Genomic DNA, 72,089 nt, shown 5'->3' on the forward strand with positions numbered 1-72,089 from the left:
AATGCTTTCGACACTTTGTTAGAGTCCATGCCCTGATGAATTGACACTGTTCTGAGGGCAAAAGGGGCTGCAACTCAATATTAGGAAGGTGTTATTCATGTTTTGTACAGTCAGTGTATACTTAATGTACAGCAGTCATGGATCATCTCAGCAAGTGCAATGCACAACCCATGAATGTGATAACCAAACAGATAATGCACTCTGTTGATTTATTTTACAGTAACATCATTTCCACTTGTAGATGACAACCATTCAGTAAATGCAACATGTATTTGGAAAGAGAGGGCATTATAAGTGAATGGGCTCAACATGCCTTTAGGAATAGCCTGAGGATCTTGAAGATAGCTCCCCATGTACATATTCAGGCGGTGTGTAGGCACGCCAGAAATCCTTCAGTCCGCGTGTTTTACAATTTTCTCCAGTGGGACTTAATCTAAGGGTAGCTCTTCAAGGAATGTGAGTGAAATGTTGTGAGACATGTATTAGGCTACTGCAGTGTTCAACAGATTGTGGTCCTCGAAGCAGATCAGTGAAGGCAACAGAACAATATTTAAGAGGTGCATAACAGTATTTTAATCTGAACCAAGAAATACTTCATATCAAACCATTTAATTTCAAGTCTTACTTCTAAAATTCAGAGGAACCAAAAAAGACAAACACTTGACAGCACAATTGAATAACCCTTTCCTTAGCTTTAATATTTTTTTGAAAAATCAGCTGTAGCTATTTCTTTTTTTTTACTATCCCTTCTCCACGTGAAGCAACCCCAGTAAAACAAGTAACATATTCAGAGTCTGCTTTGGAGGAGATGTGTTAGATATATTTTTCACAGAGGGAGAGAGAGGAGCAGCGACTGAGAAACTCATCACCAGGAGGCAACAAGGATCGAATGCAGTAACTGTAAAGTATTCTAGACACTGAACACATTTGATAGCAACACGCACCCTGAGCTTGGAAAAGTCTAGACCACATTTCATTTGTCTTTATCAATTTGTCTTTATCTTCGTCAAAGGAAACTGTGTCCAAGATGAATCAAACAGCCTGCGTCTCTCATCAAATACCATGCCAGTCATCTAAGGATATGGTAAGTGTGTTTATTTTATAATGCACGATGTGCACAACCTACTTATACATTCAAATATATGTCATATTTGTCCTATACCTAAAGTCTACAGTAGCCTAATCACAACCTGTAGCTCACAATGTTGCCTGTATAAGAAAGGCATTGTGATCAATGGTTTGAACAGGTGTGCGCAAACAATCGTATTCAGAGCTCCATTTATCCATCACTGTCAATCACAATGGTGGGTTGCTCAGGCTAAAAGTTGTCTCTTCTGGACTTGAAAGATGAACGAGTATCTGCACAGCTTCTGCCTTTATAGAAAATAGTTATTCAAACAATCTAATCACCCAGAACCCAATCTTATGTGTGTAATTTAAAAATCTGTCACGAGACACCATGCAAACAATTATACCCTGTCATATGAAATGATTATAGTGGCTGCATATTAAATGGATATTATATTAATCAACATCCGAAATAGCAAAAATAAAGTGACCACAACTGGTCTCTTAGCAACAACGGTGATTGCATGGTCTGCAAACATAGAAATACAATACAAAGGATTCCATTTCTATGTCTGCAAATGTAGTCTCTCTAGAGACCAGTGGCGGTCGGTGCTGTTTAAGATCAGGGAGGACGATTATTTTTTTTAATGGCCTTTTTTCTACTACAGCATATTGGATGACTGTCATTCATATTCCATTCACCCAGCTCAATGTAACATACGTGATAATCAAATTTTCCCTATACCCATCATGAGGTTGCTACAACCTAGCCTGTGAAAGAAAGTTTACAATGTAGGTGCACAGGTCGAGAGAAATTTGAGTAATCAAGATGACAGACATTGACACATTTAATATCACCTTGCACAATCTTGCCTGCATCTAGCTGATCTAGGATGTAATCATAGAGTACCACCAGTCATAATACCCATAAATCCTAGTGGTTAAACAGGGAAATGGTTCCAATAATTTTTTCCACCATTCATTATTCCCATAGGGGATTTTAAAAACACTTAAAATAAGGGCTGTGTTTAGTGTAGGCTTACCTTGGTGGGATGTTTTGATAATTGTGTAAATCTCTCTAGGACAAGGTGACTTTAATCAATATATTTATTTACCCCCCCCCCCCCCCAAAAAAAAATGAATTGCTAATTAGCTGCTAATGTGGCTATCATAAAGAACTACAGATGATGATCTGGACAAGACTGATCAAATGTTAGCTAAATGTAGTAATGAATAAATTGGCAAAATTACTTTTAATAGACAATTCTGTGAACTGTCTTGTGCAAGTTTTAGATTGACACAATACTTCTTATTAAAGGTGTCAGCTAGAGATGACGTGCAGGAGCTTGCAGGGATTTGTAGGCTTGCATGATGTCTACTGATGCTAATTAGCATTTTCGAATCTGAGATTAAATAGAGCAGAATATATTGATAAAAATCCCCTATTAATCCAACAGTTGCAAACGAGAGTTTCTATTAGACAACTACAGGTTTGTTTATCCCCGTTTCGTTACATTTGCTTCCATTTAAGAAAGAATTGGCGGAATGAATACACCCCTGATCACACGCAAACACAGTTCATTTTCATAGCAGCGACATACAAACAGCATGATCCCTTTAATCGTTGGATAATTCCTTCTCGCATCTACGCGCCTTCCTCCTCTCACCTTTTCCCTTCGCTTGTGGACTTCAGTGCACAACACATCAGCTGTTTGTGACCAGGCGAAAAAAACATTCCAAGTCAAACCTTCATATCATAACCACTAACCACTACACACAGCCAACATGGTTGTCACCATATTAGCTAATGTCAAGTTAACATAGCTACTTGAACTTACGCGTTAGTAAACCCGCTACAATCATGCAGTACAGTGTACAGTTAGCTAGCAGTTTAGCAGTTACACCGGCGGGCAATTGGGTGGATAACATGTCACTTTGATTGGGTGGATAGCATGTCAGTTCATGCTGCAAGAGATCTGATAGGTTGGAGGATGTCCTCTGGAAGTTGTCATAATTACTGTGTAAGTTTATGGAAGGGGGTGAGAACCACGAACCTCCTAGGCTTTGTATTGAAGTCAATGTACCCAGAGGAGGATGAAAAATAGCTGTCCTCCAGCTACACCATGGTGCTACCCTACAGTGCTGTTGAGGCTATTGTAGACCTCCATTGCAAAACAGTGTTTTAATCAATTATTTGGTGACGTTGATATGTTTAGTATAGTTTTATCTAAAAGGGATAACTTTTAAAAATGTTTCACTATTTATATATTTCTGAAATTCACTGAGGAGGATTCTCCTCCCCTTCCTCTGAGGAGGAGCTTCCACTGCTGGAGATATAGAAGGCTGCATCATGTATTCAAGGCAAGTGTTATGTTTGGGCAAGTAATACACACATTTCATTGGCTTAACCAAAGATAATATATGTTTTTTTTGCTTTGGTTTATCTTCACCTCTGAATGATATAGAGCATATTTGGCACAGATATACTGTACATTTAAATCTGTGATATTGGAAGGGGGATAGGGACATAAGAGCTTTCTCTCCGAGGTTGACGTGAGTAAGGTTTTTAAACAGGTCAGAGCATGTCCTCAGGGCATGTGCAGACCAGCTGGCAGACGTCTTCATGGACATTTCCAACCTCTCCTTGTCCAAGTCTGGAATTCCCACATGTTTCAAGCAGACTACCATCATTCCTGTTTCCAAAAAAAAAATAAAAAAATAAAAAAAAATAATATATATATAATAATACTGTACACTGTATATATATATAAAATGAAAACACAAGAGAAATAAGAAATAAGAGAGGAAGCTATATGCGGGGTCAGTGCCAGTACCAAATTTACAATGTGCAGAGATACTGGAGTATTGAGGTAAATATGTTTTATTTGTGGAACAATCTTCAAAATGTTCTTTAATTTGTTGTTTGGAGGACACTATGGTGTAGTTGATGAACAGCATTTTCACATAGGTATCCCTCTTTTCCAGGTGGGAGAGGACAGAGTAGAGTGCAAATATTGAATGCTGCACTGTGGGGTAGAGCTTTCAAGTTAAGCATTTCACTGTACTTGTGCATGTGACAAATAAAACTAGAAGGAAAACTACGATCCTCAAAAGAGCTGTGGTATAAGGATTTGCCCAAGGAAGTGTTTAACTCTATGCAGTGAAGCTGTCTCTGAGTGTGACAGGCAGGTTTTAATCCCCTCATTTAAATGCAGGATTTATAGTGTGAATTCTTGTTAAGAGTTCTGCTCTAGAAATGCAAATGTGGACTACAGCAGGTTTTAGAGGGTAGATGTGACCAAATAATTGTATTATTGCGGCTTGACTACTGCAAGATTGTCGGCAAATAATTTGTGTTTGTTTTAGTGTTGACACTTCGGTTACAAAGACTTTTCTCAAAATTATGAGAAGTTACGTAATTCGGATATTACTTGTAACATGATTTCAAGTTCACAGATTAACACCCTGCTCACAAGTTTGTTTCATCTACTCAGTATGTACACTGAGTGTACAAAACATTAGGAACATTGAGTTGCACCCCCTTTAGCTCTCAGAACAGCCTAAATTCATTGGGGCATGGACTCTACAAGGTGTCGAAGGCGTTCCACAGGGATGCTGGTCCATTTTGACTCCAATACTTCTTACAGTTGGGTCAAGTTGGCTGGATCTCCTTTGGGTGGTGGACCACTCATGAGACACACAGGAAACTGTTGAGAGTGAAAAACACAGCAGCGTTGCAGTTCTTGACACAAAGCGGTACGCCGGGCACCTACTACCATACCCTGTTCAAAGGTACTTCAATATTTTGTCTTGCCCATTCACCCTCTGAATGGCACACAAGGTTATACACATACACAATCCATGTCTCAATTACCTCAAGGCTTAAAAATCCTTCTTTAACCTGTCTCCTCCCCTTCATCTACATTGATTGAACTGGATTTAACAGGTGACATCAATAAGGGATCATAGCTTTCACCTGGACTCACCTGGTCATCTATGCCATGGAAAGAGCAGGTGTTCCTAATGTTTTTTACACTCAGTGTATATGCATCGGGAATAAGCACAAAGCAGGATCAAAAGACTGTCAGAAGCTCAACAAAAGCTGTCTGTATCTCTTGTCAGAAAGATATTTTTTTATTTGAACTAAGCAAGTCAGTTAAGAACAAATTCTTATTTACAATGACGGCTTACCCCAGACAAACCCAGACGATGCTGGGCCAATCACAGCCAGATGTGATACAGCCTGGAATTGAACCAGGGACTGTAGGGATGCTTCTTGCACCGAGATGCAGTGCCTTAGACCACTGCACCACTTAGGAGCCCATTAATAATCTGAGTATCATAGCGCACTTCACACCCCCACCAATCGACACACTGTAGATCCACAGACCATGTCGCTTCGATCAGACAGAGTGAAAACGTAGAGAGAAAGAGAACTAAGGCAGGTAATACTGTCGCATAGTGGTAATGCATTATATTGAAGTCATCCTTGCTGTATGAATCTCATACATGCACATCTCACGCTTGACCACTAGAGGGTAACGCTATCTTATTTATACTTCCAACAACGTGAGCTACATCTTTATGGCTGAAGTAAATGAATGTAACCCAACATTGAGGATTATAATTATGTCATTTCACAGTGTACAGGCCAGGGACAGGGGATCGATGGGATACAAGGTTAAGTGTACCCTTTAGGGTAAACAAAAAAATATGAATAAGTCCTGTCGCTACCCAACATCCCTGCTCATGAATTCACTGTGCAGAACATCGAAGGCTGAAGTAACCCAGGCTCCCTTTCTAGCCAGTCCATCAAGAAATAGACAATTTCACAACAATCTGTGAGAAAATGTAAAGCCCTCAGCTAGGTGCTCTTCTTGGATAAATGGAGATCTTTGTGAGTTGTTACACAGTTTTTCCACTGAGTTATGACAGTAGGCTGTATCCATCAGTTCTACAAGATGTTCTGGAACAGGAAGGAATTCTCTGTGGATAGTGTGCGGATAGACTGGAGTACCAGACTGTTATATCAACCTTAAACTTCATATAGAGTACCAGTTTTCTGGCAGGAATAAACCTAGAACTCTGTGTAAACATTGGCTGTAATAGACTATAGACTATATGTAGGAGTATGTAAATCTTCACCTTAGATTGACCTGTACTTCCTGTTTGTTTGTGTTTTTGTCATTGTCTGTAGATGTTGCCCTGACTCAGAATGTGCCTTGTAACGTCTATTAAAATTCAACTGGATTTAATTAATGTACAAGGTTACCTACTGTAAGCTTCACAAAGGGTTTGGGTGTTCAGGATGTCTGTGTTCCAAGAGAGAAATTAAAGGGAGTTATGAAACTGTGGGCAAACAGAAGATGATTCCTTGAATTGTAAATCTTGAAATCGATTTGTTGGTATTTGTTGGTGTTATGTCAATTAATCAGTAATCCCTATCTTGTTCCATCCATAACATTGCAGTTTACAGTAGAAGAATAAGTGTTATGTGAATATTGGGGACATTATATGTTTAGTAGTTGCCCATAGCTTCCCCCCTCTGTTCCCCCATTCTGTCAGGTCAGTATAAACAGGAACAGGTGTAAGCCCAACTGGTGCAACCAGCCCCCAGTGCATCACTATAGGACATACAATGTTGCCTGGCTGCCGTTGTTGTGTATTCCTCATTAGTAAAGCTTTGCTCTAACAAGTAGAGCCCTCCATGATCCGTGATGTCACTCCAGGAGCAGACAGAGAAGGGAGGCTATTTTTAGAGCTTGAACAAGGGAGGGGTCAGTGAGGGCAAAGACCTTCCCCCATCAGCCTCATCTGTTGAGATGCTGCTATTAGCCATTCTTGTTGTCGTTTGTTTTACTGTGAAAGGGGGGGGGTGGAGAGGAGGATCAGTGTCCACACCAGGACATTCTGATATGGACTATTTCAATAATTTGATGTGGAAGAACACAATGGAATTATAATCAATCTTACTTGTACTGTATGTTTGTAAACAGAATAGAAGGGAGATTTGATGGTTGGTTGTCTTGTCATAATGTACATTTACATTTTTACATTTTAGTCATTTAGCAGACGCTCTTATCCAGAGCGACTTACAGTAGTGAGCCTGTATATTGAGGTACTGGATTATTTGTGTGTATGTAAATAAAAATTAAGAGGCCAGGCCAGGGCTCCTCCCTGTGACATGTGCAAGCTAGATTAGAGGCGCTGACGCAATGTTTGGCAACGCACTGAAACAAATTACTCTGCATTACTGGCTGTGTTAACCTCTGGACAAATTACTCAACCGTTAAGGCGAAACAGCTCAGTGCTAGAAGTAAATCTACACTGGACAGGGGAGAGGGAATCAGCATTTCTCCTGTCCTGTCCTGAGTCACGGCACCTAAGAAAAAAATGCTCTGATAGGATGATTTGAATGGGGGAAATATTTCGACAACGCTTCCGAAGACGACTGAGGAGGACATTACAGAGGTGAAGTGTGTTTTGACGGATCTCAACACCCCACTTACCCCCTCTCCCATCCCCTCTTCCTCCGGTATGGCAGAAGGGAGTTTAGAGAGTGGTTGCTTATGAGAAAACAGCCTCTGGATTTCTACCAGACAGGCTGAAGTCCCTGGAGGAATGCTGGATTAAGAACAGGACAGAGGAGGAGGTGGACAGGGGAAGGGGATGTGAAGAGTAAGAATCCAGTACCTGGCTGGTATGGATCCCTGGAAGAGAGAGGGCAATGAGAAACATAGACACAGGCCCTGTGGCTGGTATGGATCCCTGGAAGAGAGAGGGCCATGAGAAATATAGACACAGGCCCCGTGGCTGTCATGGATCCCTGGGAGAGAGAGGGCCATGAGAAATATAGACACAGGCCCCGTGGCTGTCATGGATCCCTGGGAGAGAGAGGGCCATGTGAAATATATACACAGACCCTGAGGGATCTGAAGTGTGTCAGTGCTGTACTTGTTCTATCCCAGAGATAATTGTCTCCCTGCACTGACATACATAGACAGCTGTTGAACGCCAATATATTTTTATATTCCATGTAGACGTCAATGTCCCATAGGGGATCAGTATGGGAAAAAAGTATGGAAATGTATGCACTCACGACTGTAAGTCGCTCTGGATAAGAGTGTCTGCTAAATGACTGCAATGTAAATGTAATTTTTGAAGCGATTATCACTGTGCTGTTGATAGTTGTGCTTTTGCTTTTGCTTTTGCCAGTTGTGTACTTTAGCTACTTTGGGCGTTCATTTTGATGTTGGATAGCCTTAATTCAGTTCCCTGTTATAATGCATCATTATGTCAACTGGCTCTGGGCGAAGATGAATCAGAGTGGCATGTTTATCTTCTTCCATTTTTTTCTCCTTTGTTTCATTCGATTTCTCTAATCACAGCAGATCATCACCACATTTTTAATGGTCTGCATACTGATTTAAATGTTAGCTGTGCTTTAATCGTGTTTGGTAGAGGTGGGCTATTTGTTAAAATGGTCAGGGCAGCGCGAGTCAAAAAAACAATTGACCTGTGCATTATTAGTGCCAACAAGAGTCGGTTAGTGCTGTTGAAACTTCCTCATATTTCTATCTGTCTGTCTGTGATTTTCAGTGTAGCTATCTGTATACCACTACACCTTATCATTAACCGCACACAGTAGATATAGTCAGGGATATAGTCGGTGTAGCTGGCGCTCTGACAATCTCCTTCTGAGCTGGTTCACTGACTATAGTGCTTATGTGAGGAAATGGGGCTATGTCCCAATTATCTCTCCTCCCTCCCGAAGTGTGCACTTCACTTCCCTTCACTGATTTGAGAGGGAAATGGCTGGCATAAGAAATATGGTGGAAACTCCCACTAGCTCGTGCCTCCACCTCACTTTATGGTTTTCGATTTTTGGAAAGTAGTGAACGAGTGCACACTTCAGGAGAAAGGAGATATTATTGGGACGCACCCAGGGTAACTGTAGCACTGTGTGTTCAGTTTGTTGTCGAGCGTCGACTCTCTACGCTGGTGTATTTGGGGTTGGTTTTCAAAGGCCTAGGCTAGCCCGTGGGCAGCACATCCTGACTCAGCCATGCTCATTGTCTTCCAGTACATGTCCACTGCCTGTTTAAGTATTCCGAGGAAATGCTCGTTGGCTAGGTCAGTCTATTGCCATAATAACAGACGACTTGATGAGGACTCTTGTCTTGTTCCTCCTCTCTAGTGTCTACCTCTGGATAGGAGGCAACGTAACCTGTTTCAGAGTTCATGTTGTTCCGCAGTCCTGTTGTCTGAGTGCGTTGCTGTTCTTCCCTACTATAGGCATCTGTTTAATAAGTAAATGTAGTTGATGCACTCTGACCCCGTTCCTCAGAGTGGAGAAGTAGGCCAATGCGTAGGGCCTAGTCTGTTTAATGCATGATTGAGTTATGAGACTATAATCTGCAGCCGTAATTGAGATTGAGAGATCGACAGCCTCCTGCGGGATAATATTGTCTGTGCATTGTCTTCCGGAACACGGTCTTGCAGTCTCTCATTTGGGCCCTGGTGGTTAGGAACTCCTGGGCTGCATCCCAAATGGTACCCTATTCCTTATATAGTGCACTACTTTTGACCAGAACCCTATGCAGCCCTCGTCAAAAGTAGCGCACTACACAGGGAATAGGGTGTTATTTGGAACACGTCCCTGGAGGTCGGCCGTTTGAGAGTATTTCAGATGAGAATATTTGATTACTGACATCAGCGGAGCTCTGGGCCGTGAGTAACACACGAAGCATGTGTCTTCCCCTTGCACAAGAGAGGAATGAAAATGCAGATTATAGGCTGTTTGTCTCTCCACATCGATAATACGTCTTTGACATTGCCCAACCAAAGATCAGCGTGAAGATTCTTGGCAAAAAAAAAAGAAAAAAAGAAGAGACTAAGTGACGACACCTCTTAGGAAATAGAGTTGCATCTCGCAAGCTCTCGTTTGAGTCGTTTCCAATGACCTACAATCCTAATAGACAGAGGAGACTCCTGCCCTACCTCAGCCTCTACCCCCACTGGGAGAGCACGCCAGGCTAAAAATACCAGGATATCACACTTAGAAAACCACCTGGAGCTGTAGACGAACCCTATTCATCAACTATCTATAAATGGTGTAGCCTACACATGAAGGTCAATTCAAATTGAGCTATGATGATTACGGTGTTTCAAATTGCCACAGCAAGATATTTTCACGTGATTGTTTTGCATTGTATTCTTCGGATGTTTGCCATGTAAATTGCCTCAATTAGTCGGGGCATGAGTAAGGAGAGAAGGGAGGAAGGCTCCCTATACATGTTCATTTAGAATAGAACAACACAATGTGGACTCTGTCCAGTCTAGAGGATATGACTGAGCTTCAACACTCTAGGGGAGGTAACACCTCTCCTTGAGTCCGAGCAAAGAGCATTTAAACACGCACGCACACACACACGCGCACACACACTCACACGCGCATGCGCACACACACACATACACACACACACACACACACACACACACACACACACGCGCACACACACTCACACGCGCATGCGCACACACACACACACACACACGCAGTCTCTGATTTCTCTGTTTAAATATTTCATGGGAGAGTGGTTTTGATTTCTCTCTCTCTTCTCCTGCTCATTCCAAATGATGTTCTTAATGTGCACCAATCTGGTTATAGACCTGGACATAGCACCGTTTCAGCAGCTACGCTTGTCTTAAATGATGTGTTACATTGCCATATTTATAGACCTATCCAAGGCCTTTGATACTGTCGAACATCCCCTACTCATTCAGAGGTTGTTTGAAATGGGCCTCGACCAGGGAGCTATAAGTCAAGTTACCTCGATATTACTAAAGGTGTCCCGCTGGGGTCTATTTTGGGACATGTCCTCTTTACTATTTATTTAAACAATATTGGTCTATCTGCAAAATCCTGTAACATTCAACTGTATGCAGATGAAACTGTTATGTACACGATTGCCCCTACTGCTGGCAAGGCTGTGTTAGAGCTGCAATCTGATTGTGTTGCCTTGCAGAAAGACCTTGTTGATTTAAAATGTATACTTAATGCAGGAACAACTACATTTACGTTGTTTTGTAATTCTCATAGAAATATTTCAGATGATTTACACATGTATGAATTGGATGGTTCTCTCATCGAGCAGGTTCCCGCCTATAAATAACTGGCCGTTTGAATTGACCAAAAAATGGACATTTTAAAAAACACACAGATGAACTAATTAAGAAGCTGAAGCTAAAGTAGGGTTATTTTATATAAATAGATCATGCATCTTCCTAAACAGCAGGCAGCAGATTGTACAGGAAACCCTCCTGCCTGCTCTTGATTATGGTGACACCATTTATCAGAATGCAGCAGTCACTACTCTAAAAGCCTTGGATACTGTGTACCATAGCGCACTTCGCTTTACCACAAGGCGAGGTTTTAATACTCATCACTGCATCCTTTATCAGAAAGTCGGCTGGACCTCTATAAATTCCTGTAGATCAATTTATTTCTCCCTTTTTGTTTGCAAAGCTCTGCTGCACCAGCGTCCAACATATCTCACTTCTCTGTTAAAGTATACAAATAGGAGGCACCAAAAAATCCGCTCACAGGGTTGGTTAAGTCTTGAGGTTCCTGGTGTCTCTACCAACCTAGGTAAATCAGCCTTTAGCTTTAATGCATCCCTTGTTTGGAAGAATCTACAAACCTCATTACGTCTTGAATCCCTGGTGCCAATAGGGCACCAGTGAGGAATGGATTCACTGAGGTCTGCGAGTGTTTTGCTTGATTGTAATAATGTATTTGTGTTGTTGAAACGTAGTGTATCTGTAACTGCTGTATTTGTATTTTCTTTTTTGCTGTTTTATTGAATTATCATGTTGATTTGGGAATTGTTTGTTCTCAAGGCACCATTGAGAATGAGACCCTGGTCTTAAATGGGCTTCCCTGAATCAATGAAAGTTAAATAATAAAACAAAAATGTCACTTATACAGTATCTCCCAACTCCAAAAAAAGCCAATTAAAGAAAAATATCACTGGGCTGTTGATTACCTTTCCTCTCTCCTTTTATTTTTTAGAGAGGAGCTCGGGAGCTTGGCTTGAATAATATGTAAAGGTCGATCTCAGTCACACCTGCTGCTGTTCTATCACTGATGTTACATGGCTGTTATTCTGATATTTTGATTGGTCGTATTTGTAAGTTAGAGGACATTAACGCGGATTTGGCGGGTTGGATCACTTTCCATATAGTGGTGTCTTGAGATGTCTTGTCATAGTAGTATTGGCTCTGTCCCTGTCCCTCTCTCAATCTCTTCTATCTCTCGCTCTCTCTCTCTCTCTCTCTCTCAATCTTTTCTATTTCTCTCTCTCAATCACTTCTAAAGTGCCTACGAAAAGTTTTCAGACCCCTTGACTTTTTGCACATTTTGTTATGTTAAAGCCCTATTCTAAAATTGTTTAAATGTTTTTTTCCCCCTCATCAATCTACACACAATACCCCATAATGACAAAGCAAAAACAGGTTTTTAGAATGTTTTGCTGAATATCACATTTACATACAAGTCGGAAGTTTACATACACTTAGGTTGGAGTCATTAAAACTCAGTTTTCAACCATTCCACAAATTTCTTGTTAACAAATGATAGTTTTGGCAAGTCGGTTAGGACATCTACTTTGTGCATGACATAATATATTTTTCCTACAATTGTTTACAGATTATTTCACTTATAATTCACTGTATAACAATTCTTGTGGGTCAGAAATTTACATACACTAAGTTGACTGTGCCTTTAAACAGATTGGAAAATTCCAGAAAATGATGTCATGGCTTTATAAGCTTCTGATAGGCTAATTGACATCATTTGAGTCTATTGGAGGTGTACTTTTGGATGTATTTCAAGGCCTACCTTCAAAGTGCCTCTTTGCTTGACATCATGGGAAAATCAAAAGATATCAGCCAAGACCTCAGAAAAAACATTGTAGACCTCCACGAGTTTGGTTCATCCTTGGGAGCAATTTCCAAATACCTGAAAGTACCACGTCCATCTTTACAAACAATAGTACGCAAGTATAAACACCATGGGACCACGCAGCCATCATACCGCTCAGGAAGGAGACGCGTTCTGTCTCCTAGAGATGAACGTACTTTGGTGCGAAAAGTGCAAATCAATCCCAGAACAACAGCAAAGGACCTTGTGAAGATGCTGGAGGAAACAGGTACAAAAGTATCTATATCCACAGTAAAACGAGTCCTGTATCGACATAACCTGAAAGGCTGCTCAGCAAGGAAGATGCCACTGTTCCAAAACCGCCATAAAAAAGCCAGACTACGGTTTGCAACTGCACATGGGGACAAAGATCGTAGTTTTTGGAGAAATGTCAGATGAGACAAAAATGAGACAAAAATAGAACTGTTTGGCCATAATGACCATCGTTATGTTTGGAGGAAAAAGGGGGAGGCTTGCAAGCCAAAGAACACCATTCCAACCGTGAAGCACGGGGGTGGCAGCATCATGTTGTGGGGGTGCTTTGCTGCAGAAAGGACTGGTGCACTTCACAAAATAAATGGCATCATGAGGTAGGAAAATTATGCGGATATATTGAAGCAACATCTCAAGACACAAATGGGTCTTCCAAATGGACAATGACCCCAAGCATACTTCCAAAGTTGTGGCAAAATGGCTTAAGGACAACAAAGTCAAGGTATTGGAGTGGCCATAACAGAGCCCTGACCTCAATCCTATAGAATATTTGTGGGCAGAACTGAAAAAGCGTGTGTGAGCAAGGAGGCCTACAAACCTGACTCAGTTACACCAGCTCTGCCCAAAATTCTGGGCCAAAATTCACCCAACCTATTGTGGGAAGCTTGTGGAAGGCTACCCAAAAGGTTTGGCCCAAGTTAAACAATTTCAAGGCAATGCTACCAAATACTAATTGAGTGTATGTAAACTTCTGACCCACTGGGAATGTGATGAAAGAAATAAAAGCTTAAATAAATAATTCCCTCAACTATTATTCTGACATTTCACATTCTTAAAATAACTGACCTAAGACAGGGAATTTTTACTCGGACTAAATGTCAGGAATTGTGAAAAACTGAGTTTAAATGTATTTGGTTAAGGTGTATGTAACGACTTCCGCCAAAGTCGGCTCCTCTCCTTGTTCGGGCGGCGTTCAGCGGTCGACGTCACCGGCTTTCTAGCCATTGCCGCTCCATTTTTCATTTATCCATTTGTTTTGTCTTGTTCCCTGCACACCTGGTTTTCATTCCCCATCACACTACATGTATTTATTCCTCTGTTCCCCCTCATGTCTTTGTGTGTAATTGTTTGTGTTACGTGTCAATTTTGATGCGCTAGACTGGTGTTCGTTTGTGCCGTGTTTTATTCACGAAGTATGTTTATTTGTTTGAACAATAATTATTGTGACTGTTTGCGCGTGTTGCACTTTTGCATTATTGGCTGGAGGATTCGACGCATTAGCGTCCGTCTGTTGGTTTCTCCTGCCTAAAAAAAAAGTGTGCGCCTACAGTCACACCATTGACAGAATTACACTCCAAACATGGAGTCAGCAGGAGCAGGTACCCCGGTCAGAGGAGTCGAGGAGCGCGTCCAGGAACACTCGGCAATGCTGCATCATCTCGGTGCCATGATGGATCGCGTTGTCCAGACCATGGACCGCTGGGAGAGACAGGAAGTTGCGTCGATCAGCGCAACCGGGGTTAACTCTACCCGTCCCGTCCGGATCCAGTTCCAGTGGAATGCATCTCTCCCTTCCCAGGGAGTATAATGGCATGGCAGCACAGTGCCAGGGGTTCTTCTTACAACTGGACCTATACCTGGCCACCGTTCACCCAGCTCCCTCGGGAAGGGAGAGAGTGTCCGCTCTCGTCTCATGCCTCTCGGGGAGAGCTCTGGAGTGGGCAAACGCCGTATGGGGAGAAGGAGACGTGGCGTTGGACCACTTCGAGGAGTTCACCCGCCGCTTCTGGGCCGTCTTCGACCATCCGCCCGAAGGAAGAGCGGCGGTGGAACGCCTCTTCCATTTGAGGCAGGGGACGAGGAGCGCACAGGAGTTCACACTGGAATTCCGGACCTTGGCCGCCGGAGCCGGATGGAACGACAGGGCCCTCATCGACCACTACCGATGCAGCCTGTGCGAGGACGTCTGATGGGAGTTAGCCTGCAGGGATGCCACCATCAATATTGACCAACTGGTGGATCTGTCTATCCGGTTGGATAACCTGCTGGTCACCCGCGGATGTCCAGAGGGGTCTCTGTCGGTTCCATCTTCCAGCACCCCCGCTCCGGTGCTCGTGGAGCTGGGAGGGGCTGCGTATAGGGAGGCTGGAGGAGGAGGCCTTCACGTGCACCATCTGTGGCCGCAGAGGGAACACTGCCTGTCGGTGCCGGGTTGGTCCCTCTGGGAGTCGAGGGAGCAGGCAGGGCACTCTGGCGTCACCCCAGGTGAGTCTGCACCACTCTCACCCAGAGTCCTCTGTTGTCCACCTGTTTGTACCTGTTTTTTTTCCTGAGTTTTCCCTGCATTCCCAGCATAAGGCGCTCGTCGATTCATGTGCAGCTGGGAATTTTACAGACAGAGCGTTCGCCCTTAGTTTAGGGATCCCCATTATTCCTGTGGTTAGACCTTTCCCGGTACACGCTCTGGATAGTCGACCATTAGGGTCCAGGCTAATCAGGGAAGCCACCATCTCCCTGGCCATGGAGATGCAGGGGGTCAAGAGGAGAGAATCAGTCTCTTCCTCATTGACTCTCCTGCGTTTCCCGTGGTACTAGGCCTTCCCTGGTTGGCTCGGTATAACCCCACCACTTCCTGGCAACAGAGGGCTCTCACGGGGTGGTCGCGAGAGTGCTCAGGGAGGTGTGTAGGGGTTTCCGTTGGTGCTACCACGTGGAAAGTCCAGACCAGGTCTCCACCGTGCGCATCCCCCCAGAATATGCCAATTTGGCTCTCGCCTTCTGTAAAAAGAAGGCGACTCAATTACCACCCCATCGACGGGGGGATTGTGCGATAAATCTCCTGATAGACGCTGCACTTGCCAGGAGTCACGTGTATCCCCTGTCGCAAGCGGAGACGGCGGCTAGGGAGACATATGTCTCCGAATCCCTGCGTCAGGGGTACATTCGGTCCTCCACTTCACCTGCCTCCTCAAGTTTCTTTTTTGTGAAGAAGAAGGATGGAGGTCTGCGCCCGTGCATTGACTATCGAGGTCTCAATCAAATCACGGTGAGGTACAGTTACCCGCTACCTCTTATCGCCATGGCAATTGAGTCAATGCACGGGGCGCGCTTCTTCACTAAACTGGATCTCAGGAGTGCGTACAACCTGGTGGGTATCCGAGAGGGAGACGAGTGGAAGACGGCATTTAGTACCACTTCAGGGCATTATGAGTATCTCGTCATGCCATACGGGTTGATGAATGCTCCATCAGTCTTCCAATCCTTTGTAGACAAGATTTCAGGGACCTGCACCGGCAGGGTGTAGTGGTGTATATCGATGACATTCTGATATACTCCACTACACGCGCCGAGCATGTGTCCTTGGTGCGCAAGGTACTTGGATGACTGTTGGAGCATGACCTGTACGTCAAGGCTGAGAAATGCCTGTGCTTTCAGCAGGCCGTCTCCTTCCTAGGGTATCACATTTCCACATCAGGGGTGGAGATGGAGAGTGACCGCATTGCAACCGTGCGTAATTGGCCGACTCCCACCACGGTAAAGGAGGTGCAGCGATTTTTAGGGTTTGCCAATTACTCCCGGAGATTTATCCGTGGTTTTGGCCAGGTGGCTGCTCCCAATACCTCACTGCTGAAGGGGGGTCCTGTTTGTCTGCAGTGGTCGGTTGAGGCGGACAGGGCTTTTGGGCACCTAAGAGCTCTGTTTACCTCGGCTCCCGTGCTGGCCCATCCGGATCCCTCTTTGGCGTTCATAGGGGAGGGGGACGCATCCAAGGCTGGGATAGGAGCCGTGCTCTCTCAGCGCTCGGGCATGCCACCGAAGCTCCGCCCCTGTGCTTTCTTCTCCAAGATGCTCATCCCAGCGGAGCGGAACTATGATGTGGGGGACCGGGAGCTGTTGGCTGTGGTTAAGGCTTTGAAGGCGTGGAGACGTTGGCTTGAGGGGGCTAAATACCCTTTCCTCATCTGGACTGACCACCGCAACCTGGAGTACATCCAGGCAGCGAGGAGACTGAATCCTCGTCAGGCAAGGTGGGCCATGTTCTTCACCTGTTTTATGTTTACCCTGTCCTACAGACCAGGTTCCCAGAATGTGAAGGCAGACTCACTGTCCCGGCTGTATGACACAGAGGAGCGGCCCATGGATCAGACTCCCATTCTCCTGGCCTCCTGCCTGGTAGCGCCGGTCGTGTGGGAGCTGGACGCGGACATTGAGCAGGCGTTGCGTACGGAGCCCGCTCCACTCCAGTGTCCCGTCGGGCATCAGTACATTCTGTCTGCTGTCCTGCTGTCCGTGACCAGCTGATCTATGGGCCCACACATCACCCTCCTCTGGTCATCCAGGGATCAGTCGCACGGTGCGCTGTCTGAATGGGAAGTACTGGTGGCCCACCTTGGCTAAGGACGTGGGGGTTTATGTTTCCTCCTGCTCGGTGTGCGCCCAGTGTAAGGCTCCTAGACACCTGCCCTGAGGTAAGCTACATCCCTTACCCATTCCACAACGGCCTTGGTCACACCTGTCAGTGGATTTTCTGACAGATCTTCTTCCCTCACAGGGAAACACCACGATCCTGGTCGTTGTGGATAGTTTCTCTAAGTCCTGTCATCTCCTCCCTCTGCCTGGTCTCCCTACGGCCCTACAAACTGCGGAGGCCCTGTTTACACACGTCTTCCGGCACTACGGGGTGCCTGAGAATATAATGTCTGCTCGAGGTCCCCAGTTCACTTCGAGAGTCTGGAGGACGTTCATGGAACATCTGGGGGTCTCGATCAGCCTCACCTCAGGTTTCCACCCCGAGAGTAATGGGGAGGTGGAAAGAGTGAACCAGGATGTGGGCAGGTTTCTGCGGTCCTATTGCCAGGACCGGCCAGGGGAGTGTGCGGCGTTCGTGCCCTGGGCAGAGATGGCACAGAACTCGCTCTGCCACTCCTCCACCAACCGCTTCCCCTTTCGGTGTGTATTGGGGTACCAGCCGGTTCTGGCACCGTGGCATCAGAGTCAGACCGAGGCTCCTGCGGTGGACGATTGGTTCAGGCACGCGGAGGAAACAGGGGAAGCCGCCCATGGTCACCTCCAGCAGACCCGGTCCGAACACCGGGGCCTCACTGCGGTGACGGTCCGCGCTGGTCATTTGGTGCAGCGCGGACCGTCACCGCAGTGAGGCCCCGGTGTTCGGACCGGGTCTGGCTCTCGACCCGAAACCTGCCCCTCCGCCTGCCCTGCCGGAAGCTGGGCCCGCAGTTTGTGGGGCTATTTAAAGTCCTGAGGAGAGTGAACGAGGTATGTTACAGGTTACAGCTTCCCCCCAATTACCATATTAACCCCTTGTTCCATGTGTCTCTCCTCAGGACGGTGGTGGTTGGTACGCTCCCAGAATCTGAGGTGCGGGAGGTTCCTCCGCCCCCTCTGGACATCGAGGGGGCTCCGGCGTACTCGGTCCATTCCGTCCTGGATTCGAGGCATCGGGCGAGGGGTACGGTCCGGAGGAGAGGTGCTGGGTTCCGGTGGCGGATGTGTTGGACCCTGAAATGCTGCAGGATTTCCACCGTCTCCGGCCGGATCGCCCTGCGCCTCGCCCTCTGGGTCGTCCCCGAGGCCAGTGTCGGCGTGCCGCTGGAGCCGCGCGTCAAGGGGGGTGTACTGTCACAACTTCCGCCAAAGTCAGCTCCTCTCCTTGTTCGGGCGGTGTTCGGCGGTCGACGTCACCGGCTTTCTAGCCATCGCCGCTCCATTTTTCATTTATCCATTTGTTTTGTCTTGTTCCCTGCACACCTGGTTTTCATACCCCAATCACACTACATGTATTTATTCCTCTGTTCCCCCTCATGTCTTTGTGTGTAATTGTTTGTGTTACATGTCAATTTTGACGCGCTAGACTGGTGTTCGTTTGTGCCGTTTTATTCACAAGGTATGTTTATTTGTTTGAACATAGTTATTGTGACTGTTTGCGCGTGTTGCACTTTTGCATTATTGGCTGGAGGATTCGACGCATTGGCGTCCGTCTGTTGGTTTCTCCTGCCTAAATAAAGTGTGCGCCTCTTCACAACTCTCTGCTCTCCTGCACCTGACTACGCTCCCAGTACGCACACCATTGACAGTGTATGTAAACTTCTGACTTCAACTGTAACTATTCAGACCCTTTACTCAGTACTTTATTGAAGCACATTTGGCAGCGACTACAGCCTCAAGTCTTCTTGGGTATGATGCTACAAGCTTGGCACACCTGTATTTGGGGAGTTTCTCCCAAAATCTGTTTTTGTGTTGTCATTATGGGGTACTGTGTGGATTGCTGATTATTTAATCAATTTTAGAATAAGGCTGTAACGTAACAAAATGTGGAAAAAGTCAAGGGGTCTGAATACTTTCTGAAGGTACTGTATATCTCTCTCTCTCTCTCTCTCTCTCTCTCTCTCTCTCTCTCTCTCTCTCTCTCTCTCTCTCTGTCTCTCTCTCTCTGTCTCTCTGTCTCTCAATTCAATTCAATTCAATTCGCTTTATTGGCATGACGTAACAGTGTACATATTGCCAAAGCTTATTTTGGATATTTACAATATAAAAATAAAAATAAATGAAAATGAGAATCAAAATTGTCAACAGGACAACAGTAACAACAATAACCAAGGGTCAAAATAACCATACATTCAACAATAACAATAAGCATACAGTAGAGTACATGTGCAGTTTGATTGGTCTGTCAGACACTGTCCCTCAACTTATGGCACGCAGCAATGTAGTGCGCTGCCAACCCACAGCTCTCTGCGTCCTCCCCCAACAGGACGGGTAGCCTATCCTCATCAGAGAGGTCTTTGAAACCTTGAATAAGGGTTTCAAATTTGGGAAAATGACACTCTCTAATTGTTTTATATTTTTTACATTTTGTCAGGAAATGCAGCTCCGTCTCAGGTTCTGCTGTTGTGCCGTGGTTGCACAGCCTTTCCTCTACTGGGAGCCAGGTTTTCCTGTGTCTACCCTTCTCAATGGCAAGGCTGTGCTCACTGAGCTTGTACTTTGTCAAGGTTTTTCTAAGGTTTTGATCAGAAACCATGGTCAAATATTTAGCCACGGTGTACTGTCGATTTAGGGCCAGATAGCACTGCATTTTGCTTTGTGTTTGTGCTTGTGTTTCCCAATAAGCAATGTAGTTTTGTTTTGACTGTGTTGTAATTTGGTTTATTCTGATTGAATGGAAGCTCTGGTCCTGAGGCTTCAGTGTGTTAGTAGAACAGGTTTGTGAACTCAGCCCCAGGACAAGCTGGATGAGGGGACACTTTTCTTTGCTCAGCTCTTGGCATTGCAGGGCTTGGTAATGATATGAGAGGGGGTCACTGTATTTTAGATGTTTCTAAAACTTAATTGCTCTTTTTTGAGTTTTTATATTAGTCGATATTTGCGTAACTCTGCCCTGCATGCATTGTTTATAGTTTTCATCTCTCTCTCTCTCTCTCTCTCTCTCTCTCTCTCTCTCTCTGGTACACACCCACACCATTCCACACACACCCCACACACACCTTCAACACTAACTCAATGACAAATCAGCCCTGTGTTTGTGAGCAACAAGGAATTTGTACCAATTTGTAAATCACAAATAGAATCTTGCAGGACATGGCGCTCATTTGGAAGAGTAATGATGTTGTGAAGAATATGCAGGCCCGCGTATGACTCAGAGTCTTTCAACAGGACTGGGGATGGATAGCTACTCTGAGAGCTGCTATGTGGACCATGATTGCTTGGCAGTGCAGCAGATAAAGGAACCTTGCAATCTGCATCATTAACTCAGGCTGGAGACTTTTCAAACACCTGAAACAGCTTCTTCCTGTAATCTAGAGCCATAATCATTATGCTTAATTATATGTCCAAAATATGATATCTGGGTAAAAAAAATTACAGGAATGTGAGTCTTATTTAGTACATTTAGTAATTGCTTGCTTTTCTAAAGTCTACCAACCTTGCTAGCAGGGATGCCGCCTAAGATAGTTAGTTAGACAAGCTAGCTACTCTAACTTGATTGATTGCCTGAAATGGCTTCTTGGTACTGTACCTAGTTATGAGGTTGGGAGATTGGGAGCCTACCTGGGCTAGCTAAAGCCAACTTCTTAAAATTGCTAGGAACTAGTAGTACTACAGAGAAACAATAACGATGTAAAAAAAAAAAAAGTACAGTATTTTTCTATAATAGTTTTTCTTTTTACAGATATAATCTGAGGGGCCACGTGCCCCATATGGGCATGACGCCTCTGCATGAAAGGCACTACAGGCCGCTAGTTTAAGGCTGGCAAGATTATTGTCCATGGAGGTGATAACAAATTTTCCTTGTAATATTTCTGGTTTGTCAGATATATTTTGCTTCAGTGAACGACTGTCCATTCTTTCAAAGCACAATGCCGTAGTGTAGTTTGGAACTTCAGCACCATGGACAGCTCACATTGAGCAATGTATCCTTCCAAGTTCGAGATTCATTTATTCAAGCTCAATCTCACACTAACACTAAACTGGATTATGATACAAAAAAAAAAGACACATCACATTATTGATAAAAACCCCTTGCCAGTCTAATTTTATCCAGTACTCTGCAAACTCTTGTCATGAACATGAAGTGTATTATTTTCCCGCCCCCTTTGCCGAGTGTGTGTCTCTTTTATTGTAGTGAGGGGGGGATATTTCTACTCGTGGTCGTGGATGTTTACAGCGTCAGCAACACACATCACACACTTTCTTTCTCGGGATATTGCGTGCTTTCCTCTGCTTGAAAGAGATAGGGGATATTTCATACACTGGGGGGTTTACCTTTTCTCCATAAATGCTTCTTTGAAATGCGAGCTCCGGTAGATTTCTTGAAATCGTGATGCCCCCTGCTTGACTTGGGTTAGAATTTCTGGATTGTGTTGTGCGTCAAGACCCTCGCCATTCTCTGGGTTTATACGTAGATATATCAGCTACCCCGAAAGGTCTGTGCATACATTGCACACATTATCGAGTCCATCTGCCCGAGGAGGTCCGAAAATCAAGATTACACAATGACAGCTTCAAAGGAAGGAGAGGAGGTAGGATGGTACACGCTAATACTGATTTTGATTGAGGCATTGTATTTGTGTAGAGATGGAGTGCTTATTTTCAGTTGAGTCTGTGTAACTGCGTGATGGATGCAACAGATCCGTTATCATGCAAAACAGAACCGATGTCATAATGCGAGGGATTCGTTTTGTCGGAAAAGACGTGAGATGTATTGATCTCTTCGGATAGGCACTCTCTTTTTAATCCACTCCTTTTTTTAAATTAAGATTTAGCCTATCATTCATGGTAGTTTTATTAGCTGACTCCCAATGATGTGTATTGTATTGACATCTTTCCATCACGACCCTGGCAACTACACCATAACTGCTAAGATGAACTGTTTCATAGGTTTCTGAAGTTGTCTTATGTTATCACAACTTACAGCAAAAGCAATGTCCTGAACATTCTAGTTGTTAAGCCAACTCCCAGAGAAGTATAGCATGCATGCATAGGAGCCACATATAGTTAGTCTCATTACAGATGTGTCAACCTCAGTTAGTAAACCCCTATTCAGTTATGTGTTGCTTCAATCGAACATAAGTTTAGTTGATATTCACATTAAATATGTACATCTCATGGATTCAAGACCAAGACACACTGATCATTCTCCTAGGCAATTCACTTATTTCAAGGTGAGATCTTATTACTTGAAAGTGATTCCTATTTATAACAATAATAATAGTAATAATTTGGTGGGTGCTTATATTTGTCCTATTTTGTACAAGAGTGCATTATACGCATGTGTGAATAGAAAATGCATTTTTATGTATATCCTCCCTGGCTAACTCCCTCTGAGACACCCTTGGAGAGTGGGGTCGCGGCCAGGGTCCAGGGTCTGGAGCAATTAGGGTTAAGTGCCTTGTTCAAGGGCACATCAGCATATCTTTCACCTTGTCTTCTCTGGGATTTGAACGCAGCGACCTTTTGGTTACTGGCCGAACTAGAGCTTGGATGATAAACCGAAAATGATCGACACGGACCATACTGATATCATTCAGTATGATTAGTAGCCTATACCAGAGAAATAGGAAGTTTGAAATGAAATGCATTTGTTAATATGTGTGATTGTTAATGGGACAGTGAATGACTACAACCATCAAACCAGTAGTAATAGTTTAAAGGATGCTGCATAATAATGTTATACATGTAACCTATTTATCATTACCACACAAATTAGTAATAATTATTTATTGCAAAATTGATTTTTGTCTATATCGCCCAGCTCTAGGCCCAAACCGCTATTGTAGTTGTCTGAGTAGGAAGTGCTATTGAGTAGAGGGAGATTTCTTGATCTGTGTGTGTGTGTGTGTGTGTGTGTGTGTGTGTGTGTGTGTGTGTGTGTGTGTGTGTGTGTGTGTGTGTGTGTGTGTGTGTGTGTGTGTGTGTGTGCGCGTGTGTGCGTTTGTGTGAGTGCGTGCGTGCGTGTCCGACCAACCCTGCCATGTGGTAACTCCAGCTCTCTGGGATCCATGAAGATGATAAACTTCATATACAGGGACAAAGGAAATGATTTAGCCCATTGCACATTTTGGAAATAACTATAGTCAGGTTTGTATACAAATATAGGCATGCTGTTTAAAATGCTTAGCAGTAAGCTGAAAAATGCTCCCCTTATGATAACCGAAGAGATAACAAAGACTCCCCAAATGGTCATTCAATGTCAGGGAATCTCTGAGATCTCTTACACAACTGACAATCATTGTATGTTTGAGGTACAAATCCTTTCATTAGCCGAACACATTGCGACGACTAGAGTTCCTCAGCCAACCCTTGCTGTTTAATTTAGATTGTTTAATGTTATCTAAAACCTGGACTGCAGTTCTTGCCGGCCTTATGCTCTGGTTTTCATTAATGATTCAAGTTTTCAAACATAGTTTCAGGAGAATCTGGCCAGCTCTCTGCTTAGGCTTTATCTGGCTTTGTTAAGTAGAAGGATAGCTCCGATACGTGTTTAACAAGTACTCTGAGACTTTTAAAGCCCAGTGCTGTGCAGTGACTGCTCAGGCAGCTGGTGAGTACAGCGGAAATCCCATTGACAAACATGTAGTCTCAGTAGGAAAGAACATGATTTATAATAAATCTTCTCTGGATTAGGAGCAGAATACAAATTTGACCCTCTGTGTGTCTGTGTGTGATGTGTATGCATGTGTGTTTTTGTGTGTGTGTGTGACATGCTCAGCCTTTCCCTTACACTACACCAACCTTGTTTGTGTGAATACTCTGACATTGATAGAACCATCCTCATACGTGTGTGGCCTAGATGCATATCTGAACTCAGAAGGTTGTCCCGACATAACCAAAGGAAAATACCACCTAATGACTGGAGGTCATCCAAAAGGGCAAGTGTCGTAGCCTTTTTTGAAAATCAAATAAACTTGTTATTTGTCACATGCTTCTACAGGTGTAGTCTAACAGTGAAATGCTTGCTTTTCCAACAACGTAGAGTTAAGATAATGATACAAAATGTAATGAAAAAATGTACATAGTGACATGAGGAATGAATACACCGTGAATAATGAATAACAGTAACAGGTACAAGTAACGTGGGAGTACCAGTACCGAGTCGATGTGCAGGGGTACGAGGTACTTTAGGTAGCTATTAGGGCTGGGATTTGCCAGTGACCTCACGATACGATATTATCACGATACTTAGGTGCCGATATGATATGTGATATGTATGATATGTGATATGTATGATATATGATACGTTTCTATATATTACAAATCGATACCGGGATTTTACTGTGATTCGATGTTCCAAACATATTGCTCATCATATGTAAAATAAGACTTCGATTTTGTAAAAAAAAAACACTGGTATCTATGTACAGTTAGGTAGGGGTAAAGTGACTAGGCAACAGGATAATGCAGATAATAGACAGTAGCAGCAGCGTATGGTGAGTGTGAATGTGTGTGTGATTGTGGGTGCGTGGTGTCAGTATGCATGCGTGCGTGTGCTATGTGTGTGCATGTGTGTGTTGGAATGTCAGTGTAAGTATGTGTGAGTGTGTGGGTAAAGTCCAGGGTGTGTGCATAGAGTCAATGCAAGAGAGAGAAAAAAAGGGTCAATGCAGGTAGTCTGGGTAGCCATTTGTTTTTATCAGTCTTATGGCTTGGGAAGTAGAAGCTGTTCAGGCTCCTGTTAGTTCCAGATTTGGTGCACTGGTACCGCTTGCTATGCGGTAACAGAGAGAACAGTCTACGGCTTGATGGCTGGAGTCTTTTGAAAGGGGTCCTGGATGACAGGGTGCTCGGCCCCAGTGATGTACTGGGCTGTACTCACTACCCTTTGTAGCGCCTTGCGGTCGGGTGCCTTGCCGTTGCTGTACCAATCGGTGATGCAGCCAGTCAAGATGCTCTCAGTGGTGATGCTGTAGAACATTAGAAAGATCTGAGGACCCATGGCAAATCTTTTCAGCATCCTGAGGGGAAAGAGGCGCTGACATGCCCTCTTCCCAACTGTATTGGTGTGTGTGGACCATGTTAATTCCTTAGTGATGTGGACACGGAGGAACTTGAAGCTGTCGACCCGCTCCATTACAGCCCCGTCGATGTAAATAGGGGCATGCTCGCCCCTCCAGTTCCTGTAGTTCACGATCAGCTTTGTCTTGCTGACATTGAGGGAGAGGTTGTTGTCCTTGCACCACACTGCCAGGTCTCTGACTTCCCTATAGGCTGCCTATTTTGCACTCACGTCATGGTTCTCTTTTCAATGGCCTGAATACAGTGAACTAGAGGGAGAGAGTGAGACATTACTAGTCTATACCTGTCTACAGCTCCGCTCTGATGTATGACGAGGCTGGCTAGCTGAATGTACTGCCAACAGATCTCATAATGAAACCACTACAACAGTACAGCTCACCTCTAAATAATTCAAAATTCACTGAAAGCTTCCCAGTTGGGAGTTATGGTTATGTACTGTATACAGCCCAGGGGTAACTCCACATACCTGTTTGATTCAATACATTCATGACAGGTTAGACTGAGTTAAGGCTGAGTTGGGGGCCTTGGGAGATCAAACCCATCTATTTTCTTGGCACGTATCTGTAAATATTATATTCATATTAGCTCAAGTCCTGGGTGTGAGTGTGTTTTCCTTCACAGGCTCAGCATTAGCAAGTCCCACTAACACCCTGGACCAGAGCTAGTTTTACATTAATATCTGTTATGAATTGGGACTCATAAAAGGGGTCATTAGGGGCCAGACAGTGACAGGTGGCCCTGTGGTCACAAACAAGAAGAGTCTGACAGCAGAGTGGAGGGGAGATGTGTTCTGTAAGGACTTGGCAAGGCCTCAATCGCCCTAATTGCACTTGTTTGTAGTGGCTGGCACATAGTTTGACCATCCACATTTGAACATTTGTCCTCGTCTTGTCGTGTCCCGTGTATATATACACTGCTCAAAAAAATAAAGGGGACACTTAAACAACACAATGTAACTCCAAGTTAATCACACTTCTGTGAAATCAAACTGTCCACTTAGGAAGCAACACTGATTGACAATACATTTCACATGCTGTTGTGCAAATGGAATAGACAACAGGTGGAAATTATAGGCAATTAGCAAGACACCCCCAATAAAGGAGTGGTTCTGCAGGTGGGGACCACAGACCACTTCTCAGTTCCTATGCTTCCTGGCTGATGTTTTGGTCACTTTTGAATGCTGGCGGTGCTTTCACTCTAGTGGTAGCATGAGACGGAGTCTACAACCCACACAAGTGGCTCAGGTAGTGCAGCTCATCCAAGATGGCACATCAATGCGAGCTGTGGCAAGAAGGTTTGCTGTGTCTGTCAGCGTGATGTCAAGAGCATGGAGGCGCTACCAGGAGACAGGCCAGTACATCAGGAGACGTGGAGGAGGCTGTAGGAGGGCAACAACCCAGCAGCAGGACCGCTACCTCCGCCTTTGTGCAAGGAGGAGCAGGAGAAGCACTGCCAGAGCCCTGCAAAATGACCTCCAGCAGGCCACAAATGTGCATGTGTCTGCTCAAACGGTCAGAAACAGACTCCATGAGGGTGGTATGAGGGCCCGACGTCCACAGGTGGGGGTTGTGCTTACAGCCCAACACTGTGCAGGACGTTTGGCATTTGCCAGAGAACACCAAGATTGGCAAATTCGCCACTGGCGCCCTGTGCTCTTCACAGATGAAAGCAGGTTCACACTGAGCACGTGACAGACATGACAGAGTCTGGAGATGCCGTGGAGAACGTTCTGCCTCCTGCAACATCCTCCAGCCTGACCGGTTTGGTGGTGGGTCAGTCATGGTGTGGGGTGGCATTTCTTTGGGGGGCCGCACAGCCCTCCATGTGCTCGCCAGAGGTAGCCTGACTGCCATTAGGTACCGAGATGAGATCCTCAGACCCCTTGTGAGACCATATGCTGGTGCGGTTGGCCCTGGGTTCCTCCTAATGCAAGACAATGCTAGACCTCATGTGGCTGGAGTGTGTCAGCAGTTCCTGCAAGAGGGAGGCATTGATGCTATGGACTGGCCTGCCCGTTCCCCAGACCTGAATTCAACTGAGCACATCTGGGACATCATGTCTCGCTCCATCCACCAACGCCACGTTGCACCACAGACTGTCCAGGAGTTGGCGGATGCTTTAGTCCAGGTCTGGGAGGAGATCCCTCAGGAGACCATCCGCCACCTCATCAGGAGCATGCCCAGGCGTTGTAGGGAGGTCATACAGGCACGTGGAGGCCACACACACTACTGAGCCTCATTTTGAGTTGTTTTAAGGACATTACATCAAAGTTGGATCAGCCTGTAATATGGTTTTCCACTTTAATTTTGAGTGTGACTCCAAATCCAGACCTCCATGGGTTGATAAATTGGATTTCCATTGATTCTTTTTGTGTGATTTTGTTGTCAGCACATTCAACTATGTAAAGAAAAAAGTATTTAATAAGATTATTTCTTTCATTCAGATCTAGGATGTGTTGTTTAAGTGTTCCCTTTATTTTTTTGAGCAGTATATATTTACATATTTTCTTCGCATATCTTTTTATATATATTCATTTCTTTCTAAAAACTCAACTTCAAAACACTCTCCTGCAACTTGCCTCACCAATTGTTTAAAAAAAAGTATTATTCACCTCAAATCAGTTCACTGGCTAACATTAGTATTCAGCTAACCACGGTTGGCGGTCATCAGCTATCCTTTAGCTCAAAAAGCTATCGGCAGTTTTTTGTACAACGCGACTCAGACCAGAGCATACCGGACCTATTTTCTCTCCATGTCCCCGGATTTCTACCGCAAGCTCTGGACACTTACACCTGGATCTTGCAGCTAGCTAGCTGCTATCCGAGTGACTATTGGCTAACGTCAGTCCCGGAGTTCCATCAGCCACTCCTGGGCTACAATCACCTATCCGGACCCGTTTTACTGCTGATGCGGAGCCCCACCGGGCCTTCACGACCGGACTACCGACGTTATCTGCCTGAGGGAGTTATCCAACTGGCCCCTCCGTCGCGACGTAACCTGAACGCACATCTGCGGCCCACTAATCGTTATCTGTCTTTCTTGGGCCACTATAACTATAACTATTTTGCCAATTGGATTGATCCCCTCTACCACACGGAACCCCACTAATCTGCCGACGGAAATGCACGAGGTGGCTAAAAACAGACCATCTTTTGCCAGCTTGCTACCCATTGCCCGGCTAGCTGTCTGAATCGCCATGACCCCAACCAACCTCACTACTCACTGGACCCTTATGATAACTCGGCTAAGCATGCCTCTCCTTAATGTCAATATGCCTTGTCCATTGCTGTTCTGGTTAGTGTTTATTGGCTTATTTCACTGTAGAGCCTCTAGCCCTGCTCATTATACCTTATCCAACCTATCAGTTCCAACACCCACACATGCGATGACATCACCTGGTTTCAATGATGTTTCTAGAGACAATATCTCTCTCATCATCACTCAATGCCTAGGTTTACCTCCACTGTATTCACATCCTACCATACCTTTGTCTGTACATTATACCTCGAAGCTATTTTATCGCCCCCAGAAACCTGCTCCTTTTACTCTCTGTTCCGGACGTCCTAGACTACCAATTCTCATAGCTTTTAGCCCTATCCTTATCCTATTCCTCTTCTGTTCCTCTGGCGATGTAGAGGTGAATCCAGGCCCTGCAGTGCCTAGCTCCACTCCTATTCCCCAGGCGCTCTCTTTTGTTGACTTCTGTAACCGTAATAGCCTTGGTTTCATGCATGTTAACATTAGAAGCCTCCTCCCTAAGTTTGCTTTATTCACTGCTTTAGCACACTCTGCCATCCCGGATGTCCTAGCCGTGTCTGAATCCCGACTTAAAAAACTCTGAAATCTCCATCCCTAACTACAACATTTTCAGACAAGATAGAATGGCCAAAGGGGGCGGTGTTGCAATCTACTGCAGAGATAGCCTGCAGAGTTCTGTCCTACTATCCAGGTCTGTACCCAAACAATTTGAACTTCTACTTTTAAAAATCCACCTCTCTAAAAACAAGTCTGTCACCGTTGCCGCCTGCTATAGACCACCCTCTGCCCCCAGCTGTGCTCTGGACACCATATGTAAACTGATTGCCCCCATCTGTCTTCAGAGCTCGTGCTGCTAGGTGACCTAAACTGGGACATGCACCCCAGACATCCTACAATCTAAGCTTGATGCCCTCAATCTCACACAAATGATCAATGAACCCACTAGGTACCACCCCAAAGCCGTAAACACGGGCACCCTCATAGATATCATCCTAACCAACTTGCCCTCTAAATACACCTCTGCTGTTTTCAACCAAGTTCTCAGCGATCACTGCCTCATTGCCTGCATCCGTAATGGATCAGCGGTCAAACGACCTCCACTCATCACTGTCAAACGCTCCCTGAAACACTTCAGCGAGCAGGCCTTTCTAATCGACCTGGCCCAGGTATCCTGGAAGGATATTGACCTCATCCCATCAGTAGAGGATGCCTGGTTATTTTTTTTAAATGCCTTCCTCACCATCTTAAATAAGCATGCCCCATTCAAGATATTTAGAACCAGGAACAGATATAGCCCTTGGTTCTCTCCAGACCTGACTGCCCTTAACCAACACAAAAACATCCTGTGGCATTCTGCATTAGCATCGAACAGCCCCTGTGATATGCAACTTTTCAGGGAAGTTAGAAACCAATATACACAGGCAGTTAGAAAAGCCAAGGCTAGCTTTTTCAAGCAGAAATTTGCTTCCTGCAACACAAACTCAAAAAAGTTCTGGGACACTGTAAAGTCCATGGAGAATAAGAGCACCTCCTCCCAGCTGCCCACTGCACTGAGGATAGGAAACTCTGTCACCACCGATAAATCCACTATAATTAAGAATTTCAATAAGCATTTTTCTACGGCTGGCCATGCTTTCCACCAGGCTACCCCTACCCCTACCCCGGTCAACAGCACTGCACCCCCTACAGCAACTCGCCCAAGCCTTCCCCATTTCTCCATCTCTCAAATCCAGTCAGCTGATGTTCTAAAAGAGCTGCAAAATCTGGACCCCTACAAATCAGCCGGGCTAGACAATCTGGACCCTTTCTTTTTAAAATTATCTGCCGAAATTGTTGCAACCCCTATTACTAGCCTGTTCAACCTCTCTTTCGTTTCGTCTGAGATTCCCAAAGATTGGAAAGCAGCTTCGGTCATCCCCCTCTTCGAAGGGGGGGACACTCTTGACCCAAACTGCTACAGACCTATATCTATCCTACCCTGCCTTTCTAAGGTCTTCGAAAGCCAAGTCAACAAACAGATTACCGACCATTTCGAATCCCACCACACCTTCTCTGCTATGCAATCTGGTTTCAGAGCTGGTCATGGGTGCACCTCAGCCACGCTCAAGGTCCTAAACGATATCTTAACCGCCATCGATAAGAAACAATACTGTGCAGCCGTATTCATTGACCTGGCCAAGGCTTTCGATGCTGTCAATCACCACATCCTCATCGGCAGACTCAATAGTCTTGGCTTCTCAAATGATTGCCTCGCCTGGTTCACCAACTACTTCTCTGATAGAGTTCAGTGTGTCAAATCGGAGGGCCTGTTGTCCGGACCTCTGGCCCTCTCTATGGGGGTGCCACAGGGTTCAATTCTTTGGCCGAGTCTCTTCTCTGTATACATCAATGATGTCGCTCTTGCTGCTGGTGAGTCTCTGATCCACCTCTACGCAGAGAACACCATTCTGTATACTTCTGGCCCTTCTTTGGACACTGTGTTAACAACCCTCCAGACGAGCTTTGATGCCATACAACTCTCCTTCCGTGGTCTCCAACTGCTCTTAAATACAAGTAAAACTAAATGCATGCTCTTCAACCGATCGCTGCCCGCACCTGCCTGCCCGTCCAGCATCACTACTCTGGACAGTTCTGACATTAGAATATGTGGACAACTACAAATACCTAGGTGTCTGGTTAGACTGTAAACTCTCCTTCCAGACTCACATCAAACATCTCCAATCCAAAGTTAAATCTAGAATTGGCTTCCTATTTTGCAACAAAGCATCCTTCACTCATGCTGCCAAACATGCCCTCGTAAAACTGACCATCCTACCGATCCTCGACTTCGGCGATGTCATTTACAAAATAGCCTCCAATACACTACTCAATAAATTGGATGCAGTCTATCACAGTGCCATCCGTTTTGTCACCAAAGCCCCATATACTACCCACCACTGCGATCTGTACGCTCTTTGGCTGGCCCTCGCTTCATACTCGTCGTCAAACCCACTGGCTCCAGGTCATCTACAAGACCCTGCTAGGTAAAGTCCCCCCTTATCTCAGCTCGCTGGTCACCATAGCAGCACCCACCTGTAGCACGCGCTCCAGCAGCTATACCTCTCTGGTCACCCCCAAAGCCAATTCCTCCTTCGGCCGCCTCTCCTTCCAGTTCTCTGCTGCCAATGACTGGAACGAACTACAAAAATCTCTGAAACTGGAAACACTTATCTCCATCACTAGCTTTAAGCACCAGTTGTCAGAGCAGCTCACAGATCACTGCACCTGTACATAGCCCATCTATACTTTAGCCTAAACAACTACCTCTTCCCCTACTGTATTTATTTATTTTGCTCCTTTGCACCCCATTATTTATATTTCTACTTTGCACTTTCTTCCACTGCAAATCTACCATTCCAGTGTTTTACTTGCTATATTGTATGTACTTTGCCAACATGGCCTTTTTTTGCCTTTACCTCCCTTATCTCACTTCATTTGCTCACATTGTATATAGACTTAATTTTCTACTGTATTATTGACTGTATGTTTGTTTTACTCCATGTGTAGCTCTGTGTTGTTGTATGTGTCAAACTGCTTTGCTTTATCTTGGCCAGGTCACAATTGTAAATGAGAACTTGTTCTCAACTTGCTTACCTGATTAAATAAAGGTGAAATAAATACAAATAAAAAAATAGTCAGGAAGTTATAGAGACTCAGTGACTGCAGGGGGAATCCTCACTGCTCTCCTAAATCCCAGTGCCTTGAGACGATGGTCTGTCAAAAATCACTATTCTACTGGATGATGTGTACAAACTTGTTTTTTTTGTACAGTAGATTTCTCACGTCAAGCACAGAATTATATAGGACTGTATATCTATAGCTGTACATTCTAGCCTGGATCCAAACTGAATTGTTCTATTTACATTTTGTGAATTCACTTTAAATCCAGGCTAGTAAGCTTCTGCTCCCGGTGAACACAATGTTCTCCTTAACTTGTTTCTTGGGAAAGCACAGTAGGTTCTCCGTAGTAGGCTAGACGAACGGATTCAGACTCACAGAGCCATGACTCATGCTTCTCAGTGCTAATCAATAGATGAATGAAACGCCACAATTACCTGGAACATGACCTTGTTAGTTTGTTTGTCTGCCCAGCAGTGTCTCTCACATTACAGGTGATTCTTACGGTGTTGATTACCTTGCGCTGGACTGCCTGTCTGTTTTGCATCCTTGCTTGTCTATTTGCATTGTTCTGATGAATGGTCTTGTTTCCAAAATGTAACAGGCAGGAAAAATGATTGTCCGGATGTTGCCGTCCCAAATATTTTCTTTATTGAATTGTTATAACCACCTCATGACAAATTAACAAAGGATGAAAAAACACCTAGAACCGCATTTACCAAAAATCTGTTTGGTTTTATAGTTGTTATACATATTACATTAACTGGTCATAGGTTACAGGCTATGAACCAATCATGTAAATCCGGTATGCTTTTACAGTAATTCTGCATTCTTCCCCAAATCAATTCAACCAACCATGTTCAGCTGTAATTCTATATGCTTACCAACATTAGATTAAATGGGCATAATTGATTTATGTATAGAATATAGACATACCAAAAATTTATGCAACAAGCCAGGTTAAAACTGTCTCCCTCTATGCCTCAGTGGTTACGACTCAGTGTTTTTAGAGGAGAAATGAAAGGGACATTCGAAGGTTTCAGGGAGTATTCTCTCTGGAGATAGCTTCTTGAGAGCAATCAATAGTTTGTGTTTCCACCACTCTCTGCCCTCCCTACGTCCCTTATGTACTGCGAAAGGAAGGCTAGGCGGTGTACTGTAACACCCATCTATACACCTCTCAGCTCTAATCACGTCAGCTCTGGTCAGTCAAAAAATTGCTAGACACACACCTATTCACTCTGACATATTCAGAATGTTGATCATGAAAAGGTGGACACCTACTGCTTTGAGACAAAGTCATGTCCATAGATAGCAGTGTGGTCGCATTTAATTAAACCATAAGCTTGCAGTGACTGACTGGTACTGTAATTATATTAGGGATTATATTGTAGGAAGTGGTGGGGTTGGATCTCATTGCTGACACCAAAAGTGGACTCTACTTAATTGCAATTTAGAATTGGAATCTTACAATATTGTTTTATTAAGAGTCTACAAGTGCATAAGGAACACAGTATTTCCCCGTTCCATAGGAGCCTCTATGTTTCATAGGAGCCTCTAATACCAAACATGTTCATGTCTGATAGTAATCATTACATTATTTAGTTGAAGAGGGTTCTCAGTTTGCTCCGTGTGTTTTTTTTCCAGGACTTTGTGCAAGTAAGCCCTGAATCAAGGAACTACAAAGGAATAGCCATCTCCCTGCTGGTCATAGTGGCAGTTTGCTCCCTCATCACCATGTCTGTCTTTGTTCTCACACCAGGTACTGTACCCACCAGGGTGACCAAGAGACCTCATGGGGTTTATTTTTAGGGTCATAGTTACTGTATGCCTGTATTCTAACTAACACAATATAAGAATCTGAATTTTTCCTGGTCAGGTTATTTAGTCAGAGCCCTGAGTTTTTCAAAACAGTTTCATGATCAGGGTAATATTGACTGTTGTTATGTGTGTATGAATATAAATTATTTTCCTGTGTGATTTTATCCCCATCAGGCTGTAATATCCGTATTTTGATAACTGGTCTGACACTGTTATCCTATTTTCAGTGGAACTTCCTGGTGCGGCTAACTCCAGACTTACTGTGCTGGACCTGTTTAAACCAGAGTTCTTGGTGCACGATCCTGAGGCCAGGTGGATAAGTGGTAAGTACTTTCAGGATAACCGTCTAACATTCTTGTTGTAACGAAGCCTTTAGACTGATCCCTATCCTCTCAATCTGATTGAGGCTCACATGAAAAGGTTGGATTTCATTAAAAAGCACCCCAAAAAGCAACAGTTTATAAGCCCTCGTCAGTCCCACAAAGGGTCTGCCCAGGAGGCTACGATTATAAGAGAAAGGGTGTGGCCAGGAGGCTACTATTATAAGAGCAAGGGTGTGGCCAGGAGGCTACTATTATAAGATAAAGGGTGTGGCCAGGAGGCTACTATTATAAGAGAAAGGGTCTGCCCAGGAGGCTACTATTATAAGAGAAAGGGTCTGCCCAGGAGGCTACTATTATAAGAGAAAGGGTCTGCCCAGGAGGCTACTATTATAAGAGAAAGGGTCTGCCCAGGAGGCTACTATTATAAGAGAAAGGGTCTGCCCAGGAGGCTACTATTATAAGAGAAAGGGTGTGACCAGGTTGGCTAGTTTTTGGAAGATATTAGGCTACAGTCTATCTGATAGTTGGATGAGGGTGACAGAGATTCTATTCTCTTGACATGATCCTAGAATCATAAAGAAACGATCAAATCATAGATTTTAGTTTGTTGTTGTTATACATTTTAAACGTTGTTTCACTCAGAAGCAGAGCATTCTGAACCTCTCAACTCAAGCATGGAAGTATTCCTGCAAGCTTTCATCTCATCTTGAGCTATAATGACAGCTGAGAGTTTAGCATGGCATGGGAGCAACACCTCCTGACCCGTCTCAGTAAAACAGATGGCCTCCCAGTCATGCCTCAATTCTGGCCGGTTTGCCAAAACAGGGTGGACTCTATCTCAAGCCATCACTGGGAGCCCCTCTGGGATATACTCTCAGGTCAAATCTCCCAGTCCCATATCCAGGACAATACCCCTTTCTCCAAAACCTAGCAGGTTTCATAATAGTGTGAGAGAATAATTTGGGGTGGCAGCGCTGGTGTCTGTCCTGTTGCCTGAGCTAGTGTGGTTCCTCTTCGATCTTCTTGGCCACAGCGAGCGGGCTGTCTTCCAGCCTGTGTATGAAATGGAGGCCTGGAAGCCTGCGGAGAGCTTTTCCATCCAAGGGTAGCAAATACAAATTACTTTTTCAGTCGCCTGTTGATTCTCATTATGGGGATTGGAGTGTGATGCCTTCTCGCACACTGTGTTGACCTGATGGACTGCATTAACTCTCATGGGCCTCCCATCTTTTTTCACAACGCCTTCCGCGATGGATCAAGCCATATCATCCGCCCCCTCGTCCGCTCATGCTGACGTTTCTCCTTCTGTAGGACACATCGATAAAACTTTGCGACCCCTCCATAAAACACTGTGAGAAATATAATGACTAGTGATTTCATCACCACCTCTCTCATGTTAGCTGACATTACGTTATAGTGGGAAATATTGGTGAGATTAGAGCCAAGCTCACAGGTGGTATGAAGACAGGCAGAAAGACAGACAGACAGACAGTGATATAATGGTGAAAGGCAGTGGTCTGCCATGGCACAGCTGCAAAGACTGTTCCTGCTAGGACCTCATTACATTTGGGGGGGGGTTTTATCTTGGTGAGTGCTCCCTGTCTGCCTGCTGCTAGCGTGCTATGCGACAACTCTATCAGACTGTTTATAAGTAGACAGAACCCCTTAGAAAAGCTGCTCAGGTTTAGGCTATTACCATTATAAAACTAGTGTTCACAATCGCATACATGTTAACTGAATTGTATTTTTTTAACACCTTGTGTGAAATGATCAGCACTAACTGGGTATCACATGTAGTGTTCATTTCACATGTTGTAAATAGGGTTGTAATAGTAAACGTACTCTTGCTGATCATGATATTTAGTATGGCCCTTGTTATTTTCTAGTGCATACACTACATGAAATTCCAAACAACCTGCATATCAACAATGTATTTAAATCTCATACAATTAATTTGTGTAACCACGGAAACTATACACCCTATTCATCGATTTCCTGAATATATTGTTTTTCATTTATTTATTTATTTCACCTTTATTTAACCAGGTAGGCAAGTTGAGAACAAGTTTACAATTGCGACCTGGCCAAGATAAAGCAAAGCAGTTCAACACATACAACAACACAGAGTTACACATGGAGTAAAACAAACATACAGTCAATAATACAGTAGAAAAATAAGTCTATATACAATGTGAGCAAATGAGGTGAGCTAAGGGAGGTAAAGGCAAAAAAGGCCATGGTGGCAAAGTGAATACAATATAGCAAGTAACACACTGGAATGGTAGATTTGTAGTGGAAGAAAGTGCAAAGTAGAAATAGAAATAATGGGGTGCAAAGGAGCAAAATAAATAAATAAATACAGTAGGAGAAGAGGTAGTTGTTTAGGCTAAATTATAGATGGGCTATGTACAGGTGCAGTGATCTGTGAGCTGCTCTAACAGCTGGTGCTTAAAGCTAGTGAGGGAGATAAGTGTTTCCAGTTTCAGAGATTTTTGTAGTTCGTTCCAGTCATTGGCAGCAGAGAACTGGAAGGAGAGACGGCCAAAGGAGGAATTGGCTTTGGGGGTGACCAGAGAGATATACCTGCTGGAGCGCGTGCTACAGGTGGGTGCTGCTATGGTGACCAGTGAGCTGAGATATGGGGGGACTTTACCTAGCAGGGTCTTGTAGATGACCTGGGGCCAGTGGGTTTGGCGACGAGTATGAAGCGAAGGCCAGCCAACAAGAGCGTACAGGTCGCAGTGGTGGGTAGTATATGGGGCTTTGGTGACAAAACGGATGGCACTGTGATAGACTGCATCCAGTTTATTGAGTAGGGTATTGGAGGCTATTTTGTAAATTACATCACCGAAGTCGAGGATCGGTAGTATGGTCAGTTTTACGAGGGTATGTTTGGCTGCATGAGTGAAGGATGCTTTGTTGCGAAATAGGAAGCCAATTCTAGATTTAACTTTGGAATGGAGATGTTTGATGTGAGTCTGGAAGGAGAGTTTACAGTCTAACCAGACACCTAGGTATTTGTAGTTGTCCACATATTCTAAGTCAGAACTGTCCAGAGTAGTGATGCTGGATGGGCGGGCAGGTACGGGCAGCGATCGGTTGAAGAGCATGCATTTAGTTGTAATTGTATTTAAGAGCAGTTGGAGGCCACGGAAGGAGAGTTGTATGGCATTGAAGCTCATCTGGAGGGTTGTTAACACAGTGTCCAAAGAAGGGCCAGAGTATACAGAATGGTATCATCTGCGTAGAGGTGGATCAGAGACTCACCAGTAGCAAGAGCGACATCATTGATGTATACAGAGAAAAGAGTTGGCCCAAGAATTGAACCCTGTGGCACCCCCATAGAGACTGCCAGAGGCCCGGACAACAGGCCATCCAATTTGACACATTTAACTCTATCAGAGATGTAGTTGGAGAACCAGGTGAGGCAATCATTTGAGAAACCAAGGCTACTGAGTCTGCCAATAAGGATGTGGTGATTGACAGTGGCGAAAGCCTTGGCCAAGTCAATGAATACAACAGCACAGTATTGTTTGTTATCGATTGCGGTTACGATATAGTTTTGGACCTTGAGCGTGGCTGAGGTGCACCCATGACCAGCTCTGAAACCAGATTGCATAGCGGAGAAGGTGCGGTGGGATTCGAAATGGTCGGTAATCTGTTTGTTGACTTGGCTTTCGAAGACCTTAGAAAGGCAGGGTAGGATAGATATTGGTCTGGAGCAGTTTGGGTCAAGAGTGTCCCACCCTTTGAAGAGGGGGATGACCGCAGCTGCTTTCCAATCTTTGGGAATCTCAGATGACACGAAAGTGAGGTTGAATAGGCTAGTAATAGGAGTTGCAACAATTTCGACAGATAATTTTAGAAAGAAAGGGTCCAGATTGTCTAGCCCGGCTGATTTGTAGGGGTGCAGATTTTGCAGCTCTTTCAGAACATCAGCTGACTGGATTTGGGAGTTGGAGAAATGGGGAAGGCTTGGGGGAGTAGCTGTGGGGGGTGCAGTCCTGTTGACCGCGGTAGGGGTAGCCAGGTGGAAAGCATGGCCAGCCGTAGAAAAATGCTTATTGAAATTCTCAATTATAGTGGATTTATTTATATTGTACGTGGTGTATATTATTCTCAACCGTCTGGGGAAGGATAAAGAAATGTTTGTTCTGGCCAGTGGGATGTACTGTATTTGTGACTTATGTAAATGAGAACTAACCTAACATTTTCACACAACATAGTAGTCAGAACACGTCTTCATGTATTTTACTCAGGGAAGAGGTCACAATGTTTATGCCAATTATAGCCTCGGAAATGTGAACACCATGCACACTCTGTTTACCCCATTAGAATGTGGTTGTCCATACATATAGAATATGAAGTGGTTGTCCATAAATATAGAATATGAAGTGTAAATTATACTATAATTAGAGACATTAGATTGGAAGCTGTGGTAGGTACACCCTGGGGGATATGATGAGTGATTCAATATAGCATCAACTTCATCACCACAGTCATACCCTATTAGCTTGTCCATACACATGCCCAGCATGATCATGACTACCAACCTATGTGATTCCATAACCTCTGACATGTCTCTGTAATAATGCATTATTCATGTTCAGCTCTGTATTCTTATATATTTTCATGTCCATGTTTTGGTGACTGACACAGTATTTCCATTAATCATTAATACCATAGTAGTATCTCAAATTGGAAGACATATTTTTAGCAGAAGCTTTTATCCAAAGTGCATACATTTTCGCATGGGTGGCCCCAGCAGGAATCTAACTCATAATTCTGACCTTGCTAGTGCCATACTCCATCATTTGAGCCACACAGGAACACACATTTTACCTGATTATGGTCTACATAGATAATGGTTGAATGTCATGTGAGGAAGGCTATTTAAATGTTATAATTGCCTAGCCTTGTGGACATAGGAGGAATTTTCATTAACTGAATAAAAATATATTTCCAATGATGTCACCGAGGCAGAGACAGCAGTGGCTAAGCGAATGGCAATTTAAAGGTTATAGTGTCACATGAGCTCCAGCTAGATAGTGTGACTCACCACATAGGCTACAGGCTTCAAACTGGGCTTGTTGGTTGTCTTATTCCTAGTTCTCCTGAAATCAAAGTATTGCTAAATGGTCTATAGTAGGCCAGGGTTTCTCAAACTCGGTCTTGGGGCCCTCACTGGGCACACGTTTTGGTTTTTTGCCCTATGACAACACAGCTGATTCAAATAGCCAACTCATCATGAAACTTTGATTATTTGAATCAGCTGTGTAGTGCTAGAGCAAAAAACAAAACGTACACCCACGGAGGGCCCCAGGACCGACTTCGGGAAACCCTGTAGTAGACTACCCTTTTCACAGTCTGAGCCAGTCTGAGCCAGTCTGAGCCAAGCTGTACTGCACTGCCCTGGTTACACATCCACCATAGTTGCTGGAATATCATCATAGTTTACCTGTATTATCATGTCAAAAGTACAAGTTGAGGTGCCATTCAAATATTACAATTGTGTTGGATCGGTGAAGCATGTAGCTTCCTACTCCTCTCCATCAACCTCCCAATGGATCAGTTAGACATGTACAGTACATCCTCCACGTTGTAGGAACCATCTGAGGAACCACCCCTCCAAAATAATTCATGATTTGGCATGTTTTTGTAAGATGTTTTGAGTGAAAACACAAAGGTGTACTTACAAGCAGTAAGCTAACGTTCTAGACCTCGCAATGTCCTAGCCATTTAACACATTTGAGCATTGCTAGGTGGCTATGTAGATTTGTATTAAATGTTCTATTGTTATTTTGTATTTATTTGAGGGATTCAGTTCTAGAATATATAATATAATATAATGCTGACCAAGTGTTTTACACTCGTTCTTCATGATTTATCTTAACCAGTGATGTAGCTGCATTTAATATCATATTTTTACTGAGAGCAACTGCCCGAGCCAACAACAGTGAATTGGGAGCCATATTCCTAAAGATAGATAGTGTGATTTGTAATGCCAAATAAAAGGAAGCCATTGCAGTAATGTGGCTGGCTGGCTGGCTGGCTGGCTGGCTGGCTGGCTGGCTGGCTGGCTGGCTGGCTGCAGGTCAAAAAGGTTTTGCTCAGTAGAAATGAGGAGAGGCGCTCTTGAAACGAACTGCTGGAAAATGAAGTGCCAGTCAGTCTTGCGATGGGGGACTAAGATAACCCTCTCCCCCCTCTCTCCATCTCCTTCTCCCTCTCTCTCTTTGGGGTCTGACATGGATATTGATAAGTGGATATACAGTGTCAGAATATGTAGTCCTATTTTTTTCTTCTTATCTAAAATATGGTTATCAATGAACATTTGACACCATTTTTCTTGTATCGTTTTACAGATTCAGAGGTTTTGTACAGGAACCGAGACGGCCACGTCATCAAGTTCAACTTTGCTTTAAATGAAACAGAAATGATCCTGAGAAATAGCACGTTTGTAAGTAGCTTGCCACCTATGGGTCCCCCTCTCTAACCTCAATTGACCGATCAGCATTCATAACACAGTACCATATTGACTGATCAACATTCATAACAAAGTACCATATTGATCCATCAGCATTCATAACACAGTACTATATTGACCCATCAACATTCATAACACAGTACCATATTGATCCATCAACATTCATAACACAGTACCATATTGACCCATCAGCATTCATAACACAGTACCATATTGACCCATCAGCATTCATAACACAATACCATATTGATCCATCAGCATTCACAACACAGTCACTTGTTGACCGATCACCATTCATAACACAGTACCATATTGACCCATCAGCATTAATTACCCAGTACCATATTGACCCATCAACATCTCTGAGACCTGAAAATGGCTTTACAGCAACGCTCCCGATCTAACCTTACAGAGCTTGAGAGGATCTGCAGAGAAAAATGGAAGAAACTCCCCAAATACAGCTGTGTCAAGCTTGTACAACGACCTTAAGAAAACAAGCTTGACACACACTGTTTTTGCTCATGGGGTATTGTGTGTAGATTAAGAATAATTCTGTAACATAACAAAACATGGAAAAAGTCAAGGGGTCTGAATACTTTCCGAATGTACTGTGTGCACAAGATGCTTCCTAGATCTATGTACAATATGTATTAACCTTTAGATGTTTTATTTGTGACTTCTGTCTTTCCCTTGTCCTAGGTGTCTTTCAAAGTAGCCAAATATTCTCTCTCTCCAGACATGAAATATGTGCTATTTGCTTACGAAGTGAAACAGGTAGGATATGAATAGATGTTAAATGACTGTTGTTTGTTGATTACCCTTACACTTTTAAATAACAGTTACGAGAGATAAACATGTAAACACATACAGTACAACGTCACAGGGCGTTATTAGTACACCAAATGTCAACTGAGTACAATTGGCTTCCACCAGAGCAGTATGAGATATGGATCACCTTTCAGCCAAACAAATAATTATATAAATAACCAAACAGCTACAGAATGAATCAGTGTTTCCCATGACCCTAAGCATAGTTTCAATTATAATTCCTTGATTCCTCGCCTCCTCTCTCCTCGCCTCCTTCTCAGAATGCATAGGAGGAGATGGTCCGAAAGAAATCTCAGATCTTCTGTTTCAATGCGTTTTGAGAAGGAGTTGAGGAGAGAGGACTCAAGGATTCAAGGAAATTACAATTGAGATTCTGACCGGGAAGGAGAGTAAACAGCAAATAGGCTCTGATCAGAAATCAGATTGCACCACCTGGGTTAATGACAGGTGTACTAACCTCATTGAGTTTTATCTTCTTTCTCTTTCTTTATTCTTTATTCATCCTTTATGTTTTCAGTTTTAATATTTAGGCCCTAAGCAAGGATCTCTCATTGATTTCCTCTTTGTTTAATGGCTGGATCGCTGGCAACCAAGGTTTGGAAACATTGCACCAGAATGGGATTCCCTTGAGAATGGACTGATGCAAATGTTATTTAGTTGTGTTATGCATTATTATTATGCAGTATCAAAGGTGGTGTGCAACCAAGTTTGCGTGATGATTAACCTTGCCTGACAACTGAAGACTTGCATTGGCTCCCTGAGCTGTGCGGGCTAACACAGTCTTGAATTTCTTTTGGAAACAATTACATTGTGGAATCCCGACACGTGGTTTCTAACATGATTCATTTGCATCATATATGCTTTATTGTTGTCTATTATTTATTATAACATTAATTGTCATTACTTTTAATTTCAGGTATATAGACATTCCTATACGGCATCGTACATTGTTTACAACATCCACACAAGGTAAGAGACTGAATGGACTGGTTGATGCTTTATGTCTTGTATTGACATGCATACTGAAGAACATACTGTATTATGTATGATTCACCCAATCTTTGACACTTCTAGTTCAACAACAGATGGGATTTGTTCATGCCTGTCTGCCTGTCTTTGTGTACTTTTGTGTGTGCGCTTGTGTTTCAGGGAGGTGTGGGAATTGAATCCTCCGGAGGTCCAGAATGCAGTGCTCCAGCATGCTGCGTGGGGTGTGAAGGGACAGCAGCTGGTGAGTCTCTCCTCTCCTCTTCTATGATGCCATACACTTCCTCTTTTCACTCTCTCTCTCTCTCTCTCTCTCTCTCACCCAATCGGAAATCAACCTATTGGCACAGCTCCTAGACTGTCATAGATGCCTCATCACAAATGTGAAAGAAATTGATAGGTGTGAGCATTATTGACGGCTTTTGTACAGGGTTCCATCAATATGTGTTGAATGTGCTTTTATGGCATGCAGGAGACCCGGTTTCAAACCCAGTAGTCACACTAGGGGTTGGTATCAAATTTGCCATATTTATATTTCTTATGATGGCCAGTTGTGGTACAGTTTCTCATGTGAAGGAGTAGAAAGCACCATTTGTTGTATATCAGGCGGCCATTTTGACAGCAGGTGGTCCTGTTACAGATGGGGATGCAGACTACACTTATCAGGACCAGACATCTTTGAGCTTCTGTTACTCTGTTCAGAGTTTGTTTGGTCACAAACAAAACCCAGCATGTGATTTTTGCCTAATGAAGTACACTTAATTGTTAAAAGGGTACAAAAGTGAACGTGTTAAAGGAACTGATTGAAAAAGAGAATACTGAAGTTTAGCAATATATAATAATTCATCAATATCAAATCAAATCAAATTGCATTAGCCACATGCGCCGAATACAACAGGTGTGGTGTAGACCTTACAGTGAAATGCTGGGGGGGGGGCGGTACAGAGTCAATGTGTGGGGCCAGATGAGGTAGTATGTACATGTAGGTAGAGTTATCAAAGTGACCATGCACAGATGACAACAGAAAGTGGCAGTGGTGTGGGGTGGGGAGGGGAGGGGGGGGGGGGGGGGCAATGCAAATAGTCTGGGTAACCATTTGACTAGATGTTCAGGAGTTTTATGGCTTGGGGGTAGAAGCTGTTTAGAAGCCTCTTGGACCTAGACTTGGCGCTCCGGTACCGCTTGCCGTGTGGTAGCAGAGAGAACAGTCTATGACTAGGGTGGCTGGAATCTTTGACAATTTTTAGGGCCTTCCTCTGACACCGCCTGGTATAGAGGTCCTGGATGGCAGGAAGCTTGGCCTCAGTGATGTACTGGGCCGTTCGCACTACCCTCTGTAGTGCCTTGCGGTCGGACGCAGGGAGTACAGGAGGGGGCCCCTGTGTTGAGGATCAGTGTGGCGGATGTGTTGTTACCTAACCTTACTGTACCACCTGGGGGGTGGCCTGTCAGGAAGACCAGTTGCAGAGGGAGATGTTTAGTCCCAGGGTCCTTAGCTTATTGATGAGCTTTGAGGGCACTATGGTGTTGAACGCTGAGCTGTAATCAGTGAATAGCATTCTTACATAGGTGTTCCTTTTGTCCAGGTGGGAAAGGGCAGTGTGGAGTGCAATAGAGATTGCATCCTCTGTGGATCTGTTGGGGCAGTATGCAAATTGGAGTGGGTCTATTGTTTCTGGGATGATGGTGTTGATGTGACCCATGACCAGCCTTTCAAAGCACTTCATGGCTACAGACATTTAGGTAGTCATTTAGACAGGTTAACTTAGTGTTCTTGGGCACAGGCACTATGGTGGTCTGCTTAAAACATGTTGGTATTACAGACTCAGACAGGGAGGTTGAAAAATGTCAGTGAAGACACTTACTAGTTGGTCAGCGCATGCTCGCAGTACACGTCCTGGTAATCCGTCTGTGGCCTTGTGAATGTTGACCTGTCTAAAGGTTGACCTGTCTAAAGGTTTTACTCACATCGGCTGCAGAGAGCATGATACTACCTAGTATGGTGCACTTAAATTCCTGATATGGATCATAGATAGAAATAAGTCATAATTTCAAATAAAATCACTACCATATTTCCCTGGCAGTGAACTAGTGCTGTATTGTAGCAGGATACTGATGGGAATCAGAGTATGGCTTTTGGTGTGCTATAGTTTTTTGGCCACTGTGCAAAGCACAATTGCAATTCTCCTTACTCTCATTTCAGATCTACATCTTTGAAAACAACATCTATTACCAATCAGATGTGCAGAGCAATTCTCTTAGGATTACTTCGTCGGGAGAGGAAGGAGTCATATTTAATGGAATCGCTGACTGGCTGTATGAAGGTTTGTCTGAATGCCAATTTACAGGTTCAGGGCGTACTCAAGGACACAATGTCAGGAAAGGTATTCCAGGCTTTGGAAATAAATAATGTTCAGCCACAAAGGAATTCATCACATTCACAGTTGAACGGCTCTCAGTCGCATTCAGGGACGGATGGAATAAGAATTCAAAATTAACACTACTAACGATATTAGTCCCATTTCCGAAGAATAATTGAATAAATGAGAACTAACTCAGAATGTTTATCAAAGTTAATGAAATATAGATGAAGGAATGTCATTATTTCACTACAGCAGTGTTAAGTCTCCTCATGAATGGGCCATAATCTACACATTGTTCCATGCTCAGAGACAATTTCATTCATAATTTGCAATTATTAATTACACCTTAATGATGAATTGTAGCCCTGACTTAATTAAGACCAATTTTATGTTTTATCTACATCAACCCAAAACAAGTTCCATAAAAAAACTGTACAAATTCTTAATTTGTCATCCTTTTGGCATATTTTCAACAAGGTTGTGTAAAACACCGATTTCCAATTGATGCAGATGCAAATTCAAACTTTCTCTTAAACTTCACTTACAATAACAAATCGATCTTATACAGTATATAGCAACTTCAAGTACTGGTGTACAGAAGAAGCCTATATTCATGTGGATAGGACTAGATCCGAAAAAAAATTATAGTGTAGTTTCAACCTTGTGTTTTTAGAGGAGATTCTGCAGTCACACATAGTCCACTGGTGGTCACCTGATGGAGAGAGACTGGCCTTCCTCATGATCAACGATACCCTGGTACCCAACATGTTCCTGCCTCGGTTCACTGGCAGCCCCTACCCCAGATCACAGGAGTACCCATACCCCAAGGTAATGGAAAGGCGCAATATAATGGGACAGCATGCTGCTGAAGAAAGTGCATGTATCTGTCTGTGTCATTATTTTGCCCCCATTGGTGAAATTGTGCTTGTTTGTTGGAAAAACAACACTATTGGTTTTTTAGCAACAACAACAAAAACTGTTGGCTCAAGAAACAGTTATTTCAGTTCTGATGATATAACGATTGTATGTCTTTGTTGATACACACAGTGTACTAGATTTGAGTTTTGGAAGTCATGTTTCTGTGCTATCGATTGATGTGCTGTATTATATGTATTGCATGTCGATACAACAACTATAGCTATCCGGTTATCTTGATTATCCTGTGCTTTGAGTTGGTTACAAATACTGCACACATAAAGGTCTTATAATCTGATAGAGCAAGTATTTATGGAGTCTCAACAAAAGGGAAATTGGAAAATGAATAAATAATTAGACAAAATGATCAGAACACTGCTCAGATTTTATAGGAGGAGGTAATAGCGCTTCTAACAAAGGTTGTGATGGTTATGGAATTTTGGATTACGGTTATTTGTCAGCCAAATGATCACGGTTATAGTTACAAGTATAACCGTTCGAATAGCAAAAAAAAAGAAGCACAACTTCTCCTCTCGCTCCTGACTGCACGTCTAGTCTTTTTGAATGCCCGGCTGTCTACAGTCAGCTGTTCGTTCCAGAACACCAAACGGGCTAGTTTTATCTTCTCTCATCTCTCCTTACATCGGCTGTTAGATGTGAATCAGGCTTACTCTTTCTTACTGCTTTTAGGGGAAGTTTGTCGACTTAGACATGACGTTCTTCATCCATAATCGTTGTTTACCGTGCCAGCCCTACTTCTAACACATCTAAATCTGCCTGAACAAAGAAGCCTGCTTGTATGAAGAATTCACAATGATCTTCTGCCAGTTCATTCCTTACCTCCAGCGATTAAAAAAAAAAAAAATGATTTGCTCGGTCATCTCTGAGATTATCTCTGGTTGGATGTTAAGCTAGGACAGACATCCAAATGGTCCAGGCAAAACAAAGATGTTACGCTAGGACAGACATCCAAATGGTCCAGGCAAAACAAAGATGTTAAGCTAGGACAGACATCCAAATGGTCCAGGCAAAACAAAGATGATAAGAAGATAATAACCTGTGAGGTCATTTGAAGCATTGATTGTTAGCATAGTTTACAATGATTTGCTGAATATCCTCTGTTCATGCACCTTGGTTTGAAAGCGGTGTAGCAACAGTATTTGATTTTCTCCGCATACTTAATCATTGACTTTATGAGGATCTGTTTGCTGACAGGCTGGCCAGCCCAACCCTACAGTCAGGCTTTTGGTGGTGAACCTGTACGGCCCCACACACACTCAGGAGCTGGTACCACCTGATGGCTTGAAAGGAAGGTGAGGAAGACACATCATTCTGACAGCCCCTTAATTCTTTTAGTCTGCATTTGTAATTGTTGTGGTGCCACCAGGCATGTCAGGTTATTCTTTGCATGTTATTTCTTTACTAACCGTTATAACCAGTATACGACAATTGAATCTCTATGTATACATGTTTAATTGTTTTCAGGGGCAGACTGGGACCAGAAATTGGCATTGTCATTTCTAACACACCGGCCCATTTTTTCCTTGAGACCCCCCACACCTGTCCATTATATTCCTCAATTATATTCCCCCATTATTAGCCAGAAAGTGATAATTTTGCATGAAAAATCCAAGTTAAAGAGGCCCATAGACTAAAAATGCACCAGCCCATCTGGTATTTGCCTGAAATGCCAGAAGGCCAGTCCGCCCCTGATTGTTACAGTGCATGTTTGATCAAGTGCCATTCACAAGTACCCAACCATCATTCAGAAATATGATTCGAATGCCCAGAGAAGTAGTTGCTATCCGTCTAAACGTTTGTCTGACTTTGACCCAGAGAACACTATGTGAGCATGGTGAAGTGGATCAGCAACACCCATGCAGCGGTACGATGGCTCAACCGGCCCCAGAGCGTGTCCTTCCTCACTGTGTGTGACGCCACCATCGGATCCTGTGTACAGGTGGGTTTTTGCTTCACCTACGCTAAGGTGGTCCTCACTAGAAATGGGTTTTATTGGTGTCGTCTGTGTCATATTCCATGTTGGATCTAAGACGTGTTCCTTCACTTGAATTTCAGAAACATGAGGAAGCTTCAGATCTCTGGCTCACCAGACAGGTAAGCTGAAATGTAAATGTTCTATAATTTTAGCAATTCATATTTCCATCTAGTAACATTTTATTTGAATGCTGCTGTGGGCTTGATTTGCTCCAAATTGCGCTGCAATTTTAAAACAGTGAGTATTGTATCTATATGCTAATAGTAAAGAGGAAATTGATGCACGTTGACTGTCCCTTAAATCCAATGTCCTCAGAACCAGGAGCCAGTGTTTTCAAAGGACGGGAGCAGGTTTTTCCTGACCATACCGGTGAAGCAGGGGGGACAAGGAGACTTCCATCACATTGCCATGTTCACTAAATCGGTGGGTGCTGTCATACTCCAATTCTGAAATACACATTGGTTATCTTGTCATTCTCCGGCATTCTCAGTGCTCACTTTGTGTCTTTTTTTAAACATGTTTTTATCGAAAACAATCACATTTTGTCTTTTCTCAGTTCAGAAGTGATCAAAATGATGCCCGTCACTTGACGTCAGGCAACTGGGAGGTGACCAAGATATTAGCCTATGATGAGGGGGAGCAAACCATGTAAGTCTATCCGATCCTTTCACATCAGTTATGAGAATAATTTCATATCATATTTCGTGTTACAGATATGAGCTTCAACAAGTGTTGGCCTTTTTTTCTCTTTTCAAACATCTCTTCTGTTGAAGCTATTCTATTTGTAACTATAGTTTCCTGTACTTGCCCTAGTTAAAGTCATTCTGCTTTCACCTATATAGATATTTTATCGGTACTCAAGACTCCCCACAAAAGAGACACGTGTACAGGTGAGAAATGATTCTAAAACATTTTCCCCATGAAGAAAAGCGCATACTGAAAATATTCTGCTCAATAACGCCAGACATTTCAGCCTCATTCTAGTAGCTGTTAGCCCTATTCAGCTCCAGTTTGTCTTACCAATCTGTATTGCATAGATGTAATACATTGTTGAAATGCTATTATCTCAAGAATGTGAAGAAGTGCTAAAAAAATAAAAATCCCTCTTTCAGTGCATCTACTATTGGTCTGTTCTCTCAACGATGTTTGACCTGTGAGATGAACCAGGAAACATGCACATTCTTTGATGCAGACATCAGCCCGAACAAACAGAATGTTATTCTACAGTGTAAAGGTACGAGTCTGGTCTGTGTTTTTCGTTCTGGAAAGCATTCAGACAAATACAGCTTTATGTGGATATGTTATAGCCACTGTAGTAAAACCCAACCTATTCTGGGTAATGTATGAGATATGGTTAGGGAGTAATTATGTCAATTATGCCGTTATGTGTTTTATGATATAGTAGCAGATGGCGCCTGGGTCTCCTAACCACTGCTCTAATAACTATATCCCACGGGTGACGTCGTTGGGCTTACATAGGCTAGGGTTGCTACAATACTACTATTAAACCATGTTAGAATATCATACTGAACGTCTGTTCAGTCTCAAAACAATGCTGTGCAGTATTGCTAGTGTATCTTCTGTTGCACAGGTCCCGGTGCTCCATCTGTGATGCTGCAGAGTTTTAATGATGTAAACAGTGAGTAACACTAAGTATTGCTATGAACTCTCGTCTCCTGTACTGTACTGTACTGTTTCCAGTCTGTTTTAAGGGTTCCTATTTCATATATGGCCACGAGATTGTTGGCTGTGTTTCACATCGTGTGAAATAGATTTTCAACAGCTGTCCAAATGAAATGTTCTGGCAAGGTTTAAATGAGCATCTGGGAAGTGTTTTTAATGCGAATGGTATTGATTTGTCTTTTTTTAATGCCTGGATGCTTTTCAATGATACTGAATATGAGGCATAATTGTACTGAAATGATGTGATTGGTGACAGTCTAAAACCAAGAATCACAGGGCATCTGGTTTAGATGCAGTGGCCTATGTGAAGTCAGCCAACAGTATTAGAAAAATGTAAAACTCAAATGAATCTGCTTCGTGAAACAATCTGTTGATTGATTTTCCCATCACAGTTTAATACCCAATATAATCAGTATCCTTGTGTCTCTTTACACGGTATGTTAATGGTTACTTTCACACTTTATCCTCACAGCTTACTTTATATTGGACAACAACATGCCTCTGAGAGCTGCCTTGGAAATCAAAAAGATCTCTAAGACAGATGTCAGGGTTATTCCAAGTGAAGACTTTGGTAACTAAACATTACTCTCCGTGTATATTTATTTCTTTTTCTATCTCTATCTCTCTCTCTCTCTCTCTCTCTCTGCTATATAGTCTGCCGGTCACTTTTTTTCCCTCGTTCTCTCGCACCAGTATATTGTTTATTTTAATAACTACTGTAATTCAATATTTTCTTCTCACAGAGCTGCCTTTGAAACTCACCTATCCCCTTGACTTTTCTGAATCTCTTCTCTATGGCCTTCTTTTGATTGTGTAAGCATCGCTCCTCTTTCCTAGCATTCTAACATAGTTGCACAGTCTTAAGTACATTTTCATTCAGCAATAGATTTAGAACTGAATACTTTACCTTGAGAACAAACACATGATTTTCTAACTCCAATTCCATGATGTGAGATTACGCTTTCTTCAATTCAGGGAAGATGTTTTCGCATAATATGGAACTTTAAATGAGTTAACATGTTTGAGAAGCTTTAATCAATCAATCTCTCTCTCTCTCTTCCGCCCCTCTCTTAGTGATGGTGGGCCTGGCAGTCAGTCAGTGAGTGATGAGTATGAGCTGGGTTGGGACTCCGTGCTGGTCAGTTGTGATGAGGTGATTGTGGCCAGGCTGGATGGCAGGGGGACAGGCTTCCGGGGCCTGAGAGTCCTGCAGCAGGTCCACCAGCGCCTGGGTACCGTAGATGTTCAGGACCAGATAGCTGCATTGGAGTATGTAACCTCCGACCAGCATGTGACGTGATGAGATATTACATAATTTTATCAAATCAAATCTTACTGGTTGCATACACATATTTAGCAGATGTATTACGGGTGTAGCAATATCTAACAATGCACACAAATCTAAAAGTAAAGGAATGCAATAAAAGAAATATAGAAATATTAGGATGAGCTATGTTGGAGTCCAGAGTATGTGTATATATATATATATATATATATAGTTGAAGTCGTAAGTTTACATACACCTTAGCCAAATGCATTTAAACTCAGTTTTCACAACACATCAGTCAGGAAGTAAAGCTTGGTCGCAAATGGGTCTTCCAAATGGACAATGATCCCAAGCATACTTCCAAAGTTGTGGCAAAATGTTGTGGCAAAAAAAAGGACAACAAAGTTAAGGTATTGGAGTGGCCATCACAAAGCCCTGACCTCAATCCTATAGAAATTTTGTGTGCAGAACTGAAAAAGCGTGTATGAGCAAGGAGGCCTACAAACCTGACTCGGTTACACCAGTTCTGTCAGGAGAAATGGAAAATGCAAATTAATTTATAACATTTTTGACATGCGTTTTTCTGGATTTCTTTGTTGTTATTCTGTCTCTCACTGTTCAAATAAACCTACCATTAAAATTATAGACTGATCATTTCTTTGTCAGTGGGCAAACGTACAAAATCAGCAGGGGATCAAATACTTTTTTCCCTCACTGTATATATATATATATATATATATATATGTATATTTTTTACATGTGATGGGATGTATAGACATTATGGATAGTATATGGAAAGAATATATATGTAATATATATAATATAGAATATGATAAACAATGCGATATACACTATTAGATGATATGATGCTATATACAATGCAAAATATGAGATGTAATACGATATACAGTGCGATGCGATGCCATACAATATGATATAATACAATACCATAAGATAAGACAGGATGTGATATGATACAATATGATGTAATATGATACAATATTTTCCCCTTTCCAATGAAAATGTATGGCATGGTTGTACACTCTTTAACTTCCCTGTCAGTCATCTGTGTTAAAGCCCTCATGAAATTTCTGGGAAAATAATTAGTTATTCGGTTTTGGGTTGTTTTTATTTACTTATTGCAGATACTTGATGACACTCCCATACATTGACCGCGCGCGGATCGGAATCTACGGAAAGGCAAGTTTAACTGCTGTCTTTCAGTTGATCACCATGCTTCACACTCACGGGTGTGTTCAACAAGTGAAGGTGTTTTTTTCTTTCCAGGGATACGGTGCTTACCTCACCTTGATGCTTCTGAGGTCCACTGCACTGATTAAGTGTGCAGCTGCTAATTCCCCAGTGATTGACTGGAAACTTTACGGTGAGTAATGTTTCCATGATCTTACCCTTTAGGTCAGTTTCCTTGACAGAGATTAAACCTAGTCCTGGATTGAAAAGCAAGCTGAATGGACCATCTCCATTGAAATAGCTTTTCAGTCTAGGTTTAGGCTCAGTCTAGGATTGGGAAACCGGTGCTATGTGTTTTGTGTGAGTACATTTTCCACAACAAATGACATGAAATACTGCACAAATTTGATTATCAATGATTGAAAGAACTGAATACTTTTTTGAAATGTTGTGTACTTTCTCTATATGAAGCTTCAGCATTTTCAGAGCGATACTTTGGCCTGACGTCAAAGAACGACAACAGATATCAAGTAAGTTGTTTATCACAGTCAATCTGTTGGTGTTATTGATGGTTTTCTATTTGTGGGTTCTACAGTTTATCACAGCAGATTGGAGAACAGTGGGAACTGTCACACTGAAGCGTGTGTGTGTGTGTGTGTGTGTGTGTGTGTGTGTGTGTGTGTGTTGGGTGTTCATGGGCCAGGTATTGTTCATCAGTCAGAATAATAACTCGTGAAGCCGTACAACGTCCTGTGTGAGATTACAGTGTAATCAGTGAAAGTGTTCCCCTGAAAGTGGGTTGTTGATATTGCGGGCCACACAGTTCCAGCCATTTAAAATGTAAAATGATGCTAGTCCAGAGAAGCAGGTCAAAATGATCGTAAACAAACAGGGCATCACTCATACAGTCCTGAGAGGTGGATGGAAAAAGACATGGAAAACACACTGGATCCCCTGGGGGTGCTAGACAGGTTTGATCCAGTCCTGTATTGTAGCCTGGCTGGACACTGTGCTCAGCATTGATTGTGAAGTGAAGGAATAAGTGAGCAGTCTGATTTAACAAGGCTAGTTGTATAACGTGATCTTTTCACAAACTCTTTATTCACTGCTGTGGTTTGGTTTTCCCTCAGATATTGTTTTCTGTTCAAACCTGAGGTTTTGTTTAGCTTTTTGTGTATTTATGTGTATATTGATGTGTATAGTGTATATTGATGTGAATATTGCTGTGTGAATATTGATGTGTACAGTGTATATTGATGTGACTATTGATGTGTATATTGACGCGTATATTGATGTGTATACTGTATATTAATGTGTATATTGATGTGAATATTGATGGGAACATTGATGTGTGTATTGATGTGTATACAGGGCTCATCTGTGAAAGAGACCTTGGTCTCAGCATGACTCCCTGTCAAAATCAAGGTTCAATAAAATAGAAAACCTGAGGTTACACTGTCTCCCATAACTATTCTCTCAGGTTTCTAGAGTGCTTCCAAATATGAAAGGACTGCAAGGAAACATGATGAAAGGACCGCAAGGACCGGATTTTCTGTTGATTCACGGAACAGCTGATGGTAATTGCCCTTTCGTCCAACAGAAATGGAAAATAGACAATCCTAAGTACGTCGTAATCAGCGATTGGCCTTGTGTTGTTTTCAAAGACAATTTGCAAAACCAATTGGTGTTTTTTTGTTCTTTTCTCAGCAAATGTTCATTTCCAACATTCAGCGGAGTTGATTAAGCACTTGATCAAAATTGGAGCGAACTACACAATGCAGGTACGAGCCGGGATCCACAAATTTGAATGAAAATGTTAAATGAGTGATTACATAATGTGATTATTGAAGTGATTTTGATTGCTAGCCAATATATTTGCGACACACACACACACACACACACACACACACACAAACACCACTCAGGAAAAACATTAAGTAACTTTCTTGTTCCTTCTTACTGATAAACGAGTAACCACACTTCAGTACAGGAATGATAGTCCCAATGATCTTGTGTTTGACCTTTGACCTTTGTTTGAGACAGCTTTACCCAGATGAGGGCCACTTCCTGTCCCTGCAGAGCCAACAGCACCTGTCTGAGTCCCTGGTTGGCTACTTCAGAACATGTTTTCAGGACTTCAGCACACCGCTACCTGAAGAGATAGGCAAAGAGGATGATGACTGACAGGGTTTGGGTTAGATGGTGACTGACAGGTTTAGGGTTAGATGATGACTGACAGGGTTAGGTTTAGATGGTGACTGACAGGAGGACGTGCAGACGGGCCTTGTGTGGATCTGGGATCGCTATGTTGAAGCAGTACAGTGACTGCTCTGCCCTCGCGAGGGCTGTTGGCTGTTGATTAGGTGTCCAATGTAGGCAAGACATAGCTGATGTGGGGTAATGTGGTGTGTGTGTGTGTGTTTGGTGTGTGCGTGCGTGCGTGCTTGCAAAATGCAGGACTACAGATCATGGAGGCTTTCTATTGGTAGAACAGCACAATGGTTGATGGACAAAATCTGAGGGTTAAATGTTCTTTTTGAATTTTTTTGAATTCCACTCAGTGATACACTGGTTTCTCCCTTCACAGCTTTTACCATCAGCTGTATCGTTATACTGTGAAAGCATGCTTTTGTTGAAGCCCACGTTTATCCACATTATTCCAATTGTACTAAGCGTCATCAACACAACTCTACCGCTTTCCGTCTGTCTTATCCCATTCCTATCTGCACTAATAATGCTTCAATTTTACTTTCAGTTACTGACATGCACACATATTAGGTGATGTTACATACGATATAGCGCCTTATTGTTTGATAAAGTGCTATTTTTCATGTCTTATGATATGCTGTTTTCAGCTGTACGTTTACAGTATACAGTGTGTATATTTTTGAGATATGTGTTACAGGGGGTGATCTATTCGAATATTGTGTGACTGAATAGTCTTTGTTTTTGCTGGGGTTTGTTACACTTCAGATGAATAGCCATTGTCTTTGGATTAATTGAACAATAAAGAACTTAAGAAAACAACTATAATCTGCCAATGAAATGTCCATGACAGGTCTCCCTGGGTCTCATATTGAGAGACTTTCTGTTGACTTTTCCATCTGAGAGCCAAGATACTATAGGGCTCAAAATGATATATTCTGCACAGCATTCAGAATGTCAGGAACGACCGTGAATCTGAGGTCTTTAATCCTGCTTGAGTATCCATTGGCTACTCAGTGTCTCAGTGGTTCAAATGGTAAGTTATGAGCGTATACAGGTTGGAGGTTTATGGCTGTTCTCTTCATGTGTTGCATATAATACAAACAAATGCACACATTGGGTATGATATCCCTGTTATGGTAGTTGTTTCCCATTCATCTTTACTTGATTTTATTAGGTGTGTTTGACAGGGCCGATGCACATTAATCAACATGTGTGAAAATGTCTGTGGCAGATTAGCCAGCCGGCTAATTTTCTACTGTAGTCCCATGGATCTAGCCAGTGACCTGTGTGATTATTTTACAGACAGACTGTGTGCGTCCTGAATGGCACCCTTTTCAGTGCACTACCTGCAGAACCATAGGGCTCAGGTCAAAAGTAATGCACTTCATAGGGAATAAGGTGGCATTTGGGACGCATAAACTGAGAGGGATTTAATTACTTTACAGGACAAATTAAACACTGCCCTGTGAGTAAAGCTTCATATCGCATCTCCTCCGACTGAATGAACCTATTTGAGAGAAGGAACGTGCAAAACAGGTACCCTCAGAGCCATGTTTATTAATACACAGAGTTTTCTATGCTTCCCCATTGTGTGAGACATTCAGTCTGGTTTAACCAGGCTACAAAATAGGCCTTGAGCTTGAGCGATGTGGAGGGATACAGAGCCAAATGACAATGGCACACTTCTCCCATCTCCACATGAGGCGATCCCACTGTAGCACGACGGATTCACTTGCGATGGGCATTGCACTTCGTTACTATTCACGCGTTTTAGTGTTTCTGCCTGTTGCCTCTGTCTTTTTAAAGTCGTCGCTATGGGGTCATTCATCGTTGTGACGTAGGGGGTCGCTCTCACCACCCTAGATAGGAATATTCCAACCTGGCTGATACTATGTCAGATGGACATTGACCATAGCACTGCATGGTTTGTTATAAGCAATAATACTATATATTATAAGCAATCCTAGCCACTCAGCCAGAGGACGCTTTTACACATGGATCACTGAAGAGCCTAAACTGTGCTAGCTGAATTGGGTTATTGTATTGTTCAAAACAAAACAGCTGCTTATCTCCAGAATACATCTTATCATACAGTACATGGAGCATCTGTAAGATCCTTTTCTCATTCTTACACCTGAAAGCCTCCTTCTCATACTCTGGTCCCAGATCTGTCTGTTCTCTTGCCAACTCCGTTGCTTTCATTGTCAAGCCAAATATTGTTTGGCATGACAATGAGTGACGAGGAGTTGGTGCGATAGGACAAATAACCTGGTCCTGAGGCTATCCTTCCCATGCCTTGATAATATTCTTATGTCAAATGTCACTTCTGGTGAAGGTCTGTGAGAGAGATGTTGAGCAGAAAGCAAAAGCTAGAAAATGTTTCTTTGTCAACAGCTATGCTTTTTATCCTCCTCTACCCCCATATTCCTCATGTTTTTTACAGTTGCAGCCCCTATACAGACGTAGGATCTTAATTTGAACCAGTTTGCTACAACAGGAAACTAATCCTGCAACAACAGGAAATTTGAATTATTATGTGGATTAAAATTAATGGCTATTTTTGTAGGGGTTGAGGGAAAATCAAGTCTGAATTTTCAAAGTGGAAATTACAAACTTCAAAAGCCTTTTTAAACCGCAAATACACTGCACGTTGAAAATGTCTTGCATGCAGGAAAGTTCTCTTGCAACAGGGTGATCCAATTAAGATCCTACACCTGTATCAATGCTGTAAATAATGATGGGTTGTTGTGGCCATGTTAGCCTCTGCAGGCCCTGAGGGTCTGTTTCCCCACTCTGCGTCCTACTCACTTGCCACTTGCACTGTGTATGCAATGTGAAGTCTAAACTAAAAGTCACACATCTCCATGCTGGAATAGATGTTGCCTCAACCATAAATTATTAGCTGTATATATTTATTCATGTTACTTAACACCTCCTCCCCTTCCTATCATCTTGGTATGTAATTGAATTAATACAACAATGCACAACCTATACTGACAGTGTGTGCATGCATGCGTACAAATTGATTATTCAGTCTATATTGGCTGGATTATCTTGAGGGGAAAACATTTGAAAATATCTCCAAACCCTTTGCACTATCTAAATCTGAGTAGACACACAGAATTGTTGTTTACATGTACTTAACGTTATCTACTTAACATTATGTACTGTACATTCCATTGACCTATTTCTTCATTTTTCTAAGTAAGCTAATGTTATGGTTAAGTGGCTCAAAGAAGGATGTTAGCACTACATCTGTCCCCATAGGAGAACCCTTTGTGAACCCCTTTTGGGTTCAAGGTAGAACCCTTTTGGTTCCAGGTAGAATCCTTTCCACAGAGCGTTCTACATGGAACCCAAAAGAGTTCTACCTTGAATCAAAAAGGGTTCTACCTGAAACCAAAAAATGTTATCCTATGGGGACAGCCGCAGAACCCCTTTTGGAACCCTTTATTCTAAGATTGTATTGAAGGCCTTTCACCTCAGAATTTTAACTGGAATACTGATGAACACTATGGAAGCCGCACATTATACTGAAGAGGATTTGACATAGACCTATGCTATGTTTCTATGTTGAATAAATGGCTGAAATAGAGTTCATAAGCCAAATGCCCTCCCACGGTTCAGATTCCATGTCACTGTACGGGGCCCCGGTCTTCCCTAATGCTTCTATCTCTCAGGCTATGATCCTACCTGGTTGGATGTCTAACTCTGTGGTGGGGAGTGGGAGAGGGAATGTGGCTCAGTTGGCTGCATGTTGGTTCCTCCCTCAGCCTCAGACAAACCACACTCAGTAAACACTCAAAAAAGAGTATTTCATTCACTTCTTTTGGATATTATCGAATGGAAGCCAGATATGAACTGTTTAAAAATCACAGAGTGCACCACTAAGATTATGTTACCTCTCCCTATTGCCATTGGTTGCACTGATTGCACTGCATACAAATAACCTGTTTCAACTAAGTCGTAGCCCTGAGGCAGTCACTATGGCTGCGTTTAGACAGGCAGCCCAATTCAGATATTTTCTCCAATTATTGGCAAAAGAGCTGATCTGATTGGTCAAAAGACAAATTAGAATTGTGCTGCCTGGGTAAACGCAGGCTTTGTGCCAAAATGTTGGTTCAGTATTACATACTTCTGAGTAATATCAACTTTATTGATTTGTTTCGTAGTCCATTTGACTTCAGAGTAAAGTGCCCTGATCTCATCTACTGAAATAGTCCTACCAACGTTAACACTTACACATAACCCTTTACAGCAGACGGCTAACAGATGTGTTATTGTGGTGGAGGTTTTTAATGCTATTAAACATGACGTTATTTTTGTGATAAGACCAGTGACTAGAAATGTGTTTCCTATAAGGAAGAAGCTTCCAATCCCATCCTCAGGTAAAGATGGGGACAGCAAAGCCGAAAGCAAAACGTAATCAGTACAGACATAAAGCCAAGCCATATACATGTATGCGTTGCTCAATATATCTTCCTTTCTGATATTGTGAAAGCACTGCTCAACTTGCTGCACCATCAGTCTTCCCTACAGAATAACAATTTGTCCTATTGCTGTGGCTCTCCAGACAAGACCAGACAGGGGAGAGAATGAAAGCCCTGTGGGGCTGATGGCGTGTTTCTCTGCAAACCCTCTTACCTCAGAGAAGACAAATCGAGAGGATGACAAGATGAGGATTTATGACTCAACAATTTGCATCCTTTCACCATGACCAAGGCTCAGTTCTTGTCATTAGCTAATGCTCCTCAAACCAGGTTTGCGTCCCAAATAGCACTCTATTTCCTGTGTAGTGGACTAGTTTTGACCACAACACATAGGGCTCTGGTCAAAAGTATTGCACTATATAGGGAATAGGGTGCCATTTTGGACACGATCATGTTCCTGATGTAGGCCTATATTTTTCAGCTGTTCAACCAACCTGCCTATTTTCTTCAGTAAACATGTGGTGTAATAGCACACAGTGTCATACATTCCATAATGGAGACCCGCCTCTAAACAGCATGTTGGTATGGGTTTTCTCACGGGATATCCATACAGACAGTTCTGAGAGAGGAAGTAGGCCTATCACTTTTGATTGTCAGGGTTGTATTCATTTGGCACCAAACGGAAGAAAACTGACTGAAACAGGGAGGGACTATTTGAACCCCTCCAATAAGACATTGATCTTTGTTTCTTGCGAAACGTTTTGCTACGTTGTGCCCTAAGGAATAAGCTCCAGTTGTGTCTGAGTTTCAGTTCTGCGCCCGCCTGCCTAATTCGTTCACTCCAATGAAACGGTGTGGCGGTGGGGGAACCATATGTGAAGACATCTGCGCCATATTAGTGGCATGCCATCCATTAACAATCGCTGTCACAGCGCTTGCCCGCACCTGGCGGTGGAAATGGTGCCCGTCAGTGCCGAGTAAGAGACGCCCTATTCTCTTGGCCTCTGACCTTTAAGTGGCCATCGCCATGACCACCTGGCTTTAAAAAGCAAACAGAGTTGAGCTTTAACGACGGTTTTTATTCCGCTGGATGGGGAAAACGGATCTCAACTTTGTCACCTCACCTGTCCCATGTGGGAGCCACTACGGTCAGTAAAACCATTATTAATCAACGCTTTCCCTTAAAGCTCAGCATACCTCATACACATATAGCCTAGGCCTAATGGTAGGGTCTACAAAAATCCAGTAGGTGTCGCACTGAAATGCTTCCCCCTAACTCGTCTCAGGGCCAAACTCCAGGGGGGTCTGCGCATTCTGGTGGCAGTGAAGGATGGGGAAGATTTGCAGTAAATTCCAGAGCATGACCCTCCACTAATACCTCCCAGCAGAGACATCTGGAGCCGTGGCTACTGCAGATCAGCTCTACTGCATGCTGGAGCAGCTGCTCTCAGCTACTGAGGGTGGGTGGGAAGGAAGGGGAGGGGGACCAGGGTGGGACCTCCATGAGTCCTGAATAGCTGCAGCGTTTAGTGGGGCACCTGTTATGCCCAGGTTGCATCAAGCCGTCTAGTCAACCAATCGGGCCTCGTGCTGCAGTTTGTCATTCCAGAAACAGAGGACCAGACAGTCCACTTGGACAGTGCTTCAGCTGCTGAAAGGACAAACCATCTGACACAAACTGTGTGACACATGAGTGCATTTCTTCAGGCTTGTATATGAACACACGTATACAATAGGCACTGAACATGAACTAGATTGACAATAGATTGTCTGTTGATTCAATACACATGAATTCCATCTACATCCTTACAACGAGGGACAGACGACATTATCAGCCAGTTCCTGCCATACAGGTGTGTCCTTCTTTTCATTCCAGTTGATAGATTACAGCTTATTATGCATATGACGTTAGTACAGTGAGTGGAATGTAACCACTGACTCCTGGCTCTCTAATTAGCCAAGACAGCCCCTCCAGGCTCCCCTCAAAGTGAGATAGAAAGAGGCTGCTTATCTGGTACTCTGCAGGACATGGAGGTCTGGAGGTCTGCTCAGCTCTAAACACCTTCACACCCCATTGGTGACAACTAGCCAGGCCTACTGAAGAGCTAGCACGGCTCCAGTGGCTCTAGTTCAATGCCATCTGTGTCCCAGTCGCCCTAAATACACTGCTAGATTAATGAGCAACGGAGGCACCAGGGATTCATAGAGCCAGAGCCATAATGGTGGATACATCTGCCAGTGCCACCTCAACTCTGGTGTGAACAATGCCAGGGAGGAAACTGGGCACAGTGATGAGGACTGATGCTTAGATAGACAGCTCAGCAGTCAGCATTCATCAACTATTGCTGTTATTTGCAAACAATTGATCTAAGTACTTGACATTTAGAAATATGGAAGAATCTATGAATGAAATAGAGATATGAGTGCAGTGTTACAATACATGCATGTTGTTTTGCATGACACTGAATAGAATAGAGATAAAGACTGTAGCTAAGGATGAAATTACAGTACTGAACATATTATATGGACATGGTGCCTTTTCACCTGCAGGTGGTGCTCTAATCTAACTATTTCGTTTTGGACAGGTGCGTTTGAGTATTTTTTCTCACCACAGGAGTGCGCTGTTGTCCACATGCTGTCCAAGCCTAGGCTAAATGCTGGATAGCCTAATCTATCAAAGTCAAATTGTATTTGTAATGTAATCCTTATACATTCACCAGAAGGGAACAACATGCATTTATTTTTATGCAGTTATTAATTTATTATAAATGTAATTTAATCCTAATGCAGCACCGCTGTGAAAACAACAGTAGCACATTCACTGTGAAGACGTTCATTTAATAGAAGTAAGACTACCTACATGTGCTTATATATTGCCCTCCCAAAAAACATTGGATTATAGGGATTTTTGATGATTCATGATCCATAGTTTGTATTGATGTATTGATAGTATTGATGATCCATAGTTTGGTGTTCCTACTATCCTACAGAGCCTGAAATCCTTGGATACTTGAGCAAGACTAGGATCCTCCGTCCTCTTTTCCTTCTGTCTTCTTATTACTGAGGCAGCGCCATAATGATGTTCTCTCCAGCTCTTAGAGGTCATCACCTGGCCAATGAAGCAGAACTAGAGAGAAGAGATGTTCTCCAGTAGTCTGTCTCTAATCAGGGAGCCTCCTTCATCTGGCTTCAACCTGTCTTCACTTGGTCTAAAGAGCAGCTCAGAGACTCCCTATGGCATTATATGCTGACACGGTGTCTTGAGGCTGCAGTCTGAGGTAAAATGTGTGAAAAACTTAAAATCAATAATATTACTTGTGATACTCAGCATCCTCTTCATCATCATCCCCCCCGTCATCATCCTCAGAAGCACCTTCAAGCATCAATATCTGATCTAATATCAAGACAGTAATGTAACCTAGAACTTACCAATTCCCCTTTATTTTCATGAATGTCTGTTTCTGAATCAGTAGATCATTAGCTCGTCCTCCTCCGTGCCAGGGTAAGTGACGTGTGAGGAGCTGAGTGCTGCTCCGTGCCAGAGTAGGTGTTTGAGGAGCTGAGTGCTGCTCCGTGGGGTAAAACCTAGTTTCCAGGTGAAATCACAGGCTTGACAAATGGCTCCAAACCTGAGGTGTCTGTATTACAGCGGGATAGACGTTCTATTAGAATGGCGGAGGCCATAATGGACTGTGAATTACGGCCAGGTAATAGAGTTGCCAGTTTTAATGACTGAGGAGCAGGTGAATTCGATTAAGGCCCCTTTTGTTTTTAAATCAGTCATTTTCGGGGCTTTCCCGTTCGGTTAACCTTCAGTGTCGTTGGATTGGTCGTGTAATTACCATAGCTTAATGTCGAACGTGATAATAATATTAATAATTATTCATTTTGTGGATGCTTATATTTGTCCTATTTGTCCTATTTCACACAAGTGTGTAGTATAGCATGTGTGAATTAGAAATATGTGTATTTTGCATATCCCAACTCCTGAGACACCCTCAGAGAGTGGGATGTCTGATGCTCCCTTCAGGTTGCCCCTTCTCTTCTAATCGGTAGTAAGGTTTTGAGTTTATTACATTCAGTTATTTCCTGTAGTACTATTGTGTTTGTTATTATGACACTAATAGACTACTAGCTCTACTTCAAAAAATACATTCTGACCAAAGGACATCCACTTTAAAACTATGATTTGATTTCAAGTCTTATTATTTTGTTATCTTGTTTTCTGCGTTGCCCATTTCGATATTATGTTCACAATAACTGTTGCAATATTGCTACTAAATTATCTGATTCTTACACGGAACCCAAACCGGCTGCGTGCGTGCGCCATCGTGCGCCATCGTGCATAAATTGATTTTGTCCCCCCACACCAAACGCGATCACAACATTCAGGTTAAAATATCAAAACAAACTCTGAACCAATTATATTAATTGGGGGACAGGTCGAAAAGCATTAAACATTTATGGCAATTTAAAGTTAGCTTGCACTTGCTAGCTAATTTGTCCTATTTAGCTAGCTTGCTGTTGCTAGCTAATTTGTTCTTGGATATAAACATTGAGTTGTTATTTTACCTGAAATGCACAAGGTCCTCTACTCCGCCAATTAATCCATACATAAAACGTCAACCGAATCGTTTCTAGTCATCTCTCCTCCTTCCAGGCTTTTTCTTCTCTTAACTTTATATTGTGTGGCAACTTTCATAAATTAGGTGCATTACCACCACTGACCTCGTCTTTCAGTCACTCACATGGGTATAACCAATGAGAAGATGGCACATGGGTTCCTGCTTCTACAAACCAATGAGGAGATCGGAGAGGCAGGATTTGCAGCGTGATCTGCGTCAGAAATAGAACTGACTTCTATTTTAGCCCTTGGCAACGCAAACGCTCGTTGGCGCGCGCGAGCAGTGTGGGTGCAATAATTGAATAATACAGATTTCTACATTTATTTTGCAATGCTCGCGCATGCGACGCGAGCAGTGTAGTCAGCCTGTTAGGTACCGAGAAAACTGAGGCATCTGATTGAATAATTCCAGGGTTATTGTCCTTTTCCTACTTTTTAATCAAGTATGCTAATTATATGAAGCAGCTATCCATGACAAGGGCCTTGTGGAGGCCTCCTTTCCCTGATGAGAGCCAATGAACAGCCTTGACACTGTCTGGTGGCACCAGACATAATAATACACTCAATGTACTGTCACACTCTGTGACTTCCATAAAACGGAGCTCATTTAACCCTCCATTGCAAAATGTCTGATTCGATACGTCAGTTCTACAAATCAAGGTTAGAATTTTCCAACAACATGATGCCCTAGTTGTAAACTAAGAGAATTGGTGATTTGGGGGAAATTCTAGAACAGATGGGCAGAGGCTGAGGTGCTCCTGTTTGGCTTTTTTATGGCCACATACACATACTTGCACATATGCACGCACTCACGAAAGAGCTCATACAGACAGACAGACACACACACACACACACACACACACACACACACACACACACACACACACACACACACACACACACACACACACACACACACACACACACACACACACACACACACACACACACACACACACAAACAGACACACACACACACAGACACACACACACACAGACACACACAAACAAACAGACAGACACAGACACAAACAAGCAGACACACACACACACACCACTTAAAAGAGCCAGCAATATGAAGAACCTATCTCCTTCTTCCTCCCAAACCCACATAGTCCTTTCCTCTCCTGCTGCCAATGACAGGTGTAAGATTAACTTAGTTAGGTGTCGGACTCATTCGAGCAAGCCAAATTAAATTAATGGAACAAATTTCCCACGTAATTAAGATAAAAATTCATGTCAGCTGTAACCTTGCCATGTGCACTAATTACGCACAAATGATTTATCATCTGTTTCGCCCCGAATATTAATCTCAACCTCATTGATAACTACCAGCCCAGTGTTAAGAGATGAGACTTGATTAACACTGACAGTTTGGAGCAACCGAAAGGCTCGCGATCCACCAGCCAATCAGAATCCACCATTCTCAAGAGCGCAGACTTCCTCTTTCTTCATTCAATTAGCGATCATTATAGGTGCAGGCGGGCAGAACGCAGCTTTAAGACTAGAATGTATTGCCTTCATGGGCTCTAAGTAGCATGGTTAGTGTGGTTCGTAATACGCGTATGGCTGCCGGCCTGCCGCCCAGTATTCTTAATGGATGGGTCTGGGCTAATTAAATAACTGAGGTGGGGGGAGTGGTTGGGGGATGTACTGGCTAGTGGTCGTGCTTGCATGGACTCTAGTACCTAAATGTGCCAGCCAGCAGACAGAACAAAAAAGTATTTCCTTTCCTCAGTCTATATAACTGTATCTCAGGCAGTAGTCGGTGCTACTGTTTAACAGATAATGCCTTTAAACGGCTAGCAAGGCGTTTCAAGCTGGCAGAGCAGCAAACAGTAGAGGCAAACCCTGAGATGAGGCCTCTGAAAACCTGCTGCACACAGAAGGGGAAAACACAGCTGCAACCACTGCAGTGGCGGCCTTCTGCTATTGTTCCTGGGACTTTTATTACTTGAGATGATTTGTGTTGTTTTTCCCCTCTCAATCGAGGTGTGTGCAGGTGTGTGTGCTCAAACACTAGCACTAGGGGGCACAAGGTGGCCAGCGCTCCAATAGTGACGATCCGCAGAGGTTTCAACATGTTAAACAAACAGATTTTTTTATACATTTATGGCTTGACTGCTTTATTCATTTGGCTTGATTTGCTCACAGCTGAAATGCGACTTTAGAGTCAAGCAGAATGTGCTGAAATCACTACCGTTATTTACCTCTCTCTAATGCTTTGTGGGTTGCTGTCTCAGAAACCATAGCCTATAATGGTCCCACAGAATCGATCACAAAGGATGATGCATAGTACCTTATTGTTGTCTTTACGGTGGCTAAAAAGCCTGCATTGTGTAGTCTTTGACGTTTTGCCAAAACCCATTTTGATGTGAATATATTTCAGCCATTCATACCGTCAGATAAATGGCATGTTGGAATGTATTTGTGAGGACATTTGTACTTTATTCTGGGGTGAAATTAATGTCCTGCACAGCAGCGAATACATTGATTACTTAAATACAGAAAGACACAAATTTCGGGAAGTACAATGAGAGGACAAAAAATGTTTATTTTTGTCAAGTAAACGCTTCGACTAAAGACGGTCTCGTCTGTAGTTTCTGAACCAAACACCTTGACTAGAGAGGGAATACCATTCTTTATGTGCCTTCACGATGTTAACAGGATAGATATGGGTAAGGAGACGCTAGATCAGATTAGGTCTATGCATACATGTAGCTTCCCCTGGAGACTCCTGGGAAGATATAACCCTATTAGTCATATTTCTCTATTCATTTGGACCTGTCTTTTCTCCTCCACTGCTTCTTCCCTGGCTCAGACGCTGCCCAGCAGATGTTTAGCTGGTCTCCACAACTTGTCACAAGTAGTTAAAACGATTTCTTGATCTGTCCTTACTCTGTAGGAGATTGGGGGCTCTCGCATATATCTCCCACTTTCCATTGCGTAAAAAAGGGTGGGAAATGTTACTGCTTCGGTTTGCCTCACTTCCAAACCGAAGCAGATGCGTGTGTGGACAGTCACTTCAAGTAGTTCTGACTTTGTTTTCTTTAAATGGATTTTGATAAAGACTTCGTAATGCTCTGTCTATTTTTCATATTATCTTTTTCCTGTAAATTGATTTGTGAAAGAAAAAAAAACACATCATATAATGCAAATTAACTCACGTTTACGTCTGCATTTTCCGCACTATTCTGTATCATCATTATCCCATATAATCCAATTCCCAATGGCTCCTCCACCGTGCTAAATGTAATCCCTGCAGTGAGTGTTTTCCCAACAATTTGTCACTGTCTGTCCCAATTTGTCACCGGAGCTTCGGCGTCAATGGGATCTGGGCTAAGGTTTTTTTTTTTTTATCTTCGTCAGGGAATTGAACCTACATGCAGAGGTTGAAGGGTTAATAAGAAACAACTGAGGGGTCGGGGGGGGGGGATGCTGGAGGGGGCTGATCATGTGGGGGCAACTGCACTCATAATGGGGGGGGGGGGTCAGTTTAACGAGAGGGGCCTCCGGTGGAAGATTTATACCAGGGTTGTGACACTGGGACAAATAGTGCTGATAACTGAAGGACCCTCAATATTGGGCCAGCCGGGATGATGAATCGGGTGCCAGGTCGGATTCACTTATCATCCGGAGGAGGCTACTGCTACTACCAGCCCATCTGACACCCTAATAGGGATCCCTCCACCCATATTCTCTCTCTTTTTCTCTCTCTTTATCCCTCTATCTCTTTCTCTTCACTCTCTATTCCTCCTCCCTTCCTCTCGCTCTCCCTCTTTCTACCATCTCATCCTTCCCCTTATCCCCCTTTTTCCTCCCTCTATCCTCTAGAGATATACCCCCCCAGCCTATTCGTTCACATTAACTGATAAGTGCGGTGAGCTGCTGACAGCCATGAATTAATTTACAAGCAATGATGCCATTAAGCAGTGATAACCCCTTCATATATATGGACAGGAACAACACCTCTGAGCCTCCCGCTTAAGTGCAGGAGCCGCGGTATCACTGTAATTATATGGGAGAAGGACCGGGGCTCTGCTTTATTGCAAATGCTGCATTATCATTTGATTGCACTTGACTCTCAAGCTAGGTCATGATGTGTGCTGTTGAGAAGACGAGAAAGCTTTGAACATGGATCCTCCATTACAATACAACCGTGACTATTCTTCAGCCTTGACAGAATACGGTGTCTTGCTGTCTTCCTCCTAGGGTTCCAGGAAATATGAATTATATGCCACTAAGCAGGCACTCTTATCCGACTCGAGGCAACTTACAGGACAGTGAGTGGAAACATTTTCAGTATTTGGATTGACCAAAAAGAGAGGCATAGGGACAGTTTTATTGAATGTCGGTCTGGCTCCACTTATTCTGAATGTGCCTAACTTGTTTACAGCAGAGCACACTGAATCCCTGAAAAACGTGTACGTGTGTGATAATTGTTGTTCCCCTCTAGTCTCTCATAACTACTCACTTAACACATATGATTTACCAAAGCATGAGGTCTAAACGATTTAAGGCTAAGCTGCTAAGTAAAATGATGGATTAAGGGTATCTCTGCAGTTAGCACTTTATTCCTGCTTTTATTAGTCACTCCAAGAGTTTGCCATTTCTACTTTAGAGGGTATTACACAGTGTGTATTGTGCATGGTTAAATGTTTAGAATCCTTATAGAAACCCATACAAGTAAAGAGGCTTGTATGGGGATCAGTGCATTTGGAGTTGCTCACAGCAGACAATTTTGGTCTAATCTAATTTCCATGTCACGTGACACATTTTGAGTTGTACACTCATAATATTTCATCCTATGACTTTATGGGTCAGGCACACGGGACACTGTAAAACGTTGCGTTACGAAGTGTAGGGATATCCATTTGCCAAATGCATGAAATGATGCCGCCAAGGGAATGGCCACTTTTGTGTAGGCTACCTCAATTCTAAACTTTACTGGGAGCCTGAGACTAATATGAGTTTGGATTTGTTGCGGTGTCGGTTGGATTATGCATTTTGAAGGGGCTGGGGCTAAGGGGGGCGCCTGGGGGGGGGGTCAGACTTGATCCACATTTTTGGAGGAAAAATGCTTTACGAGGTGTGAAATGATCGATTTCTCAAAGGCTGCATTTGGCGGGCAGCTGCAGCGGGTGGGAGTCGCACGGCGGTGAAGGAAGTTCAACTGGTCGACACAGGCATCGTGTCGTAAATTACCCAGACAACATACAATAGGGCCTGGTAGACATGTAGCAACCCCTTGTGCTCTTCCTGATTGCCACAGTGAGCAGGCTAGTACATTAGATGGACTCAACATGCAAAGTAGCACTACACAGCGACTAACATAAACTCAGTTCCATGTGATGTAGGTCTAACCACCGGTTAGAGTATTCAGAACTCACCTTGGACAAGGTGCCATCCCATCTATCTGAAACGTTACGGTTATTTTGCCCAGTACGTGTCTTTTTGTAACCCCTGCACTCACACATTACAGGGACTGCAGTGCCAATATCATATTGCTGAACTCTTGCGAGACCAACTTGTTTTCATCCTCTTGAGTATTTGGCTCAGCCCAAGATGTGAAATCCAAAAGCTGAAAACTCCATTAGGGCCAGAGTCATGCAGTTAGACAACGCCAGACAGCTTGGTAAATCATGAGCTGTTTGCAGTTCATCTGACGGGGGCAACAATAGCAGCAGTGTGTTGGCCATGGGGTGTTGTAGGGAGCCCCTGGAGTGAACCTGGAGGCTGGTGTGGGGTGATGCGGAGAAGGACCAAATGCCTTGATCCGCTGTGAACAGGCCTAGAAAATGACTGTCAGACATTGACTGCTGGAGCCCCATCTACTTACCATACCGCCAGTGTACAGGTGTAGGATCTTAATTTGATCACCCTGTATGTAGGAAATGTAAAACCTGTAGTGTATTTGAGCTTTAAAATGTCTTCTGAACCTTGTCATTTACACTTTCAAATTTCAGACTGATTTGCCCTAACGAAAAATGTGTCGACCCCAACAAAAATGCCCATTCATTATAATCCACGTATTAATTCACATTTCCTGTTTCTGCAGGATTATTTTCCTGCTGAAGCAAACTGGCTCAAATGAAGATTCTACATCTGTAGCATCCAAAAGCACAACTGTCTCACTTGTGTCCTGCCTCTGTGTATTTGACTCATTCTTCATAGACTGCCCCTTGGCAGCTTGTGCCATGCCTTGTTAAGATATTGTTACAGTTAAAATGATGGGCAGTTGGGCACTCACATTCATACGCTCTCACACTGGAAGGCTAACACACACGCTAACACACACACATTTGTTGGTTCTGTGTATTGTTTGGTGTGAACCAGTGCTCTCCAGCATGTTGTTTTTTTCCCCAACCCTGTAATCAATTTGGCTGGGATTGTGGTCAGACTGACCGCTTGGCGCCTCGATTTTTTGCTGCACTGATTCAAGTCATATCATTTATTAGAAACGTAATCCGCAAAAACAAAAACTCTTACTGTGAAAAGGAATCCCACTATAATAAAGATAGAATATTTTAGCATATTGGGATCATTTTCTTGTATTAAATTTGGAAATGTAATACAAAAATAAATAGAATAAAACAAACAAATAAAATGATAGCAGAGTCTTGTGAGGGCAACCCTGAATATTTCTAATTAACAACGTTACGCAAGACGTGCTTTTAAAAAGGATGTTGACACCCTCCTCCATGATCCATAGCCCAGTCTTTGAGCAAGCCTCAGCAGGTGCCAAAAACCTGTCTGTGGAATGCCAGTAGAACAGTGCAGCAGACAGACCTCCCACGACTAACGTCCTCCATGTTGCTCTACTCTAGCTGTCTGATGCTCCTTCCAGACCCCTTGCTGTCAGTCCACTTCACCTCTAGTCTCACCCTCTCCTAGAAGTTAATGCGGTGGCCCTTAGGAGCCAAGTAGGGTAACCTTGAGCGATGAAAACGCTGAACATGTCCAATAGAAAACAACAGTATGGACAGTGTTGTGTGTTTTTTGCCTGTGATTTAGCATTTTTGTCCCTGTCATTATGTCTTATTTTGTACATTTTTCAACTGTTATGAGGTAGTTCTGTCACGTCCTGACCAATATTTAGGTATTATTTCTATTATATTTGGTCAGGACGTGGCAGAGGTATATTTGTTTTGTATTATGGGGTTTTGTGTGTGATGTAGTGGGGTGTGTTAGTTTGGTATAGGTTCTAGGTTTGTTTTTCTATGTGTAGTTTTGGGTGCTGGACTCTCAATTGGAGGCAGGTGTTTCTAGTTGCCTCTGATTGGGAGTCCTATAAGTAGGTGTGTGTTTGTTTGGTTTTCATGGGTAGTTGTTTTTTGCACTGCGTGTTGTGTGCCTGCAAAACTGTTCCTGTCTTTGTGAGTACCGTTTATTGTTTTCCCTGTGGATGCTTTACTTGTGTTTGGAATTAAACTATGAGTATCCACATTCCCGCTGCGCCTTGGTCCATTCTTGAAGACAACTGTGACAAGTTCATATTTTCCTGTATGTCAATCATCCATAAGTTCAAAGGTTGATTAGCAATACAATAATACAAAATATGGACATTATGACAATAATTGTCCCCTACTTCCCTCAACCCCCCTTCTCCCTCTCTCTTTCTTCTCCCTCTCTCGTTCTCTCTGACTGTGACATTGTCCCTTTCCCCCCAATCCCTTTTGTTGATCCGGGCCACATTTCAGCATAGTGCTGGAGTTTGCTCTTTGACATTGGGGCTCAGTAAATTATGTAAATCCTAGATTGAGCGGGAGCCTGCGAGCAGATAAAACCTGAGCTAAGTGGATTACCTTTAATTACATTAATATTGTGTCTCTGTGTGACCTTATCAGCCCATCCCTCATCGTGTGTGGTAGACAGGCTCCAGTTCACCCAGAGATACCACCTTGGATGATACCGGTGCACACACAGGTTCGCACACACACATAGACACACACACACACACACACACACACACACACACACACACACAGCCCACTGATTGGCCTTTGTGACACACACACTCAGTCCTCTATGTTCAAACACAGCAACAGGAAAATATGAAAAATCGCACCAAACTGCAAATAGCATGACATCACCTCTCCAATGCTTATGATAAACACTCATTCACAGTTTCTAACACTAGCGTGTATTGAACATTGGAATAATATTACTCCCCTGACTGGAAGGTGGATTAATAAATCCCCTGATCTTTTATTCAAGGTCCAGTATTATCACTTTAGTAACATGCAACCTAAATGA

General features: G+C 43.2%; 1 protein-coding gene across 2 annotated transcripts; it reads left to right on the forward strand.

The window, feature by feature from the left end:
- Positions 1-483: 483 nt before the first annotated feature.
- Positions 484-55,730, forward strand: LOC106574433 (inactive dipeptidyl peptidase 10). Of its 2 annotated transcripts, XM_014150319.2 has the most exons (27): positions 484-900; positions 1,013-1,084; positions 34,358-34,472; positions 34,759-34,854; positions 41,220-41,314; positions 42,041-42,115; positions 43,086-43,138; positions 43,319-43,400; positions 45,360-45,480; positions 46,193-46,347; positions 47,650-47,747; positions 48,271-48,394; positions 48,511-48,549; positions 48,746-48,853; positions 48,987-49,078; positions 49,273-49,320; positions 49,543-49,664; positions 50,022-50,069; positions 50,586-50,684; positions 50,857-50,926; positions 51,188-51,382; positions 52,526-52,580; positions 52,668-52,764; positions 53,043-53,101; positions 54,052-54,148; positions 54,279-54,352; positions 54,615-55,730. In XM_014150319.2, the coding sequence occupies exons 2-27, from the start codon at positions 1,028-1,030 to the stop codon at positions 54,753-54,755; spliced, it is 2,415 nt and encodes an 804-aa protein (XP_014005794.2). In that variant the 5' UTR covers positions 484-900; positions 1,013-1,027; the 3' UTR covers positions 54,756-55,730. The 2 variants fall into 2 exon arrangements, with proteins under 2 accessions (XP_014005794.2, XP_014005795.2); XM_014150320.2 differs by lacking the exons at positions 484-900; positions 1,013-1,084 and adding an exon at positions 21,917-22,302 and having other exon boundaries at positions 54,615-55,728.
- The last annotated feature ends 16,359 nt before the right edge of the window (positions 55,731-72,089 follow it).

This window comes from Salmo salar, chromosome ssa16 (assembly GCF_905237065.1).
Source record: "Salmo salar chromosome ssa16, Ssal_v3.1, whole genome shotgun sequence".
NCBI lineage: Eukaryota > Metazoa > Chordata > Actinopteri > Salmoniformes > Salmonidae > Salmo > Salmo salar.

Coding starts and splice junctions, on each gene's coding strand:
- LOC106574433 (XM_014150319.2), top strand. CDS start 1,028: ATGAATCAAACAGCCTGCGTCTCTCATCAAATACCATGCCAGTCATCT. Junction 50,927..51,187: donor TATGGCCTTCTTTTGATTGT/GTAAGCATCGCT, acceptor CCCCTCTCTTAG/TGATGGTGGGCCTGGCAGTC. Junction 52,581..52,667: donor GGATCGGAATCTACGGAAAG/GCAAGTTTAACT, acceptor TTTTCTTTCCAG/GGATACGGTGCTTACCTCAC.